The sequence below is a fragment of the Pituophis catenifer genome, unplaced genomic scaffold (assembly GCF_029215685.1).
Source record: "Pituophis catenifer annectens isolate HBS135680 unplaced genomic scaffold, rPitCat1.0.hap2 SCAF_9, whole genome shotgun sequence".
Lineage (NCBI taxonomy): Eukaryota > Metazoa > Chordata > Lepidosauria > Squamata > Colubridae > Pituophis > Pituophis catenifer.
The window spans coordinates 7018786-7090036 of record NW_027256889.1 but is presented as its reverse complement, the minus strand read 5'-3'; the positions used below and the strand labels follow the sequence as shown (position 1 = coordinate 7090036).

General features: G+C 45.8%; 1 long non-coding RNA gene across 2 annotated transcripts; it reads right to left on the bottom strand.

Moving 5' to 3' along the window:
- Positions 1–12481: 12481 nt before the first annotated feature.
- Positions 12482–34544, bottom strand: LOC139321191 (uncharacterized). Of its 2 annotated transcripts, none has more exons than XR_011600759.1 (3): positions 34384–34544; positions 16433–16487; positions 12482–12990 (listed from the first exon to the last, which is right to left on the bottom strand). It is a non-coding gene; the product is annotated as an uncharacterized lncRNA (long non-coding RNA). The 2 variants fall into 2 exon arrangements; XR_011600758.1 differs by lacking the exon at positions 34384–34544 and adding an exon at positions 22638–22754.
- Positions 34545–71251: the final 36707 nt, after the last annotated feature.

Genomic DNA, 71251 nt, shown 5'->3' with positions numbered 1-71251 from the left:
TCCTTCTTTCTTTTTTCTTTCTTTCATTTATTTCTTCCTTCCTTCCTTCCTTCCTTCCTTCCTTCCTTCCTTTCTTCCTTCTTCCTTCTTTCTTTCTTTTCTTTTCTTCTTTCCTTCCTTCCTTTCTTCCTTCCCTCTAGAAAGAGGGCAGAGAAGAGCAACAAAGATGATTAGGGTACTGGAGGCTAAAACATAGGAAGAATGGTTACAGGAACTGGGTATGATAAGAAGCACTAGGGGAGACATGATAGCAGTGTTCCAATATCTCAGGGGTGGCCACAAAGAAGAGGGGGTCAGCCTATTCTTCAAAGCACTTAAGGGCAGGACAAGAAGCAATGGGTGGAAACTCATCAAGGAGAGAAGCAACTTAGAACTCAGGAGAAACTTTCCGATAGTGAGAACAATTAACCAGTGGAACAACTTGCCTCCAACTTCTTAAACACTAGAAGTTTTTAAGCAGATGTTGGATAACCATTTGTCTGAAATGGTGTAGGGTTTCCTGCCTAAGCAGGGGGTTGGACTAGAAGACCTTCAAGGTCCCTTCCAACTCTGTTTATTCTATTCTAACACCCAACGTGACACTAGAGCACTGAACTGGGGAAGGATTAATCTCATACCCACGAAACCTCTATATTCCCCACCCCCCCAAGCACCCTAGGGTGTGAATACACGGCTGGCTGGACCTTAGCTATTAATAGCTGCCATAATCTGTGACCAAGTCACTCCGGGCACAGCCCAAAGGAGGCATTTCAGAGGAAATGATGATCAGCAGCCAAACTCCAGCAGCACCTGCTCCTGGCTGATGCTGCCATGGCTGGAGCAGACGCATGCAGCCTGCAACTCAACAGGAAACTGAGGGAATGGAAACCGTCCCACCGAGGCTAACGAAGCGACACCCAAAGGCAGACGGGACCCACCCAGCTGAGCTCAGCACCACAGCGGAGGCGAGAAAAGGCAAACCCACCCTCTGAACCAAACTCTCTCTCACCCTTTCTGACAAGTGTTTCCCAATCTCGGTGACTTTTAAGAGGCGTGGACTTCAATTCCCAGAATTCCATTTTCTGAAGCAAATTGTTCCACTGGATCATTGTTCTCCCTGTTAGGAAATTTCTCCTTAAGTTCTAGGTTGCTACTCTCCTGGATTAGTTTCCACCCATGGTTTCCTTTCTTGTCTTGCCTTCAGATGCTTCGGAAAATAGGTTGACCCCTTCTTCGTTGGGACAGCCCCTCAAATATTGGAACATTTTTGTCATGTCATCCTAGTTCTTTTTACTAGGCTAGACATGACCAATTCTGGGAGTTGAAGTCCATGCATAATGTTGCTGAAATGACCTTGTAGATGACCCTCACTCTGTCAAGGACCTTGGAGGACTCATATCTAATGATCTAAGTGCCAAAGCCCACTGTAACAACATCGCCAAAAAAGCATTTAGAGTTGTAAACCTAATCTTGCGTAGCTTCTTCTCCGGTAATATCACACTACTAACCAGAGCATACAAAACATTTGCTAGACCAATTCTCGAATACAACTCATCTGTCTGGAACCCGCACTGCATATCGGACATTAATACAATTGAACGTGTCCAAAGATATTTCACGAGAAGAGTCCTCCACTCCTCTGCTCACAACAGAATATCTTATGCCATCAGGCTTGAAATTCTGGGCTTAGAAAACTTAGAACTACGCCACCTTTGGTATGACCTAAGCGTAGCTCATAAAATTATCTGCTACAATGACCTACCTCTCAATGACTACTTCAGCTTCAACCGCAATAATACAAGAAAACACAATAGATACAAACTTAAGGTAAACTGCTCCAAACTCGATTGCAGAAAATACGACTTCAGCAACAGAGTGGTCAGTGCCTGGAATGCACTACCTGACTCTGTGGTTTCTTCCCCAAACACCTCCAAGGTTCCTGCTCAGGCAGGAGACCCTCTACCGTTTCAGACAAATAGCTGTCCCAACCTCTTCTTATCAATCTCCAGTGTTAGAGCACCCACAACTTCTAGAGGCAAGTTTAATCTGGATCGCGGCACCTTGTGCACAGTCACTCACGCCCTTGTCACCTCCCGACTGGACTACTGCAATGCTCTCTACATGGGGCTCCCCTTGAAAAGCAACCGGAAGCTCCAACTGGTCCAGAATTCAGCTGCATGGGTGGTTATGGGCGCAACTCGTTGTGCCCATGTGACACCCCTCCTGTGCGAGCTGCACTGGCTCCCAGTGGTCTTCCGGGTGCGATTCAAGGTGTTGGTTACCACCTTTAAAGCGCTCCATGGCATTGGACCTGGATACCTCCGAGACCGTCTTCTGCCACCAGTAGCCTCCCACCAGCCAGTTCGCTCCCACAGAGAGGGTCTCCTCAGGGTGCCATCGGCCAAATTATGTCAGCTGGCGACACCCAGGGGGAGGGCCTTCTCTGTGGGAGCCCCTGCCCTTTGGAATGAACTGCCCCCAGAAATTTGTAAAATCTCCGATCTCCGTGTATTTCGCTGTGCCCTCAAAACCTTGTTGTTCCGCCAGGCTGGGCTATCAATGTAAAGATTTTAATTGGTTTTTAAATATGGGATTTAAAATTTGGGGTTTTATAATTGGGCCTATCATTTAATAATTTTAATTATTTTTCAATTTTGTTTGTCTTTGTGCTTTTAATCAGGCTGTACACCACCCTGAGTGGTTCGGGAGAAGGGCAGTATAGAAATAAAATTATTAATAATAATAATCATCATCATCATCATCTTAACCTTAAACTGTCTACTCTTGACCTCACCCCATTCCTAAGAGGTCTGTAAGGGGCGTGCATAAGTGCACCAGCGTGCCTACCGTCCTTGTCCTAATATTCCTTTTTACTTACTCTTTTCATGTATCCAAATTATGTTTGTACTTTTACCTGTTATCTTATATATGATTGACTAAATAAATAAATAAGTAAGTAAATTGGTCGTTTCACTGAGGAATTGTTCTCACTAATAGGAAGTTTCTCCTTAGCTCTAAGTTGCTTCTCTCCTTGATTAGTTTCCACCCATTGCTTCTTGTCCTGCCCTCAGGTGCTTTGGAGAATAGCTTGACCCCCTCTTCTTCGTGGCAGCCCCTGAGATATTGGAACACTGGACAGGGGAAGAAGTTGTGCTTCTGATTCACGGAATACTATTGATGTGACTTGAGCTTTGCCCCTGAGCGGGTCTCACAGAGAGCGCATACCTATCTTGCTTTGTTTTTGCGTTGTTTTCATGTTGCTATCAGGAAGCTTGGCAAAGAAAATCACAGGAAAGTCTTATTTGTATTTGATCGCTAGGATTATAAGGACCGTTTCCCGGAAGGTATAACAAGATTGTTTGGGGTGGGGGTGGGGGGTCCAACCATGAAACCAGAGTCAATCGTTCAAAAGGAATGCCGGCTTTCAGCCAACAAAGTCAATGGAGGAAGTTTGATCTTCTTAACCAGTGTTTCTCAACCTTGGTAGCTTGAAGATGGGTGGACTTTAACTCCCAGAATCCCCCAGCCAGCGCTGGGGGATTCTGGGAGTTGAAGTCCACCCATCTTCAAGCTACCAAGGTTGAGAAACACTGTTTTTAAAGACCGTGGATGCTTCATTTATTTATTTATTTATTTATTTATTTATTTATTTATTTATTTATTTATTTATTTATTTATTTATTTATTAAATTTATATACCGCCCTATTCCTGAGGGACTCAGGGCGGTGAACAGCGAACGATAAAAATACATGTAATACAAACGTTTTAAAAAAAAACCAATTAAAATATACTAAACACTCTGGTCCTAGATAATTCAGGACATCCCAGTTTAAAATAAAATCAAAAAGCAATATAAAGGGAAAGTTAGGCTAGGCCGGCCTGTTGAAACAGGAATGTTTTGAGGGCACGGCGGAAAGTGCGCAGATCCGGAATCTTCTGTATCTCTGGGGGAAGCTCGTTCCAGATGGTGGGTGCCCTCACAGAAAAGGCTCTCCCCCTGGGGGCCGCCAGTCGACACTGTTTGGCTGACGGCACCCTGAGAAGCCCCTCTCTATGGGAGCGTACTGGGAGCATACTTAATACACTTGGCAAAATAATACACCTATAGAATTGGCTCGATTAACAATTGCCACTCTTAGCAATGGAAGCTGCGGTCAGAAGTGTGATTTTAAATTGAGAACTGCCTGCGGTGTATAATACTATATATTGTTTTCGTTTGATTGTGACCTGATGATAATGACAGTGAGGATGATGACGTCGTACAGATAGTCCTCGACTTACAACCATTTGTTTACTGACCGAAGTTACGGCACTGACTGGGAAAAGTGACTTAGGATCGTTTTTCAAACTTACGACCTTTGCAGCATTCTCCCCCCCCCCCCCCCGTGGTCAAGTGATCAAAATTCAGAAACTTGGAAATCGGTTCCTTATTTACGACGGCTGCTGTGTCCTGAGGTCACGTGACACACACACACACATACCCCTTTTTGCGACCTCCCGACAAGCAAAGTCAACGGGGGAAGCAAAATTCACTGAACGACAGGGCTATTACACTTAACAACGGATGTGATTCGTTTAACGAGAGTGGCAAGAGAGGTCGTAAAATGGGGCAAAACTGACTTAACCAACGTTTCGTTTAGCAATATAAATTTTGGGCTCTGCTGTGGTCCTAAGTCAAGGACTATGGGGGACAAGAAAACTAAATATAAGATTTGTCTTAGCCTCACTATCTGCTACCTGAAAAGCAGGCAGCCTTAGTATGGAAGGCCTGATCTTTGCTCTCTGGTTGGTTTTTGGTGCCATCTGCTGGTTAAAAATGTACATGCACCTGAGCTTCCTTCCCCCATGTATAGAAACGGCCTTTCACTTCCCTGCTCCTACCGGCTCATCTGAACAGCTTCCTTATCCAAGATTTGAAGTCTGTTTTGAAATCCTGGCTGTATAATGTATTGATAGTTAAAACAGAGATAGAGATGATAGAGATAGAGATAGAGATAGAGATAGAGATAGAGATAGAGATAGAGATAGAGAGAGAGAGAGAGAGAGAGAGAGAGAGAGAGCGGGGGAGAGGGAGAGGAGAGGGAGATGGAGAGAGAGAGAGATTGAGACGGAGACGGAGACGGATAGAGAGAGAGAGAGAGAGAGAGAGAGAGAGCAGGGGAGAGGGAGAGGAGAGGGAGATGGAGAGAGAGAGAGATGGAGACGGAGACGGAGACGGATAGAGAGAGAGAGAGAGAGAGCAGGGGAGAGGGAGAGGAGAGGGAGAGGGAGATGGAGAGAGAGAGAGAGATGGAGACGGAGACGGAGACGGATAGAGATAGAGATAGAGATAGATAGAGATAGAGATAGAGATAGAGATAGAGATAGAGATAGAGATAGAGATAGAGATAGAGATAGAGATAGAGATAGAGATAGAGATAGAGATAGAGATAGAGATAGATAGAGAGAGGGGGGAGGGAGAGGAGAGGGAGAGGGAGATGGAGAGAGAGAGATGAGATGGAGACGGAGACGGAGATGGAGACGGATAGAGATAGAGATGGAAATATAGAGATAGAGACAGAGATAGAGGGAGATGGAGAGAGAGAGAGGGAGGAAGGGAAGAGAGCGATGGAGGGAGGGAGGGAGGGAGGGAGAGAAGGAGGGAGGGAGGGAGGAGGGAGGGAGGGAGAGAGAGAGAACATTGTACAGCTTTTTTCACATTTCCAAGTTATGATCAATCCATTATGAACATTAAACATATACAGTATTTGGTTTGTCCAGATAACAATTAATTCCCTCATCACTTTCAAACTATTTACTGAGTCTGCATTACTATTAATCTTCTCATCGTTCCTATCACCCATCTCCTCCCACTTATGAGTGTATGACTGTAACTTTGTTGCTGGTATCCTTACAATTTATATTGACTGTTTCCTAATATGATTTGATTGCTTATGTGTACCCTGTGACTATCATTAAGTGTTGTACCTTATGATTCTTGACGAATGTATCTTTTCTTTTTATGCACACTGAGAGCCTATGCACCAAAGACAAATTCCTTGTGTGTCCAATCACACTTGGCCAATAAAATTCTATTCTATTATTTTCTATTCAGACTTTTCTTTAAAAATTTACCCACAACTTCTGGTGGCAAGCTGTTCCACTGGTTAATTGTTAGGAAATTTCTCCTTTGTTCTAAATTGCTTCTCTCCTGGATTAATTTCCACCCATGGTTTCATTTCTTGTCTTGCCTTCGGATGCTTCAGAAAATAGGTTGACCCCTTCTTCTTTGGGACAGCCTCTCAAATATTGGGACACTGCTGTCATGTCACCCCCAGTCCTTCTTTTTAATAGACTAGACATCCCCAATTCCTATAAATGTTCTTCATATGTTTTAGCCTCCAGTCCCCTAATCACCTTTGTTGCTCTTCTCTGCATTCTTTCCAGAGTCTTTTTTTATAATACGGTGACCAAAACGGGATACAGTATTCCAAGTGTGGTCTTACTAAGGTTTTATAAAGAGATCCAGTGGATTCTCTTGCAAGGACATAATCCATTGTATCTTAAAGACACCTTGAAGCAAAGTTTCTCAACCTTAGCAATTTTAAGATGTGTGGACTTCAACTCCCAGAATTCTCCAGCTGGCTGGCAGGCTGGGGAATTCTGGGAATTGAAGTCCACACATCTTAAAATAATTCATTTCTGTTTATCCAACATAGTTATACTTTTGGCTGCTGTACTGGGTTTAATTTTGTGGGGTTCCGCCAGCTTTCGACGTCTCCTGGGGGAAAAAAAGAAAAAAAGATATTTGAAAGGCAGCACATGCTTTTTAAAAATTTAAAAATGAATCAAGACTAGTGCTAATTTTATCACTCCTACTCACGTCTGCCTCCCTCTCCCGCTCGCTCTCGCTTTTGTTCTCTGCCATCTTCCAGCGCGGATTGCTAGATGGCAAACTCCACGGGGCACACGCAGAGCTGCCAACTGCCACTCCGTCAAAAGACATCGGGTGGATGGATGCCAAAGAAGATTGAAAAGGGAGGGAGATGTCAGGCAAAATAAATAAATAAATAAATAAAACCTTTAATGGGGAAAGGAGCAAAAGAGAAGCAAGGAAGAAGAATCCACGTATTTTTAAAAATAGATGCACTGTGGGTACCGGCGTTCTCTGGATGATAAAAAAGCAATACTGTGGCCTTGAAATTCCAGCTGTGCTGCCTTTGGATGGTGTGAAATATTAAGGGAGAGGGGAGAGACAGAAAGATGAGAGAGGGAGGGACACCCTAACCCAGTGGTGGGATTCAGCCAGTTCGGATCGGTTTGGGTGAACCGGATGTTAATTTTAATCTGGTTCGCCAAACCGGTAGTTGCAAGGACTGGCTGACTCCGCCCACCCCTCCCCTCCCCTCCCAGGAGTCTCCACGCAGCCCGTTTTGGACGGCAGGTAAGTGCAGCACCCGTGCGGAGGCTCTGAGAGGGCGAAAAACGGGCCTTCCGGAAATTCCGGAAGTCTGGAAACGGGCCTGTTTCTGGCTTCCGGAGGGCCTCTGGAGCCCGGAGGAAGCTGTTTTCGCCCTTCCAGAATCTCAAGGAAAGTCAGTTTTTTAATCCCACCCCTGCCCTAACCCTAACCCTGGAGAGTCTCAGTCCTCCAGGTCATGGTTGTCCCAAAGGTGCTTTTTCAAGAGGCAACTGGACTTCCTGGTTTTTCTTTGAAGACGTTTCGCTTCTCATCCAAGAAGCTTCTTCAGCTTCGGTTCCCTTGGCAAGATGTTTCGGAAGTGATTTTGCCGTTGCTTCATTTCTAGGACACACAGAGGGAGGAACTGGCCCAAGATTTCCCAGCTGGCTTGATGCATAAGGCTGGGCTAGAACTCACAGCCTTCTGGTTTTAAGCCTTATGCCTTTAACCACTAGACCCGTGATAGTGAACCTATGGCACGTGTGCCACAGCTGGAATGGACAGCCCTCTGCGCGCACGCGACCCATTGCCCAGCTCAGCTTCACCACGGATGTGTGCGTGCACCTCCTGCTGGCCAGCTGATTTTCGGGATGCATGGGAGGTGGGGCACATGTGGGAGACATGCGTGCATGTGCCAGGTGGGTCACACGCATATGCGTAGGAGTGGGGACACACGTGCATGTGTAGAGGTGGGGGTCGTGGGAACTGGCCATTTTGGGGCCCAAGAGACTGCAGGGAGGCCTGCTAGGCCAAAAAACGGGGGTCACATGCGCATGCAGAAGGAGGCATTGCATTATGGGTGCTGCCATGCACACGCTTTTGGTACACGATGAGAAAAAAGTTAGCCATCACTGCACTAAACCAAACTGGCTGGCTGTAGAATAACAGCGTTAGAAGGGGACTTTTTGTTCTGCCCCAGCTACGGACCCAAAGAACGCAGCACACACAAACAAACCTTAGATTACTAAATAAACCAATATTTTACAACAACGGCTGTTCCCGTTATACAGCGCTAGGGATTCGAACACTGAACTGCCGACCTTTCCATCGACAAGCTCAGGGTCTTAGCCACTGAGCCACCACATTCCTTGAAAAAAAAATCATGCTAGGGCTTATTTTAAGGTTGGCTCTTATTTTTCGGGGAAACGGGGTACTTGTACATAGTTCAGGGGGTACGTTTCCTGGCAGCCTCTTCACAAAATAGTGCTCTCCCAGATTTGCATTTTGGAAAGGGGTCAATTAAATGGCCTTAAAGCAAATTTGCATCAAATGCGCAACACGTTAATGTGCAACATCGGACAGCAGAGGGAGCAAAACTCCTGTGACATTAAGGCACTACTTTTAACACAAGCTCCTTGGAGTGCCTGTTCTGAACATAAAAGATCCAGATACATATATGTGTACAAATAGTTCTGTTTGCTCCTGTCCTCCGTCTGGATCCACAAGTTCTTCTGACCCTTGCCCAATTCTCATCCTCCTTTCGTAACTAACGGGATTAAAGCTGACCCACCTAAGGAGGTACCAGAAGGCAGGACAAGAAACAATGGATGGAAACTAATCAAGGAGAGAAGCAACCTGGAATTAAGGAGAAACTTCCTATTGTGTTTCCCCAAAAATAAGACCCCAACGATGCCCTTGATGTGATGTCTCGCTGCCTGGAGGCCGTGCGGGTCTGGATGGGGAGGAACAGGCTCAGACTCAACCCCTCCAAGACCGAGTGGCTGTGGCTTCCGGCGCCCCGATATAGTCAGCAGGTGCCATCGCTGACTATTGGGGGTGAATCTTTGCCCCCCACAGAGAGGGCTCGCAATCTGGGTGTCCTCCTGGACGCACGGCTGTCTTTAGAAGAGCACATGACGGCCGTGGCCAGGGGGGCCTTTTATCAGGTTCGCCTGATTCGCCAGTTGCAGCCCTTTCTGGACCGGGACACCTTGCGCACAGTCACTCATGCCCTTGTCACCTCCCGGTTGGACTATTGTAATGCTCTCTACATGGGGCTCCCCTTGAAGAGCACTCGGAGGCTCCAACTGGTCCAGAATGCGGCCGCGCGGGTGGTTATGGGTGCAACCCGTTGTGCCCATGTGACACCCCTCCTGCGCGAGCTGCACTGGCTCCCAGTGGTTTTCCGGGTGCGATTCAAGGTGTTGGTTACCACCTTTAAAGCGCTCCATGGCACAGGACCCGGGTACCTTCGAGACCGTCTTCTGCCACCAATAGCCTCCCACCGACCAGTCCGTTCCCACAGAGAGGGTCTCCTCAGGGTGCCATCGGCCAAATTATGTCGGCTGGCGACGCCCAGGGGGAGGGCCTTCTCTGTGGGAGCCCCAGCCCTGTGGAACGAACTGCCCCCGGAAATTCGTAAGATCTCCGACCTCCGGGTGTTTCGCTGCGCATTGAAGACCCTGTTGTTCCGCCAGGCCGGACTATCAACACAATAGTTTTAAATTGGAGTATTTAAATTTATTGGGGTTTTAAATTTGAGCCACTTTATTTAATTATTTTAAATTTTATATTGTTGTTTTGTCTGTGTTTTTAAATAGGCTGTACACCGCCCTGAGTCCTTCGGGAGAAGGGCGGTATAGAAATAAAATTATTATTATTATTATTATTATTATTATTATTATTATTATTATTATTATTATTATTATTATTATTATTATTATTATTATTATATTTCTTGAACCCCAAAATAAGTGCTTGGCCTTATTTTTGGGGAGGTCTTATTATTTTGGGGTGCATGGAGCAAGACGGGGCTCCTCTTGCCATCTTACCTGATTTCCATCTCAGTCTCCCTAACCCTAACCAGAGGAAATGGCGGGGACCAGCTGTGCATGCATTTAAATATTTTCAGGAAGGGCTTATTTTCGGAAGGGGGCTTATTTTAGCACATGTGCTCAAAAGCCCGATTGGGCTTATTATCCGGGGAGATCTTATTTTCAGGAAAACGCAGTAACGGTGAAGACAATTAACCAGTGGAACAGCTTGCCACCAGAAGTTGTGGGTGCTTCATCCCTGGAGGTTTTTAAGAAGAGACTGGACAGTCACCAGGTACAGGGTCTCCTGCTTGAGCACGGGGTTGGACCAGAAGACCTCTAAGGTCCCTTCCAGCTGTATTCTGATTGAGGCTTTGCAATCTTTTCACCTTCCCTTTGCTGTTGATTCCGGTGGCTTCGGTTGAAGCGTGGAAAACCCGCAAGGGCGTAACCTGTTCCAGGCAGACACAGGGGTCAGCGTCTTTGATCCCCTACGACCCGGTGACCTCTGGCCTCTGCCTTCATGGCTGGCTACTAGTGAAAAACTAGAGAGCAGCTGGGGCATTTCGTCCTGGAAGGTTTGAAAAACCCCTCCTGTTCTTTGCAGCTTTTGGCACTCGGAGACACGCAAGTACACACTCACCTACACACCTGCAGCGTTCATGGGGGAATATGGGGTACAGCCATGAGGCCAACCCCCCCCCCCCACCCCAGTGCTTTTAATGGAACGGACTTGCTACAGGTCTACTTTTTCTAACAGAACAATGAAGATTTCCTGAAATGAACCATGCAATCAGGTGTGATATCTGTAGGGAGCATAGATCAATATTTCTCCACTGTGACTGCTGGAAGATATGTGGACTTCAACTTCATGGCTTAGGACCTGGGTACCTACGAGACCGTCTTTTGCCACCAATAGCCTCCCACCGACCAGTTCGTTCTCACCGGGAGGGACTACACAGGGTACCGTCAGTCAAATTATGCCGACTGGCGACTCCCAGGGGGAGGGCCTTCTCTGTGGGGGCTCCAACCCTTTGGAATGAACTGCCCCCGGAGATACCGAATATCCCTTATCTCCGTGCTTTCCGCCGTGCCCTCAAGACCCTGATGTTCCAACAGGCGGGGCTAAACATACGAACATGTGAATGATTTTTTAAATGTTATCTAATTCTGGGTTTTATTTAATTGACCAAGTAATAATTTTAATTAGCAATTTTATGATGTTTGTGTGTCTATATTTTTCTTGACTGTACACCGCCTTGAGTCCTACGGGAGAAAGGCGGTATAGAAATATAATAAATAAATAAATAAATAAATAAATAAATAAATAAATAAATAAATAAATAAATAAACTCCCAGAATTCCCCAGCCAGCTTTGCAACAATATACAGCTGAAAAAGAAAAGAAAAGCAATAACTGCCCCCCACCCAACTCCAAATAACTTAAAATTATCCTGTGTGCAGTCCGTATATATATATATATATATAATATATATTAAAAACTCGCCGTAAGTTAAAACCTGGGAACAATAAAGAGAAGGGAAAAAAAAGATAGGCTAAAGTCCCTTCTGGGTTATACCATCTGTCTATCCAGAGGGTGGTGCTTATGTACAAAACCTTCAAACGTATAATTCTCCCACTTGCAAGCCTGAAATGGTCCAGTCCTAGGAATTCTGTAGCACGTGACAGTCCCAATAGGCAAAGATTGTCTTGCGACTCTGTTCTCCCTCTGCTGGAGGGAATGTAAACTGCAAGGTCAGCTTCCTATGAGCCCTGGAGTAATGCTAAGGTTATGCCTGAGTTTACAATAGCACCTTCATACGTGTCGGGGGCACCTGTGATGGCCAAGTGCTAAGGCAGGACTTCCCTCAGACCCTCCCTCACTCTCATTATAACTTCCTTCCTTCCTTCCTTCCTTCCTTCCTTCCTTCCTTCCTTCCTTCCTTCCTTCCTTCCTTCCTTCCTTCCCCAGAGTTTCATCTTCAGGATCTGGCCTTCTAAAGAGTAGTCAGGATTGATCTCTTCTAGGATTTATGTTTTCGTGTACAGGCCTTTAATCATCCTAGTTGCTCTTCTTTGCACTTTTTCCAAAATGCAAAGCAGGCCAGTTTCGACTGAATTAACAAACCACGAGGGATCAAATCCTAACTTGGCAAAATGTGTGAACTCAACCACGGGTTCTGTCCTCCAAAATCCCTCCTACCGGTTGGGAAAGTATCTTCTGTACCTACGGTATGTCTATGTTTCTCAACCTTTGCAATTTTAAAACAGATGGACTTCAACTCCCAGAATTCTGGAAATTGAAGTCCATCCCTCTTAAATCTTGCACAGGTTGAGGAATATGTTTATGGATCATAATGAAGTGGTAGGTTTCAAAATTTTTTACTACCGTTTCTCTGGTGTGGCTTGGTGGGCGTAGCATGGCAGGGGAAGGATACTGTAAAATCTCCATTCCCACCCCACTCCAGGGGAAGATTACTGCAAAATCCCCATTTCCTCCCGATCAGCTGAGACTTGGGAGGCAGAGAATAGATGCGGGTGGGGCCAGTCAGAATTTTTACTACCGGTTCTCCGAACTACTCAAAGTTTCCGCTACTGGTTCTCTAGAACTGGTCAGAACCTGCTGAAACCCACCTCTGAATCCGGATGTCAAGTTCTATATTTTTACACGTGCGACGAGATGATTTTTGTCTTACATCCATGCCAGCATTCACGATCTGTAAACTTGCACGCAGATATAGCTGATTTTTCACTCTGATTTTCAAGAACCACAACTTTGCGACGGCGGATGTAACACGAGCTAATTCCCACCCGGACCTGGTAAATTATATGACTCTGGTGAGATCGAAAATCTCAAAAAAGAAGAAAACTCTCCTCATCTGAGCAATCACAAGGTTATATAATCTCCTTGCAAATTCATCACAAACACATACCTAAGCCTAATCACAGCCTAATTCCCAACATGCTCTCTGATTTGCCTAATCCAGTTTTCTCGGGTCTAGGAAATGCTCCTAGGAAGCTCATTGCTCTCTCATCCTGCACCACCACCACATACTCTGTCTTTGCACCCACATGCATTTGTAGTAATTAAAACCTCTGGATCACACAGATACTCTGTGCAGAAGAAACCCATCGCTAATTCAGATTAAGGTGCTCTTGAAAGTACAAAGATAGGCAGCCTCAAATGTGGACTTCTGGATTCTGTCTTCCATGGCTAGAAGAAGAGCATGGTTTGCTCTGGGGATTTGTAGGATAATTCTCCTAGATTTAACTTCATTTCCCCCCCCCACTTAGAAGAAGCCAATGTCAATTTTGTGCAGAAGTGTCAGCTGCAAACGGCAGCATGAGTGTCCTTGGTTGACCTACTATACATCAGCAATTTCTGTTCCGGGTTAGAAGACAAGGAGAAAGGAGATGTTCTCTGCCCTTTTTTTTTTTTTTTTTTTTGCATAAACTGAGATCACATTTGGTAAACTGAGGCAAGGGAAGGAAGCTTGGGAGATCTCTTTGAAATATAACCTCCAATTGCAGGGCATCTTTCTTTGTTAAGTCTCCCCGTCTTCCCGTCCTACAGGAAGTCCTCAGCACGACTATAATTGGGACCAGAATTTCCATTGCTGATTGAGTTGTGCCCCGTTTCTTGCCACGGTTGTTAAGCGAATCACTGCAGTTCTGTGAATTGTGTAGTCATTAAGTGAATCTGGCTCCTCCCCTTCCCCCCATTGATTTCGCTTGTCGGAAGGCTGCAAATGGGGATGGCATGGCCTTCGGCTGCTGTGACTATCATAAATTGTCAGGGTATGTAGATTTAACAACTGTAAACTGATGGAAGGTTGTAAGCGGAAGCAACTGAAAGCTGATGCAATGGGAATGAGGCAGCAGGGTTATTGCCACTTTAAGAAGCTTGGTGAGAAGCTGCCTATATAAGGGAAGCCTCGGAATATTACTTAACTTGGGATAATTGGTATCAATGGATAGAAATTAAAAATAAGGAATGTATAGAACAAAATAAGATATAAAATGTGATTAAATAGGTCGATTAAGTAGGAATATGTGGGAATAGATGAAGAAAGTTAAGAATTAAGTACTGTCAGAAAGAAGTTGAATTGCATCATTATTACGGATGTATTTTTGTTATAGAGGTATGTTAACTTGTATTTTTGGATTTTAAGTGTTAATAAAGGTTTTTCAAAAATAAAGAAATAAAAGCACAAAAAATATATATAAAAGATGAAGCAAGCCGCATCCAATTGCAGAGTGTGAGGAAGTCATCGCCTAATCTTTCCCACCCGAGCCCTCCCCCCTCTTTCTCCCCTAACACTTCTCCGTCCCTGGGGAAGAGATAACAATATCTCCCGGTTCTTCTTCTCCGATATGCCACCTTGGAATCATTTTTAACACCCGTCAGTAACCGGCTCCCTTGCAGGGAGAAATCGACAGCTTTTTCTCCTCCACTTGAAAGAAAGATGTGCTCATTTATTCCTGACTGCTCCCCCACTACCGCCTCTCCCCCCTCCCTCCGGGCCTGCTTTGCGCAGGGAGATAGGGGAGTGGAAATGAAGCATTGCTACTTTACTTAGGGGAGAGGGGAGGGGGAAATACGATGCTTCAGGAAATGACTTTTCCAAAGCAGGATTTTGGTGCAAAGTATCTCAAGAAACACAGAACGGTGGAGTTAGGACAGACAGACAGGCAGGCAGACAGACAGACAGACAGGCACACACACAGGGTTTTCTAGTCCAGGGGTCTCCAATCTTGGCAACTTTAAGCCTGGCGGACTTCAACTCCCAGAATTCCCCAGCCAGCTGGAGCTGAAGTCCACCAGGCTTAAAGTTGCCAAGGTTGGAGACCCTCCCTGACCTAGTCCAGTGTTTCTCAAATTTGGCCCCTTTTCAGATGGTTGGACTTCAATTCCCAGAATTCCCCTGCCAGCCAAGCTTGAGAAACCGGTGACTTAATCTAGGGGGTATACAAAAAACTTGGCAACTTTTAAGACTTGTGGACTTCCAACTCCCAGAATTCCTCCAACAAGCATCCTGGGAGTTGAAGTCCACAAGTCTTAAAAGTTACCAAGTTTGGTGAGACCTGGACTAGATGATCACTGGTTTCCTCATGCTTGGTCAGCAGGGGAATTCTGGGAGTTGAAGTCCACAAGTCTTAAAGTTGCCGAGTTTGGAGATCCATGGACTAGTCCAATCCTCTGAGGAAAACTAATTAAACCATCCCCAAGAGGGGTCCGACCAGCCTCTCCTTGAACACTTTCAGAGATGAAGAAAATCTCATAATATCCACAGGATAGCTCAATTCAGCTCCTGTCCCTGTTTATAGCTCATCTATCTTCCTATGGCACCTCCAGGGTTTACAATCTGACCCCTTCCCACCTCTCAAACCTTAAGAGACCACCATTCAAATTTTCCTCCGTAAGCCCTTCGAGTAGCTTCCTTGCAGGGCCCTGTAGTATTTCAAAAAATAGTACGGGGAATCCACATACAACTGGTTGCTTAACAGCTGTTTGAAGTTACGAGACGGACTCCCAAGAAGCTCCTTCACAACCAAGATTTGAGGGTCGGATGATGTCCACCCGCTCCTTCCATGGTCATGCGAATGCATTTTGGGTGCTCAAAACGGCCACTTATGGCCATTTGCCACGTCCCATGAACGTGTGACAATTGATGACGTGTTTGCTGGGTTCGTTTAATGACCACAGGGTTTACTTAACGACTGCCACAATAAAAGTGGCAAAGTCATGCGGTGGCCCACCGTCACATCTGAAATTGTGGGCTCGCATAGCTGTAAATCAAAGACCGCTTGCATTTAACTTGTCTACTATTATCATATAGGTGGCTCAGTGGCTAAGATGCTGAGCTTGTCGATCGAAAGGTCGGCAGTTCAGCGGTTCAAATCCCTAGTGCCGCGTAATGGGGTGAGCTCCCGTTCCTTGTCCCAGCTTCTGCCAACCTAGCAGTTCGAAAGCACGTAAAAAATTCAAGTAGAGAAATAGGGACCACCTTTGGTGGGAAGGTAACAGCGTTCTGTGCGCCTTTGGTGTTGACTCATGCCGGCCACATGACCACGGAGACGTCTTCGGACAGCGCTGGCTCTTTGGCTTTGAAACGGAGATGAGCACCGCCCCCTAGAGTCAGGAACAGCTAGCACAGGTGTGCGAGGGGAATCTTTACCTTTACTATTATCATATATGCTCACAAACTTTGGAAGAAGCCCTGATTAAGCCAAGATAGTCAACCAACAACATACCCACCTTTTTTTCTTTCTTCCTTTCTTCTTTTTTTTTTAAGTAGGTGACATGACTAGAACTTAGACAAGAAAAAAAGGAAAAGTTTCTTAATAAAGGGTGATATGATCAAAAGCTAGAATAAGTGATAGAAACAAGAAAAGGGGGAATTTTCGTGTATACTTTTTACATCATAAAATGAAAGTAATAACAGGAGAAAATGTGGAACCATTGAATAATGGTAGACTATAAATTAATATAAGAGTGGGGTGGGAATGGAGATTTTACAGTATCCTTCCCCTGGAGTGGGGTGGGAATGGAGATTTTGAAATATCCTTCCCTCTGGAGTGAGTAGGGAATGGGGATTTTACAGTATCCTTCCCCTGCCACGCCCACCAAGCCATACCCACAGAACCAGTAGTAAAAAAATTTTAAACCCACCACCGCTAGGCTGCTTAGAGCCCCAACAGGAAGCAATTTTTTTTTTTTTAATTTGATTTATATGCCGCCCTTCTCCGGAGACTCAGGGCGGCTTACAATGCGCTAAGCAATAGCCTTCATTCTTTTGTATATTTATACAAAGTCAGCTTATTGCCCCCACAACTGGGTCCTCAATTTACCTACCTTAGAAAGGATGGAAGGCTGAGTCAACCTTGAGCCTGGCGAGATTCGATCTTACTTTAATTGCAGACAGCTGGTGTTAAATTGCAGTGCCTTGTCTGCAGAGCTATCCAGGCTCCAACCTTGATAAATAATATTGTGGAGATGTTGAAATTAAACTCAAACATTTACACTTCTTATCATGAAAACAACTCAGGGTTCTGTACTCTGCTCAGAATCTCTTCTTTTTTTTTTTTAATTTGATTTATATGCCGCCCTTCTCTGGAGACTCAGGGCGGCTTACAATGTGCTCAGCAATAGCCTTCATTCTTTTGTATATTTATACAAAGTCAGCTTATTGCCCCCACAACTGGGTCCTCAATTTACCTACCTTAGAAAGGATGGAAGGCTGAGTCAACCTTGAGCCTGGTGAGATTCGAACCCTGCAGTAATTGCAGGCAGCTGGTCTTAATAACCAGCTTAATAACAGGGTGCCTTAGACCACTGTACTACCAAGGCTCTCTTGTTGGAGCTAAGCAGCCACCATGAGAAAGAGTTGGCAAAACAGCTGGCTCAGTTCAAATTGAATCTGACCAAGAAGGAGGCTCAGCAGAAGCACCTCACTGAGGACTAGGAGCATAGGCTTTCCAAGCAGAGGGAAGACCAGGTACCGGCGCCTGGAGGCTCAGCAGGCCGAGATGGTCAGCCAGTTCCAGGCCATGATGCAGTCCCACTGGAACGAGGCCCTCTGGCTCTTCGCCACCAGTGGCGCTTCCCTCCAGCCTTCGCCCAAAGTCCCACACCAGGAGGCTGAAACAGACCCCAAGTCAGAATTTCTGCCCCCCTCCGACCCGCACAAAAAGACCCCGAAGGGGGAGACTCTCTGCAGCAACACAAATGTTCATTGCACGTATCCGGCCCAGGGGCCGTAGTTTGAGGACCCCCTGATTTAGTGCAATAAAAAAAATGCAAATAATTTTTCTGCGGACCACCAAAATTTTCTCACGGACCACCAGTGGTCCACGGACCACCAGTTGGTGACCGCTGGACTAGATGACCTCCAAGGTCCTTTCCAACTCGGTTACTGTTACTGAGTCCCAATATCTTCACTGTTAAAGAGATAACTGGTGATTCCCGCCCCCCCCCAACCCCCAACCCCAGCGATCAAGGATATTTGCATTCTTGGCCAGTTCTTTGAAGACCCAAACCGACCAATCGGCTCGGTGTTTTTTTCAAATGTGGGCAGGACCCAGGCTGTCTGGTTCGGTGTCCTTGGCTCACCCCTCCCTTGAGCTAGGCTGAGCAGTAGCAGGGGGAGGCTCTCAGGGCCCAGAAATTCCCGAGAAGCTTCCAGATGCAACTAGGCAGAAATGCAGAGGGAGGAGGAGGAGGAGGAGGAGGAGGAGGAGGAGGAGGAGGAGGTGGTGATGGCTGGGAGGTTGTTCTGGCAATATAGGGATGCCCGGAAAAATCTATTCATCCTTCCTCCCTCCAGCACACCTTTAACTTAAGAAATGGGGGGTGGGGGTTGTCCCTGTTTTCAGAAAATCAATTGCATCCTTTAGTGTTTCTAGGGACGTTCTCTTCCCTTGCAAATTGCAAAAGGGATTTTTATTTTATTTTTTATTTTTTATTTTGCTTTCCAGAGCAGAGGAAGCTGGCTGGGGTGGGGGTGGTCTTAAGATGATATCAGGCATGGGGAGAGCCTCATTATTTTGAGCCTGGCCAGGTCAGCTTGATGGGATGGATTATCCTTGTTTGGGAACGGATCGCAACGCTTGTCGGGCTCTTCAGTCTGTGCACATCACTGCAAAGGGTGGATGTGGCTGGCTGGCTGAGCTTGCTCAGTCATCGGCTGCTTAAAACAGACGAACCGTCCTCAGGTTGCGTGCAGACTGCTGATTTATTTATTTATTTTATTTTATTTATTTTATTAGATTTCTATACCGCCCCTTGAGTCTTCAAGGGGTATTTTGTTGTGTATAGGCTAAGGGTGGGTTCTAATTTTTTTTACTACCGGTTCTGTGGGCGTGGCTTATTTTGTGGGTGTGGCTTGGAGGTCATGTGACTAGGTGGGCGCGGCTAGCTGGTCAGAGTCATTTCTGGAAGGTCCTCGCGCTTACGACCAGTCCTCGCACTTACGACCCGACTCATTTGTTTGCTTTTAACACTGATCAGCCTTTGAATCCCCGCGGCAAGAGTTTAAACAGTTTTTTTTCCCTCTAGTCATCAGCTGGGACTCAGGACGCAGCAATAGATTGGGGGTGGGGCCAAATAAAAGGTAAGAATAATGTGTGTGGGTGGGGGGGGAGAACCGGTTCGGTGACGTCATATCGTCACCGCTACCGGCTCAGCCGAACCGGACCAAACCGGGAGGAACCCACCACTGGTATAGGCAGCCACACCGTTGCAACAGAAATAGGGAAGTCTGCAGTTGTGGGTTCCCTCTGATGCAAGACAATAAATAAGTGTGTGGAGCTTTTGATTTTTTTTTTCCCTTGGCCTAATAACGGAATAACAGAGTTGGACGGGATTTATTTATTTATTTATTTATTTATTTATTTATTTATTTATTTATTTATTTATTTATTTATTTATTTATTTATTTATTTATTTATTTATTTATTTATTGGTTCGATTTATATGCCGCCCTTTCTCCGGAGACTCAGGGCGGCTTACAATGCTTTTAAGCAATAGCCTTCATACTTTTGTATATACCTGCTTAGTAGGGCTTTCGCCCCCCCCCCCCAAGCAGTGTTCTATTTTATACAAAGTCAGCTTATTGCCCCCACAATCCGGGTCCTCATTTTACCTACCTCGGAAGGATGGAAGGCTGAGTCAACCTTGAGCCTGGTGAGATTTGAACTTGCAGTAACTGCAGGCAGCTGCTGCTACTTAATAGCACTTTAGTCTGCTGCGCCACCGAGGCTCTTGGGATCTTGGAGGTCTTCTAGTCCAACCCCCTGCTCAGGCAGGAAAACGTGAGCATTCAGACAAATGGTTGACCAATCCCTTCTTTAAAAACCTTCAGTGTTTGAAGCACCCACAACTTCTGAAGGCAAGCGTGCATCTGTGCATCTCGGATTGGTCCAGGGAGAACATATTCAAGAACATAGAATTGGAAGGGACTTTGAAGGCCCTGTAGTCTGACCCCGCTGCTCGAGCAGGCGACCCTATGCCATTTCAGAAAAATGGTTGTCCAGTCTCTCTGTTTTTGAAAGCCTCCAGTGAAGGAGCACCCACAACTTCTGAAGGCAAGCTTTTCCATGGGTTGATTGCTCTCACCATTAGGAAATTCCTCCTTAGTTCTAAGTTGCTTCTCTCCTTGATTAGTTTCCACCCATTGCTTCTTGTTCTGCCCGCTGGTATTTTGGAGAGTAGAATAGAAAAACAGAGTTGGAAGGGACCTTGGAGGTCTTCTAGTCCAGCCCCCTGCTTAGGCAGGAAACCCTACACCACTTCAGACAAATGGCTATCCAACATCTTCTTAAAAACTTCCAGTGTTGGAGAATTAACAACCTCTAGAGGCAGGTTGTTCCACTGGTGAATTGTTCTAACTGTCAGAAAATTTCTCCTTAGTTCTAAGTTGCTTCTCTCCTTGATTAGTTCCCACCCATTGCTTCTTGTCCTGCCTTTGGGTGTTTTGGAGAATAGGTGGACCCTCTCTTTTTTTTTTAATAATTTTATTTCTTCTTTGGGGCAGCCCCTCAAATATTGAGAAACAGCTGTCATATCACCCCTAGTCCTTCTTTTCTCTAGACTAGACATCCCCCATTCCTGCAACCGTTCTTCTTATGTTTTAGCCTCCAGTCCTCTCATCGTCTTTGATGCTCTTCTCTGCACTCTTTCCAGAGTCTGAACATCAGAAACATAACAGGTGGCAACTTCCTTTCTTTTCATCACGCTGTCTTATTCACACATGCAAGGTGTGATTAACATATCTATTTTGTGTGTGTGTGTGTGTGGCTGAGGGGATGGCATATAAAAACGCAGGCCCTTGAAGACTTCTCTTTTAGCTTTCTGGCTAGTGTTGGAAGAAACGTCCATCTGGGTTCAGTTCCAAGCGGGAAGAAAGACACTGGAAACATGGCGGATGATTGGAAGCATGGTTTTTAATGGTAGACAGGATTACGTGGTTTGAGGTCCTGGGATTTCAACCGTCATAACCATGAGTCAGTTGCCAAGCTTCTGAATTTTGATCACGTGATGCTGCGAAGGTCGTAAGTGTGAAAAACGGTCAGAAGTCTTTTTTTTTTCCAGTGCCGTTGTTAACTTCGGTCACTAAATGAACTGTTGTAAGTCAAGGACCACCTGTATTCCATGCAGATGGTTCTCGATTTAACCAGCATTCCTTTCTCGACCGTTCAAGGTTACAACAGCAATCGGTCCTTTCATTTCTAATTAAATGAAATTAAATTTCTAACGGTTACAGCAGCTCCCTGGTCACACGATCAAAATTCACTTGGCGAAAGAAGAGTCTAGAGTAGACAGACACTTATCTAAAATGGTATAGGTCCGTGATGGCAAACCTATGGCATGCGTGCCACAGGTGGCACACGGAGCCATATCAGTGAGCACGTGAGTGTTGCACTAGCTCAGCGATGGCTAACCTTTTTGCCGTCGCGTGCCAAAAGCAGGGGGAATGTAGGGGGGGTCGCGCGCGCGTGCCCACACCCATAATTCTATGTGCCCCACCCTCCCGTGCATGCGTGCACAACATCCCCCCGGCTCTTCCCGCTTTTGGCATGCGATGGCACAATGGGCCCGTTTTTTTTGCCCTCCCCAGGCTCCAGAGCCTTTCTAGGAGCCTGTGGAGGGTGAAAATGGCCTTCCCCACCCCTCGGAGGCCCTCCGGAGGCTGGAAACGCCCCATTTGCTGACTTCTGGTGGGACCGGAAGGCCTGCTTTTTGCTCTCCCCAGGCTCCAGAGCCTTTCTAGGAGCCTGGGGTGGGCGAAAACGGCCTTCCCCACCCCCCGAGGCCCTCTGGAGGCTGGAAACAGCCTGTTGGGTTGGTGGGCCCAGAAGGCCCGAAAATGGAGCTGAGCTCGTGTGCCCACCAATATGGCTCCACGTGCCACCTGTGGCACGCATGCCATAGGTTCGCCATCACGGCCCTAGCTCACCTCCGGCGTGCCAGCCAGCTGATTTTTGGGCCTTCTGGGCCTACCGGAAGTTGGGAAACAGGCTATTTCCGGCCTCCAGAGGGTCTCTGGGGGGTGGGGAAGGCTGTTTTTGCCCTCCCCAGGCTCCTAGAAAGGCTCTGGAGCCTGGAGAGGCAAAAAAAAAACAGGCCCACCGGGCCATCGTGTGTCAAAAGCGGAGGGAGTGCAGGGGGGTTGCACACGCATGCGCGGGAGAGCAGGGCACATTGAATTATGGGGATGGGCACGCACGTGCGTGACCCCCCCCACTCCCCCCACTTTTGGCACGCGATGGCAAAAAGGTTAGCCAACACTGGTATAGGTTCTCCTGCATGAGCAGGGAGCTGGACTAGAAGACCTCCAAGGTCCCTTCCAGCTTATTCTATTCTATTCCTTTTTCCTGCTTGGGCAAGGTGGGGTTGGACTAGATGACCTACCAGGTCCCTTCCGATTTCTGTTGATTTGTTCTTCTAAACGGCATGTATTTACAATGATTGCAGGCAGCATCCCGGGGTCACGTGATGGCCATTTGCGACCTTCCCAGCCGGCTTCTTGCAAGCAAAGTCCATGGGGAGGTGGGGGGAGCCGGATTCGCTTAACAACCATGTGATTCACTTAGCAGCTGCCGCGATTCGCTTAACAACCATGACAAAGAGAGAAATCAGGTGCGGCTCACTTCTTTATCTTTATCTTTATCTTTATCTTTATCATCTTTATCTTTATCTTTATCTTTATCTTTATCTTTATCTTTATCTTTATCTTTATCTTTATCTTTATCTTTATCTTTATCTTTATCTTTATCTTTATCTTTATTTGATTTATATACCACCTTACTCCCGAAGGACTCAGGGCAGTGAACAGCCAAACGATAAAATACATAAATACAAAATTTAAAAAAACAGCATAAAACCGAATTAAACAATTTGGCCCAGACGGATTTAAAACACCCCAATCATTTAAAAAACAGATTAAAATTTTCATATTAAAAAAGAAAAAGGGAAAAGATTAGGCCAGGCCCACCTGGTGGAATAAAAAGGTCTTAAGAGCGCGGCGGAAGGTGCGCAGGTCTGGGATCCTCCGTTATCTCTGGGGGGGGGAGCTCATTCCAGGTAGTAGTTTCCTTCACAAAACCCCTTGTTTAACAGTGGAAATTCCCATCCCGGGAATTGTGGGTTATATGTTGACTTGCGGTCCCACCTTTTAACCCGCCGCGCCGGGGAAGAAGAGTAAAGTTCAACCTCGTATGTCTTACTTCGAGGCAATTGATCGTCGGTTTCTCAGCAGAAGGGAGAAGAAAAAGAAGAAAAGGGGTGGGGGGAGGAAAAAAACCTGCTTCGGGCAGCTTGGAATAATTAAAACATTAAATCACCCAGTGGGGTGATGCTCACAGTTATCCTCAGCTTTGGGAACCGCTGCAAACAATCCGGGTTTAAGGGAGGAGGGGTGGGGAAAAGATTGGTTACACGGAGCAGCGAGAAAGAAGCATCGTTCACCTTCGCTAGGGCCTCCTGCAGACGCTTCCGTTGCATTAATCATTGCTCCAGACGCGAGAGCCACCTTTGCGCAAACCGGCTTGTCACTCCGGCGGCCCACAAAACAGGGGCAAGGCTCACCCGGAGAGCTGTTTTGCCCTGCTAAACACCTAATTCCCACCACACTGTCAAGCTACCTAGTTAGGCTTGTATTATTATCATCATTCTCATCTTTCCTATTGCCTGTTTATCTCATCTTCTTGTGACTCTAACTTTGGTCGCTTGTATCTTATGGTTTATTATATTAATTGTTTTGTTTGGTATCCTAGTATTGATTTAGGTTGATTGCACATTTTGTATCCTACGGCTATCACTAAGTGTTGTATCTCTCTCTCTCTCTCTCTCTCTCTCTCTCTCTCTCTCTCTCTCTCTCTCTCTCTCTCCCTCCCTCCTAGCTATCTAGCTATCATCTTGTTCTATCCTATCCTATCCTATCCTATCCTATCCTATCCTATCCTATCCTATCCTATCCTATCCTATCCTATCCTATCTTATTTACAGTATCTATCTATCCATAAATCCACCCATCCATCCATCCATATCTATTGATGTCTGTCTGTCTGTCTGTCTGTCTGTCTGTCTGTCTGTCTGTCTAGCTAGCTAACTAGCTAGCTAGCTATCATCCTATTCTATTCTATTCTATTCTATTCTATTCTATTCTATTCTATTCTATTCTATTCTATCCTATCCTATCCTATCCTATCCCATAAATCCATCCATCCATCCGTCCATATCTATTGATCTATCTATCTATCTACAGTATGTATCTGTCTGTCTGTCTGTCTTTCTGTCTATCTAGCTATCTAGCTATCATCTTGTTCTATCCTATCCTATCCTATCCTATCCTATCCTATCCTATCCTATTCTATCCCATAAATCAATCCATCCATCCGTCCATATCTATTGATCTATCTATCTATAGTATGTATCTATGTATCTGTCTGTCTGCCTTTCTGTCTGTCTGTCTGTCTGTCTGTCTGTCTGTCTGTCTGTCTGTCTGTCTATCTATCTATCTATCTATCTATCTATCTATCTATCTATCTATCTATCTATCATCATCTTGTTCTATCCTATCCTATCTTATCCTATCTTATCTATCTATCCATAAATTCATCCATCCATCCGTCCATCCCTCCCTCCCTCTCCCTCCCCCCCCTCTCTCTCATCTATCTATGTACGGGTAGTCCTCCACTTACAACCACAAATGAGCCCAATATTTATAGGGTGTAGGGTTTCCTGCCTGGGCAGGGGGTTGGACTAGAAGACCTCCATGGTCCCTTCCAACTCTGTTATTCTATTCTATTCTATTCTATTCTATTCTATTCTATTCTATTCTATTCTATTCTATTCTATTCTATTCCTATTTCTATGGTGGCAAAATGGTTAGAATGCAGTACTGCAGACTAATTCTGCTGACTGACGACTGCCAGCAGTTCAATCCTGACCGGCTCAACGTTGACTCAGCCTTCCATCCTTCCAAAGTCAGTAAAATGAGGACCCAGATTGTTGGGGGCCATAGGCTGACTCTGTAAACAGCTTAGAGAGGGCTGTAAAAGCACTGTGAAGCGGTATATAAGTCTAAGTGCTATTGCTATTGTTAAACGAGACAGTCGTGAAGTGAATTTTAACCCAATTTTACGACCTTTCTTGCCACGGTTGCTAAATGAATCACTGCCGTTGTTAAGTTAATATCGTGGTTGTTAAGTGAAGCTGGCTTCCCCATTGACTGTGCTTGTCAGAAGGTCGCAAGAGAAGATCACACGACCCCGGAGCTGCCGCAACGGTCAAAGTTATGAACCAGTAGCCATTTTGATCGCACGATCCTGGGGAAGCTGCAAAAAAGGTTGTAACTGTGAAAAATGATCCCAAGTCACTTTTTTTCAGTGCCATTGTAACTTTGGTCATTAAGTGAGCTGTCGTAAGTCAAGGGCTACCTGTAAACCATTGCTAAGCATTTGCATTTTGCATCCGCCCAGCTATAGTCCGAAGGGAGCTGAAGGGCACTTCTGTGACTGGTGCAATATATATATATATTGACTGCAGTTGAGATCTAGCTGGCTTCCCCAGGAATAAAATAAGCGGCTCAGGCCGCATTTAATCCAGCACCTTCTAGAGGGGAGAAGGGCTGCCTTCTGCTCCAGATGCTGGAGAGGGAGGGAGGGAGGGAGGGAGAATATATCTCGCTTTCCACCTCTCTGCACTTGGCCATCCAAGCTCCTCCCCTCCTTTGCTGTTGCTTCCAGCTGCAGCAGCCAAGCCAAGGCGGGTGGCGATGGTGGGGCCGGGGAGGAGAAGATGGAATTTTTTCCCCTGGCTGCCAGCCAAAACTTGAGCCCAGCCACAGTGTGCAAGCCTGGGAAGGAGAGAGAGAGAGAGAGAGAGAGAGAGAGAGAGAGAGAGAGAGAGAGAGAGAGAGAGAGAGAGAGAGAGAGAGAGAGAGAGAGAGTGCAGTTATGGAAGGCGACTTGCCTTTCTCTCTGTGCAGCCAGGAGCATTAACACCATGCAGTCCCTCTTCCTGGGTGTCTCTTTCTCTCTCCCTCTGATGCACACACACATACAGAGAGAGAGAGGGAGGGGAGAGAGAGCGAGAGGGAGAAGGAGAGAGAAAGAGAGAGGGGGGGAGAGAGGAGAGAGAGAGAAAGAGAGGGAGAGAGAAAGAAGAGAGGGAGAGAGAAAGAGAGGGAGAGGGAAAGAGAGGGAGAGGGAAAGAGTAGAGGGAGAGAGAAAGAGTAGAGGGAGAGGGAGAGGGAGGGAGAAAGAGAGAGAGAGAGAAAGAGAGAGAGGGAGAGAGAGAAAGTGAGAGGGGGAGAGAGAGAAAGGGAGAGAGGAGAGAGAAAGAGGAGAGAGAGGAGAGAGAGAGAGAAAGAGAGGAGAGGGAGAGAGAAAGAGGGGGAGAGGGAGAGAGAGAGTAGAGGGAGAGGGAGAGAGGAAGAGGAGAGGGAGAGGGAGAGAGAAAGAGGGGGAGAGAGAGAGAAAGAGAGAGGGAGAGAGAGAAAGAGAGAGGGAAAGAGAAAGAGAGAAACTGAGAAGAAGGAGAGGGAGAGAGAGAAAGAGGGAGAGGGAGAAGGAGAGAGAAAGAGGGGGAAAGAGAGAAAGAGAGGGAGAGAGGAGAGAGAGAACAGAGAAAGGAAGAGGGAGAGAAAGAGAAGAGAGAGGGGAGAAGGGGGGAGAGAGAGAGCACACTACAGCCACAGACAAGGCAAAAGGGGAGATGGGACCCTCCCTCAATCACAAACATGGCCAAGCAAGATTACCCTTTAGGGTAGCACAGTATCCTAAAGGAAGAGCAGAGCACTGAATTCTGTCACCTTTGGCAAGCTACTTCTCTCTCTCTCTCTCTCTCTCTCTCTCTCTCTCTCTCTCTCTCTCTCTCTCTGTGTGTGTGTGTGTGTGTGTGTGTGTGTGTGCGTGTATGTGTGTAGGCAGCGAGGCAGGCTTGCAATCTAGCTCTCAAGGTTGTGGCCTTCTTTAGGCAACCTCTTCGGCCTTCCTGATTTTTTTTTTTTTTTGAAATGAAATCTCCAAGCAGGGTTTGACGCATCAAGGTTATTCACCCACCAATGGTAGATGAGTGAAGCAAAAGGGCATATATGCATCCTTGCCGAAGAGATGATGCCGGTGTAGAAATACCAAAGGGGTGGAGCACCCCCCCACACACACCTCCAAATGGGGGGCCACGCACGCACCTCCAAATGGCAACATCATCAGGGCTTGTAAAGAAGTGGGGTTTACTGTTAGTTTATATTCTAGTGTCTTTTCCTGTCGGTGTGGGTTGGGTTGGTTTTAGATGTTCTTTGATGGGGCTGTTCATTGTTGGCTTGTTAGCAGTTTCTTAATTGGGGTATTATTTACTTGATTGTCCGTCTGAAGTTAACCTTGGAGTTAATCTATGCTGATCTGAGTGCTGATTGCTGGTGGAGAGGTGCTGGTCTCTTTTGCATAGTCTGTAGATGTTGTTTATGTCTCTGTGTCTGTTGATGGCTGATTTGTCAAGAGTGCCACACTTCTATAGTAACAAACTATAGAAGGAAACATTGATTGTTTAGGAAACGACTTTAAGAGAGGAGGAAAATACTTTTTGTCAAGATTATGGATATTAGATGTCATTTAAGAGAAGTAAAATATAGATTTGAGGTAATGGGTTTTAGGATTGAGGAATATATATGAAACATTGATTGTTAAAATGATAAAGATTTAGAACAGTGTTTATTGTTTAGAATTTTGGGTGTAATAGTAGAATGATAAATGTTTAGAATAAGATTTTTTTTTCTTTTTTCTTTAAGATGTAAATGGATAAAATTTGGAACAAAATTGATTGAGGGAATGTGAATAATTGTACTCATTTTATGCCGGACCAAACCCTTGCTCTAAAAAGATGTGTTTTATTTTTTAAAAAAATAAAAAATCTTTTGGAAAAAAAAAAAGAGTGCCACACTTCTAGAAATCCCCTGCCGTTTTTTGGACTTGGTTTAGGATTGTCTCATTTTCCCCCAATTGAAACGAGGGTTAAATCTGTCTAATATTTTGTGAAATTAAAGAATTTTCATCGTGTCTTCTGACTGCCAATTGGTGCTTGTGGATGCGTTCTGCCGGTCTCCTGCCTGTTTGTCCTACATCGTGGTTGTTGCAGTCCTGAACACTGTATGTTGTAGATGACTCTTGTTTTTTTCCTCTGGGATTACTGGGTCTTTTGGTTTGCTTAAGATGTTTTGGAGGGTTTTAGTTGGCTTGTGTGCTACACTGATCCCATGTGGTTGCAGTCATCTATTTGTGGTTTCTGAAATATTCTTGATCTGGGTTGGTATTCACTTAACCTTCGCTACTGGTTCGCAAATGTGAGCGCGCGCAGAGTGTTTCGTGCATGCCCAGAGAGTAAAAAAATGACGTCAGGGCAGGTGGGTGGAGCCTCCCGGTTCGCCCGATCCGGATAGAACCAGCTGAATTGCACCACTGTTCTTGATGTATGGCAGTGTAATTCTTTTTAGGGCTTGTGCTGTATTGGATTGAGCGGTCACTGATTGAGTTGAGTGATAAAAGTTGCATGGATGTCCCTTTTTGTTGGAATGTGTTGCATAGAAGCTTCGTTTCCTTCTTCTGCTGTTCTGGATGTCCATGGACATCCTCAGTCATCCAGGTCATGGTTGTCCCAAAAGTGCTTTTTCCAAGAGGCAACCGGACTTTCTGGTGAAAGAAAGTCCAGTTGCCTCTTGGAAAAGCACCTTTGGGTCTGCCGCAGGAGTGAAATCCAGCAGGCTCTGACAGGTTCTGGAGAACCGGTAACAGAAATTTTGAGCAGTTCGGAGAACCGGCAAATACCACCTCTGGCTGGCCCCAAAGTGGGGAAGGAGTGGAGATTCTGCAGTATCCTTCCTCCCCCAGGAGTGGGGTGGGAATCAGTGGTGGGTTGCTCCCGGTTCTCACCGGTTCTATAGAACCGGTAGTAAAACTGGTGGGAGGCTCCGCCCACCGACCCCGACGTCATCGAAACATTTCTGCATATGCGCAGAGCGCACGCACGTGGCCCCACTGCAAATCAGTAGTAAAAGTAAGTAGAACCTACCCCTGGTGGGAATGGGGATTTTGCAATATCCTTCCTTCCAGGAGTAGGGTGAGAATGGAGATTTTGCAGTATCCTTCCCCTGCCACGCCCACCAAGCCACGCCCACCAAGCCACGCACACAAAACCGGTAGTAAAAAAAAATTGGATTTCAACACTGGTCTGCCGTTCTCTGTAGCTGCAGGTGTGTTTGGGCTCATTTAAATAAAGTCCTTACACCATGGGTGGGCAACTGTGGCCCTTTTACAACCTGTGGACTTCAACTCCCAGAATTCCTGAAGTCTTAGGAATTCTGGATGTTGAAGTCCACAGGTTGTAAAAGGGCCACAGTTGCCCACCCCTGCCTTACACAGCTTCTCTTGTTGGAAGTTGGGCTGTCGCTTTGGTAGTAGAGCACCTGGTTAGTATGGATGGTTTTTTGTTTTCCTGTAGATGTGCCTTTATTTATTTATTTATTGGTTCGATTTATATGCCGCCCTTCTCCGGAGACTCGGGGCGGCTTACAATGCGTTAAACAATAGCCTTCATACTTTTGTATATACCTGCTTAGTAGGGCTTTCGGGGGGCCCCCCTAAGCGGTGCTCTTTTTTATACAAAGTCAGCTTATTGCCCCCACAATCCGGGTCCTCATTTTACCTACCTCGGAAGGATGGAAGGCTGAGTCAACCTTGAGCCTGGTGAGATTTGAACTTGCAGTAATTGCAGGCAACTGGTGTTACTTTAACAGCACTTTAGTCTGCTGCGCCACCAAAGCTCTTTCTAGTTTGCCATTGTGGCCTCTGATGGTCAGGATGTCCAGCAAGGGTAGCGAGTTGTTGTTTTCTTCTTCTCTAGTAAACTGGATTCTTCCCCCCCCACCACCACCCTTTATTCTTCTCCAGACCAAAACAACTATCAGTAGACTTGCTGGCTTCTCCATCTCTTTCTTCGCTGCTTCTCTGGGTTGGCCCCCAAGCCCATCCTTTGGTCTGGCTGCTCCTGTCGGAAAGCAAAGAGGAACGTAATTGCGCTGAGACCTCCCTCTGAAATCCCAAGATGGTCTTCAGGTCGTATGCGCTGACGTTTCTGCAGCTCGGCTGCTTCTGAGTTTTATTACAAACAGACTTGCAGAATACAGTCAGTTGTAAAAGCTTTCAGCGGCGGTTTTCAGCCCGACACCCCCCCCCCCTGCCCCGGAGGAACAGAAACGGCTTTTCAGTCTGGCAGGAGGCCGATGGTCTTAAAGGTGGCTTTGCAGGTAGTGGACCATGGGACTTGCGTATGGAAAGCTGCCTAGGAATTGTAGCTTTCTGGAAATAAAGTTATAAGACAGCTGTTCCAGCTGCTGGGCGGCTGCTCCATCATTGGAGACAGCAATTTGTAGGCTGTGATGGTGAACCTATGGCACGTGTGCCACAGTTGGCACACGGAGTCATATCTTCCAGACCGCCTGCTGCCACCGACGATCTCCCATCGACCTGTGCGCTCCCACAGAGAGGGCCTCCTCGGGGTGCCATCAGCCAAACAGTGCAGGCTGGTGACCCCCAGGGGGAGGGCCTTCTCTGTGGGGGCACCTACCCTCTGGAATCAATTGCCTCCAGAGATAAGGAGAATCCAAGACCTCGGTGCCTTCCGCCGTGCCCTTAAAACCTTCCTTTTCCAGCAAGCCGGGCTGGCCTAATTTTTTAAGTGTTTTTAAGTGTTTTGTTTATTGTTTTTAATTAATGGGGCCAAATTTATATATGTATATTTTAACTGTATTTTAATATTTGTACTTGATGTTTTTACTTGGCTGTTCACCGCCCTGAGTCCTCAGGGAGAAGGGCGGTATACAAATTCAAAATAAAATAAAAATAAATAAATAAATCTGTGGGCACATGAGTCATTGCTCTAGCTCAGCTCCAGCGTGCATGTGTGGGCCGGCCAGCTGATTTTCAGATGGCCCTGCCCACACCACCCCTCCTCTCCCAGGAGTCTCCATGTGGCCCGTTCTGGATGCCAGGTACGTAGAGGGCTTGTGTGGAGGCTCTGAGAGGGCAGTTTCAGCCTCCAGAGGGCCTCTGGGGGGGGGTGGAGGAGGCCGTTTTCCCCCTCCCCAGGCTCCAAGAAAGCCTCTGGAGCCTGGGGAGGGCGAAAAACAGGCCTACCGCACCCACCGGTAACCTTTTTGCCATTGAGTGCCAAAAATGAGGGGAGCACGGCGGGGGAGGGTCTCACACGTGCATGCGCGGGGGGCGGGGCACAGGGGGTCATTGAATTATGGCTGTGGGCACGTCCGCATACAACCCTCCCTGCACTCCCCCCTGCTTTTGGCACGCAATGGCAAAAAGGTTAGCCCTCACTCGTATAGGGTCTGGTGGTTTTTAAGAAGATGTTGGATAACCATTTGTCTGAAATGGTGTAGGGTTTCCTGCCTAAGCAGGGGGTTGGACTAGAAGACCTCCGAGGTCCCTTCAACCCCATTATTGTACGTTTTGTGTTGTGGTTGCGTTTCATCCAGAAGTGGAAGACACATTCCTTGAAAAGGGTCAATCCGGGGTAGCCTTCGACACACAACTCTTGCAAGCCGACGATATTACCTGTAATCCGTGGTGGGATTCAAATAATTTAACAAACAGTCCTGTGCCCTAATGACTGGCTGGGTGGGGGTGGCCATGGTGGGCGTGGCCAGGGGTGTGTGACAGGCAGCACTCGGCCTCCTGCACCCCACTGGGAGCCAAAATGGGGCATGTGGGGACTCCTGGAAGGGGCGGGGAGAGGAGGGGAAGGGCCAGCCAGCAATTTAACAACTGGTTCAGCTGAACTGATCCGAACCGGATGAATCCCATCACTGCCTGTAATTATCTGTTCCCACCAATGTGAAGTCACAGCTGCCTCTTCTTTAGTTTTGATATTAGCATTGGGTGCTCCATTGGTTTTTCATATCAATTCTCCACATTGGGAAAAGCATTACCAACGTAAAAGAAAGAAAAGAAAGAGCCTTGGTAGTACAGTGGTTTAATGCACCCTGTTATTAACACAGCTGCCTGCAATTTCTGCAGGTTCGAATCTTACCAGGCTCAAGGTTGACTCAGCCTTCCATCCTTTCTAAGGTAGGTTAAATGAGGACCCAGTTTGTGGGGGCAATAAGCTGACTTTGTATAAATATACAAAAGGATGAAGGCTATTGCTTAACGCATTGTAAGCCGCCCTGAGTCTCCGGAGAAGGGCGGCATATAAATCAAATTAAAAAAAAAAAAAAGGTCTTATCACAGGATCAGAGATAAAATAGTTATCTCTGATAATGAGAGAGAGAGAGAGAACGCTGGAGCACGATTCTTATCCATTCTGCCCCCAGTTCTGCCTTGCTTTGGAGGGCATGGCAGGCAGGGGTTAACGTTTCTAGGTGCGCTGAACCTATCAAAAGCTTAGCCACCTATTTCCTTTTGTTTGCTGTCCAAAATCAGTGGGAAGTTGCACCACTGCCAAATCTCATAGCGTGAACTTGGGGAGGTCACAAAAAGGGCCTTTGTCTTGCAAGCTGCCCAAGGCAGAGCTTGCTACGCTGCAGAATAAGAACTTGGTCAAAATTACACTTCGCTTCCCCTCCTTCCTTCTCTCTCTCTCTCTCGCTCCCTCTCTCTCTCTCTCTCTCTCTCTCTCTTTTTACAGTCTCTGTTTGTCTGGCTTTAACAGCCGCCTAATGTGCAGCAATTGAGCAGGAAAACTTTCTTTTGTTGCTGGCTGGGTTTGTTTTCTTTCTGCCCAGCAAGGAAGTTGGTATTCTTCCTAACGGTAGGTTGAGGGGTAGGCAGAGCAAAATCACAATCTATCCATCCAAAGCAAGCAAGCTTATTAGGAACAAGCTATTCCCACCTACCCCCACCCCCGTATACTTACAGAATAACCCAGTTGGAAGGGACCTTGGAGGTCTTCTAGTCCGACCCCTTACTCAAGCAGGAAACCCTATACCAGGGGGTCCCCAAACTTGGCAGCTTTAAGACTTGTGGACTTCAACTCCCAGAATTCTCCAGCCAGCTAGGCTTCTGGGAGTTGAAGTCTACAAGTCTTAAAGCTGCCAAGTTTGAAGACCTCTGCCCTATACCATTTCAGACAATTTGCTGTCCGATCTCTTCTTGAAAACCTCCAGTGCTAGAGAACCCACAGCTTCTGGAGGGTTGATTCTGGAGGGAGAAACCACTGATTAATTAATTAATTAATTTATTTATTTATTAGATTTCTATACCGCCCTACTCCCGAAGGACTCAGGGCGGTGCACAGCCAAACAATAAAAACACATACAATACAAAATTTAAAAAAATAGAATAAAATCAAATTAAATAATTTTGGCCCCGACAAATTTAAAACCCCAAACTTTTAAAACCAATTTAAAATTGAATATATAAATACTAAAAGATATTTAAAATTTTAAAAATCTTTTATAAAAGAGGGGAAAAATTAGGCCAGGCCGGCCTGGTGAAATAGTAAGGTCTTTAAGGCGCGGCGGAAGGTGCGCAGATCCGGGATCCTCCGTATCTCTGGGGGGAGCTCGTTCCAGATAGTAGGTGCCCCCACAGAGAAGGCTCTCCCCCTGGGGGCCGCCAGTCGGCATTGTTTGGCTGACGGCACCCGGAGGAGCCCCTCTCTATGAGAGCGTACCGGCCGGTGGGAGGCTATTGGTGGTAGTAGGCGGTCCCGCAAGTACCCCGGGTCCTAAGCCATGGAGCGCTTTAAATTGTTCTAATTGTCAGGAAATTTCTCCTTGATTGATTCTCTCCTTGATTAGTTTCCATCCATTGCTTTTCGTCCTGCCTTCTGGTGCTTTGGAGACCCCCCTCTGCTTTGGGGCAGCCTCTCAAATATTGGAACCCTGCTATCAGGGAAACCCCCTCCCCTTTTTTTTTTTAGCTCTTTTTGGCTTTTTAGCTTTTTAAGTGTAAATTGGGTTTTAATTGGATTGTTTTAAATTGTGGGCCAAAGCTGTATAATTCTTTTAATTGATTTTAAATTTTGTATTGATATGTTTTTTATCTTTGGCTGTGCACCGCCCTGAGTCCAATAGGAGAAGGGCGGTATATAAATTGAAATAATAATAATAATAATAATAATAATAATAATAATAATAATAATAATAATAATAATAATAATGTCTCCCCTAGTCATTCTCTTCATCAAACTAGACATACCCAGTTCCTGCAGCCGTTCTTCACGTATTTTAGCCTCCAGTCCCCTAATCGTCTTTGTTGCTCTTCTCTTCACTCTTTCTAGAATCTCCACATCTTTTTTTACATCATGGCGACCAAAACTGGATGCAGTAGTCCAAGTGAGGCCTTACCAAGGCATTATAAAGTGGTATTAACACTTCACGTGATCTTGATTCTATCCCTCTGTTAATGCAGCCTAGGCGTACGTACGTACAACTTTGCCGTTCTAGGAAATCCATGGGTATATAGATCAGCTGTGCTTCCTCTCAATGAGTTTGCAAAATTTGAAATTTCCTGCTCGGTACAGGAGGTCCCATGCCTTTCACTGCCTGCTACCGAGCTGTTTCTCTCGCTTTAAACATCAAAAGTCTTTGCCGCCCCCATAAACCCTATTAAACCTTGCTTGGAGAAGCCAATTGCTCTCCGTAAAGGCATTAAACTTGATCAGCACAGGGAGTAATCTGCCCTACAGTGAACCTGGGGCTCTGTTGGGGGATTGAGAGGTTCAAGCAGTACTCAGGGGAAGTGATTGGGCCTCCTGGAGGCCAGCAGGAGAGAATGCAAAAATAATAATAAATAAATAAACAAACAAACAAATAAATAAATAATGTTTTAAAATATCTCAGACTGGCCTTACTTTGACGGAGTTTGCCTTGCGGTGTTTCTTCCACTTCTGTCCCCTGTTAATTACGCCCGTCCCGTTTCAAGCCAATGATAATAATCCCTTTTATTCAGCATTATTTTCCATGGGTCCTTTCCAATTGGATGGCTATAAATAAACCAGAGCAAACAACAGCATGTTAGCTTAGCAAGAAGTCCAGAAGACTACAAAAACAAAGGAAAGGCGGCAATTGGGTCTGGGATTTTTAAAATGGTGTCTCTCGCGCTTCAGATCAAAGGTGGATTTGAAGAATATCCCTTGGTAAAAGTGGCCCAGCCTCAAGGTTCGCCCTTCTCCTTCCACTTCCCTCTCCTTCCCTCTTCTCTTCCCTTCCCTTCCTTTCCTTTCTTCTCTCCCCTTCCCTCCCCTTTCCTCTTCCCTTCCCTTCCTTTCCTTTCTTCTCTCCCCTCCCCTCCCCTTTCCTCTTCCCTTCCCTTCCTTTCAGTAACAGTAACAGAGTTGGAAGGGACTTTGGAGGTCATTTAGTCCAACCCCCTGCTCACGCAGGAGACCTCTACTAGAGATTTGAACTGCCGAACTGCTGACTTTTCTGATCGACAAGCTTGGTATCTTAGCTGAGCCACCTAGTGAGACCTTTCCTTCCTTCCCTTCCCCTCCCCTTCTCTTCCCTTCACATCCCTTCCCTTTCCTCCCCTTCCCTCTTCCCTTCCTTCCGCTCCCCTCCCCTCCCCACCCCCTCCCCTTCCTTTCCTTTCCTTCCTTCCCTCCCCTTCCCTTCCCTTCACATCCCTTTCCTCCCCTCCCCTCCCCCTCTCCCCTTCCCTTCCTTTCCCACCATTAGGAGGAGAATTAGATAAAGAAAGTCACCGGCTTTGCCAAAAAGGAATTTATTATTATTATTATTATTATTATTTTCAAAAGAACCTTAGTTTGCTGGTAGTCCTACCAATTCAACGCATTGACCATAAATTGGATATATCTCAACTGATATTGAGAAATCCCGTTCAGACAAAAAATCAAGTTTCTTTAAGCAGTTTCACTGGTGGGAGAGATTGTGGGGCAAGTGGAGGAAGGACACGACCTAAATGCTCAAGAGATAGAAAACAAGTAAGGGCAGATTATTTCATAAATGACAATTTAGCAAGAAAATCCGGGGAGAACCATTTCAAATCACCCAAAGAGATTCTGCTTCAATAAACTCCTTCTAACTCAAGGTTTCTCAACCTTGGCAATTTTAAGACACGTGGACTTCAACTCCCAGAATTCCCGCAGCCAGTTTGGGGAATTCTGAGAGTTGAAGTCCACACATTTTAAAGTTGCCGAGATTGGGAAACTCTGCTCTAACTGAACTGTTGAGGGGACGTGGTGGCTCAGTGGCTAAGACGCTGAGCTTGTCGATCGAAAGGTCAGCAGTTCAGCGGCTTGAATCCCTAGTGCCGCGTAATGGGGTGAGCTCCCATTCCTTGTCCCAGCTTCTGCCAACCTAGCGGTTCGAAAGCAGGTAAAAAATGCAAGTAGAAAAATAGGGACCACCTTTGGTAGGAAGGGAACAGCATTCCGTGCACCTTTTGCATTTAGTCATGTCGGCCACATGACCACGGAGAGATGTCTTCAGACAGCGCTGGCTCTTTGGCTTTGAAACGGAGATGAGCATCGCCCCCTAGAGTCGGGAACGACTAGCACATATTTGCGAGGGAAACCTTTCCCTTTCCCTTATAAAACTCTTATTTTGTTAGTTGAAGGCGTCCACGGATGCTACCAGCCCATAGAAATCACTTGCTGTGGGATTCCAGCATTTTGGGTAAGAGGAAGCTGTTCTTAATTCCACTTGTGTGGCTTGTGACCAGTTTTATGCCCTGGCTGTGCTTTCTCCTATTTGAGCCCACCATGAAGTTTCTATTCAGTTGCATTTTCAAGGGCATTTTTAAAAAAATTTTTTATAAAAACCAAAGAACACCCCACCCCCCACCCCCATCATTAATTCATCAATTAAATTTGACATCAAGCATTAGTAGGAAAAAGGATGAACAAGAATAATATGGCAACCAGCTGCACCATCGCTGGTTCACGCTAGTTTTATTTTCGTTCCAATTGTTCCCTGCTGTTTTAAGCTTTTCTCCTCTTTTTGAGCTCTTCTCTTTTTTTCCCCCCCTTCCTTTTAATTTACAACAGTCCATTCAGTGACCCATTCGAAGTTACAACGGCACTGAAAAATCTGACTTATGTCCGTTTTTCACACTAACAACTGTTGCGGTATCCCCATGGCAGTGGTGAAATCCAAATTTTTTTACTACCGGATCTGTAGGCGTGGCTTGGTGGGCGTGGTTTGGCTTGGTGGGCGTGGCTTGGTGGGCACGCCAAGGGAAGGAGACTGTAAAATCTGCATTCCCTCCCCACTCCTGAAAGAAGGATATTGCAAAATCTCCATTTCCACCCTACTCCTGGAGGAAGGATATTGCAAAATCTCCATTCCCACCCCATTTTGGGGCCAGCCAGAGGTGGTATTTGCCAGTTATCCGAACTGCTCAAAATTTCCGCTACCGGTTCTCCAGAACTTGTCAGAACCTGCTGGATTTCACCCCTGCCCCATGGACATGTGGTCAACATCCAGATGCTGGGCAACTGACTCATCTTTATGACGGTTGCAGTATCCCGGGGTCATGTGATCCCTTTTTTGCGACCTTCTGACAAGCAAAATCAATGGGGGAAGCAAAAATTCACTTAACAACCACCATTACTGCTATCAACTGCTGTGATTCACTTAACAACTGAGGGAAGAAAATGGGGCAATGCCCACTTAACAAATGTCTCACTTAACAACAGAAATGTCGGGCTCAATTGTGGTCGTACGTTGAGGACTACCTGTCGTTTATATATTCACACTCACACACACACACACAGATACACACTCAAATTATCAGAATGGCAAATCCATGTGCCATCTCTCATTATATAATTTGGGAATGATCAAGGGTGGGATTCAGCTGGTTCAGATCAGTTCGGGCGAACCAGATGCTAATTTTACATCTGGTTTGCCGAACCAGTAGTTGCAAGGACTGGCTGGCCCCGCCCACCCCATCCCGCCCCTCCCAGGAGTCTCCACGCGGCCCATTTTGGATGCCAGGTAAGTGCAGGACCCACACGGAGGCTCTGGGATGACGAAAAACAGGCCTCCTGGAAGTTCTGGAACTTCTGCAACGGCCCTGTTTCTGGCCTCCGGAGGGCCTCCAGAGCCTGAGGCAGTCCGTTTTCGCCCTCCCGGAGGCTCAAGGAAAGCCTCCGGAGCCTGGGGAGAGCAAAAACGCACCCCCCACCCCCGGGCATGGTGCAGGAGGCTGAGTAGGCCACGCCCACCATGGCCACACCCACCCAGCAACTGGGCAAAGAACCGGTGTGTACACTTAATATCTCGGGTTTCTTCCCGTGTAATTGTAAACATATCCTTAAAAGGGTAGTAGCGACGTTTCGTCGAAATCACATTCGTCATCTTCTGGCTGAAGTTCTCGTTTTCAGAAAGCATAATTCAACCAAAGGCAATGGGGAAGCCAGATTCACTTAACAACTACAGCAAGAAAGATCGTAAAATCGGGCAAAACTCACTGAACAAGTGACTTGCTTAACAACAGAAACGTTGGGCTCAATGGTGGTCGTAAGTCGAGGATGAACCGTACTTCCCCCTTCTGCTCACCCATGGTTTGCAAAGCATAATAATCCCATGGTGTTAAGTTACCATTGAGGAACTGGTTCATATTGATGACGGTTTTGCACATGTCCTGGGGTCATGTGATCCCCTTTTGAGACCTTCTGACAAGCAAAGTCAATGGGGAAGCCAGATTCACTTAACAAGTGTGTTATGAACCAAACAACTGAATTGAATCGCTTAGCAGCAGTGGCAAGAAAAATCGTAAAAAGGGGCAAAACCAGGGGTGAAATGCTACCGGTTTGGACCGGTTCGAACGAACCGGTAGCGGCGGCGGCATGTGGTTCGGAGAACTGGTAGCGGCGGCAGCACGAGGCTCCGCCCACCCACCGAGACATTGTTACTTCCTGGTTTTAACTAGGAAGTAACCTGTTTTTTACCCTCTGCGCATGCGGAGAGGGTCCAAGCGCGTGTGCACAGAGCGCACATTTCCGAACCGTCGGAAGTAGATTTCACTCCTGGGCAAAACTCACTTAACAATTGTCTCACTAAGCTATATAAATTGTGGGCTCGATTGTGGTCATAAGAGGAAGATTAACTGTACATCCAAATGCTAGTCCTCAGAGTATTGTAAAAACCAGTGTTTTTTGACCTGGGGAACTTTTAAGACTTGTGGATTTCAGCTCCCAGAATTCTTATAGCTTTCTAGAAATTTCAGAATTCTCCAGCTCCCTGCTCCCAAGTACGCTTGGCCTTAAAAAGGAGGCCCTATGATGAGGTCGGACATAAATGTGGGTTTCCCCCTCCACCACCACCCAACATTACAGGGGGGCTACAGTGCTTGCCTTTAAATCTTTTTGAAGCTTAGGATCCAGGTTTTGAAGGCCCATAATCCTCAGCCTATTTATTCAGCTTCAGGGGAACTTCCTCAAAGTGCCATCTGATAGGAACTGGATTAGTGGTGGGTTTCAAATTTTTTTACTACTGGTTCTGTGGGTGTGGCTTGATGGGCGTGGCATGGCTTGGTGGGTGTGGCTTGGTGGGCATGGCAGGGGAAGGATACTGTAAAATCTCCATTCCTACCCCTCTCCAGGGGAAGGTTACTGCAATATCCCCATTTTCTCCTGATCAGCTGGGACTTGGGAGGCAGAGAATAGATGGGGGCGGGGCCAGTCAGAATTTTTACTACCAGTTCTCCGAACTACTCAAAATTTCCGCTACCGGTTCTCCAGAACTGGTCAGAACCTGCTGAAACCCACCTCTGAGCTGGATGTGACCAAGAAATAGTTTTTTGTGTATTAGCCCCCATTTATGAAATTATCCCCCTCCCCCCCCCCCCCGTTTTAGGAAACAGTGAGTTCTAGTCCTGTCTTAGGTATTAAAGTGGGCTGGGTGACTTTGGGCCAATCATCAGGTGACGGGAGTTCTAGTCCCACTTTAGGCATGAAAACCAGTTGGGTGACCTTGGGCCAATCACGAGATTGTGAGTTCTAGTCCCGCCTTATGCATGAAAGTCGGCTGGGTGACTTTGGGCCAATCATGAGATTGTGAGTTCTAGTCCCACCTTAGACATGAAAGTTGGCTAGGCGACCATGGGCCAATCACGAGATTGTGAGTTCTAGTCCCGCCTTAGGCATGAAAACCAGTTGGGCGACCCTGGGCCAATCACGAGATTGTGAGTTCTAGTCCCGCCTTAGACATGAAAGTTGGCTGGGTGACTTTGGGCTAATCACCAGGTGACTGGGAGTTCTAGTCCCGCCTTAGGCATGAAAACCAGTTGGGCGACCTTGAGCCAATCACAAGATTGTGAGTTCTAGTCCTGCCTTATGCATGAAAGTTGGTTGGGTGACCTTGGGCCAATCATCAGGAGACGGTGAGTTCTAGTTCCTTCTTAGGCATAAAAGCCTGCTGGAGGGACTTCGGGCCTGTTCCTCTTTCTCAGCCCAGTCCACCTCACAGGGTTGTTGTTGTGGGGAAAATAGGAATAGTAAGTACGCTTGTTGCCTTGAGCTGGCCAAAGCATTTTATATAAAGGTGGGACAAAAATATAATAATGCAGTAATAATAACAACAAAACGTTGTGAGTTTTTTTGGCTTTTAAACACGATTCTTTCTTTGTTCTTTAACATCCCATAGTGAGACAGATTACATCCTTTGTTTTTGAAACCTTATCGGCTTTGTGGAAGGGTAATAGTTTCCCAGAGAAAAATAAAAATGATGTCATCTAATCTCTCCTCTACCCCCCCCCCCACCTCCCGCCTCCCGGCAACTTTTTGAGAAATGAAACCATTTGAATTAAGCGATCATATCCACGGACTTTATAACAAGTTCAGTGTTCCTCATTTAAATTGCTCTTTTGTGTTACTTGCCGTTTGATATATTTATTTAATTTATAGGGCCACCCACCTCAACGAGGGACCCCCGAGCAGCGAAATATCTTCAAAACCAAAATAAGAAAGAAAAAAATCGCATCACAATCGCAAAAAGCCAAAAAAAAAAAAAAAAAAGCTTATTGTTTCAATTTTCTTTTTAATCAGCCACCCACAATCTTGCAATTGAGGTGAGTAAGGGACCAAGCAAATTACATCAAACAAACAAACAAACTTCCATTGGACAAGTTTGCTTCCTGCCCGTTTTAAAGTTTGGTAAGAAACAGACATAACTCTCGCTGCAGTTTCAGGCATCTGCTTCTAATGTGAATTTGCTCCTATTCTCTAGAGACAAAAGAATAATGGGATTTAGAAATGTAGATTGAATTACTACAGGACAGAAATGTGTAATTGAGCTACAAGGCTCTTTTCGCTCCCATTTTTTAGAGGCTGATCCCAGGTGTTTACAGTGGGAGGTGTCAAAAAAGTCAAAATGGTGGCCACCAATTGGAGCCCCTCCCTTTTTTTAAAGGGACACACGCGCTGGCTATTCGTAAATACTTTTCAACTAAGTTGACACATATAGAAAAGAGCAGGACTTCAAAATGATGTGGTTGAAGCCATTTTGATTTCCACACCCCCCCCCCCTTTTTATACCCCTTTGAATGGTTCTGTTTCCGAATGTTCTTTTCTTAAAACCTGTGTTTTATTTAAATGTTTCTTCAGGTTTGTTGAGGCGTGTATGTAGGTAGTGCGTAGTTTGTACATAAAAGATGTGTATGTTTAAGTGATTGTCTTAGGCCAGTGTTTCTCAAGGGAAGTTTGAAGATGTGTGGACTTCAACTCCCAGAATTCCCAATGCTGGCAGCGGGGAATTCTGGGAGTTGAAGTCCACCCATCTTCAAGTGGGCAGACTGGTTTATAGACATATTTTCCTGCATTTTTAAATCATTTTCTGGGCCTCCTTGCTGCGTCAAGTCAAAAAGCTTTTACAATGCAAACACTGTGTTTATTTATTTATTTTTAATAGATAATGATGCTTCTCATTATAATCTGGGATCCTGTTGTCTAAACTACAATCTGTCCCATGGAAGATTTAAAAATAATAATTAGAAAAAAATGTCTAAGCCTGTTCTAACTTAAAAAGGATCCTCTAGTCCGGCCGGGATCCAGTTAGATCTTATGTCAGAATTTGCAAATCCAAAAGAGGAGGTTAGCAATCGGGTGGAAAGCCATTCGTTTGGGATTGGATCGAGCGGGCTAGACTCCAGATCTTCTTCCCCCTGCAGGTTGTTCGAGGGGGAAAAAAAACGGAGCTGGAGAGCAACTGATCCGACACGGAGACCGAACATTTTTAGGATTTCCTTTGGAAAGACAAGACAGGCAGACAATTTCCCCATCCGCTTTAGCCCGGTGGTGCCTTTTTCTTCCCGGTTGCATTCATCGCCCACCTGCATGGAAACCTCAGGGAAGGAGGGGTGATGGTGGATCGTGTCCCGTCCCCCCCACCCCTTACCTATGTGTTGGAGCACTCAACGGAGGAAGGAACGACGGCGGTGCAAGAGAGGCAGCCTTTGGAGCAAAGGGCGCTCCGCACATGCCCAGAGGAACTCTCGCCAAGCCTGCGCTTTCCCCATAAAGCAGTGGTTCTCAACCTGTGGGTCGGGACCCCTTGGGGGGGGTCAAACAACCCTTTCACCGGGGTCGCCTAAGACCATAGGAAAACACATATTTTCAATGGTTTTAGGAATAATTTTATGGTTGGGGGGGTCACCACAACATGAGGAACTCGGGTCGCAGCATTAGGAAGGTTGAGACCCACTGCCATAAAGGCTTCCAATTCGGGGGGTGGGTGGGGGAAAAAAACAGCATCGATCGCAGAGCCCCGTTTAAATTATAAATTATAAACTCCCACCATCATCACCACCCTCGCTTGGAAATGCTCTACCGCTCCTCAACCCCGGGAAGGAAGGGAGGGAGGGAGGGAGGAGAAGAAGAAAAAAAAAAAAGCACCCGGGGACTGGATCCAGCCGGCTGACCCTCTTCCAACCCCCCCTCCCACCCCCCCAATCCCGGGCAGGCAGGCAGGCAGGCAGGCAGGCAGGCAAGCAAGCTCAACCTTCCTCCTTCCCGGCTGGCTGCGGGGGGCAGCAGCAGCCGCCCCCCCATCCCACCCACCCTCGCTATGGCTTTGAAGTGTGCATTGCGGACGGACTTTTTTGGAGGGGGTGGGGGGGAGAAAGTGGATCCCGCAACGGATCCCGCAGTCACCGAGCGCCGGTGCTGGCTTTCTGGCGATCCCCGCAGCGGCGAAACCCGCCAGCCGGAGGCGAGGCAGGGAAGGAAGGAGGGAAGCAGGGAGGGAAGGAGGGAGAGAGGCTGCCTGGCTCGGCTCGGCTCAGCTCGGCTCGCCTTTCCTTTCTTCGCGCTGCCCAACGCTCGCACCCCCCCCCTTTTTTTTTCCTGGAGGGGGGGGGTTGTTGAATCTCATATCCCGCCCGCCGCCTCTTTCCAACCCCCCCCTCCTGCAACCCACCACTTTCTCCAACCAATGACATCACCAGCACCCCCAAAGAGGCCGTCCCAGCATGCAGCGCTGGCGGGCCCCGGAGACTGGCTCTGGTTGCCGGTGGAGACGCAGAAGAGGAGGCGGCGGCGGAGGAGGAGGAGGAGGAAGAAGAAGAGGGAGGAAGAAGAGGAGGAGGAGGAGGAGGCTCGGTCGGGCACCCTTGCAGGTGAGTGCTCGGCGAGGGTCGCCATCCAGATGCTGGGGGGTGGGTGGGTGGGGGGGCGGAGGAGCCCTGCGCCGCCACTTCTTTTGCTTGCACCCCCCCATCCCACCCCAACCCGGGCGTGGAGTGGGGGGAATGGGGGGGGGGGCTGGAGGTGGTGGGGGGTCGCCCTCCGCAGGAGCCCCCCCTTTGCCTCGCTCGCTTTCCCCGGCTGGTTAACCTCCTTGGTTAGATAGACCAGAGGCTCCCGATCCACCGGTAGACCCCCTGCCCCGCCGCGCGACCCTCCCCTCCTTCGGTCCCTTCCCACGACCCCCCCCCTCTCTCTCCACCCGCACCCCAGGGGCCTAGGGAATCCCACCGCCCCAAATTCGCCCTTCTTGTCATTCCTTCCCACCCCCATCAACCCCCCCTCCCTCTCCCGAGCCCCCCCCCCAATTGGGGAATTCCTCCCTTCCCGCTTCTCATTACCCCCTCCCCCTTTTTCACCTTTCCGATTTCTTCAAGGGGGGGAAGAGAGAGAAAGAGGGGGGGGAGAGAATCGGAGATCGCCTTCTTTGCCTGCTTCTCTTGCCCCCCCCCCCCGCCACAACCGCAACCCCAACTTTCCCCCCCACCCCCACCTACCCACCCACAGACCCCTGGCCCTTCTGTTCCAGACGTGGCTGCTTTCTCCTGGGCTTTCTCTCCATGCGGTCCCCCCCCAACCCCCACCTCTTGCACCCCCCTCCGCCCCCCAGTCCACCCTGCCCTTCATTCCTTGGATCTCGGGGTGTGGGGTGGGGTGTGGGGGGTTAATAAATAGATGCAAAGAGAGAAGAGACCGAAGAGGCAACTTTTCCCCTCCCTTGCAGGTGCAGCAACAGCTTCTGGCTGGACAGATTCCCCCCCCCCCTCCAATCTCCTCCTTCCCCTTCCCCGTTTCCCCTACGGGGGCCCCTTTCCACTCAGCTCTCTTGCACTGTGTATTTTCCTGTGCAAAAAAAAAAAAAAGGAAAGAAAGAAAAAAAAAGGCTGGAATGATGGGGGGGGAGGAGAAGAGAGGGAGAGAGAGAGAGAAGGAGAGAGAGAACGAAAGAGAAGCAGAGCGGAGGTCAAGTTTGAAGAGAGGATTGGAAGCCGACCCCCCCCTCTCTCTCTCTCCTCGGGAGGGTCTTTCCTACGTTTCCAGAATTACAAGGCAGCCCCCTGTTTTCCCCGCTCCTGGGCCCCTGCACCTTAAAGACACACATTCTTTGTTCTTTTGCATCTCTCTCCCCCACCCCCCCACCCCAACCTCCTCATCTTCCCGCCACAATGCACACTTTGTGGGAGCTCTACATGGTGTGTGTGTGGGGGGGGGGGAGAGGATGGACCACTGCAGTCCCTCCTCCCAGCGGATCAGGTAGGTGAGCAGGGTGGGGTGGCTGGCAGGCAGGCAGTGCAGATAATGGGAAGGTCTGCCAAGGAAGGAAGTTGAGGCTGTATAAAGGCGAAGAGGGCAGTCAGGTTCATATTATTATTATTATTATTATTTTAAAGAATCATTTATTTAATTCTCCTCTCCGGCCTCCCCCCCATCTCTCTCTCTCTTGGAGCAGAAACAGTCTGGAGTAAATGGGGGGGGGGGTAGAGAGAGGAAGGGGGGTTCTGCTTGGATTTTCCTTTAAGGAAGTTCCCCAAAAACTGTGCCCACGATTGCAGTCTAAGGCTCATGCAGTCTAAGGCTCAGCACGTCTGAACCCTTTTCCCCCCAACCCCCTGATGCCCTCCTGCCTGTTTTCAGTCATAAACCGGGGTGCTCTGTATGAACCAAAATTTGAGATTTGCAAAGAAAACGGTCCTTCCCCCCCATCCCGCCTGCCCTTCCCCACCACCCGAGGGAGTAGTAAATCAGAAATAGGTGCATGGATGGAAGGATCCTTCCTGGACTGCGGTGGGGAAGAAAGAGATGGGGGTGGGGAAATGGGGAAGCAAATAAGGTTCCCCTTCCTTTATATAGGAGAGTTAGGTTGGGGGGTGGTGGTGGGTGGATTATCAAGGGGGGGTGGAGAGGAAAGAGGGTCTCGGAATCGGGGCCTTAAAAAGATTTTAATATGATGGTTGCAAAGGAATTCGAGCAATTACAGGTTATTATCTGATTATGCCTTTGACCTCCTGAGTGACAGACCATTGGGATGCTGGCTTTTTTTTAAAAAAAAGGGGGGGCAAGGGGGATTAATGCAGGCAGGGGTGATTCTTTCTCTCTCCCTCTCTCTCTCTCTCTCAAACCTCCCCCCCCCACTCTTATTTTTGCTTGTCTTCTCTCCCTGTCCCTGAATTGTGCTTGCCATTCCATTGCCCGTGTAATTTATTCATCCCAGGATGCACCTCTCTGCAGTTGCAGGCAGGAATGGGGGAGGGCGGGCAGAGGAGCTCTGTTCTCTCCCCCCCCACCTCCTCCCCATCTCCAATGACTGTACATTTTGCTGCTACTTGTTGCCCCTAACCTGCCCTTCTTTAGAATAGGAAAAGGGGGCCGGGAGGGGAGAGGAGGGGGTGCCTGGGGAGGCTGGGGATATCGACCTTCCTTGTGTGGAGGAGCGGGAGTAAGGGCTGAGATTTAGGAGGAGTTGAGTGCGACAGGAGAGGAGGAGGAAGAAGAGGAGGAGGAGGAGCCCAGAAAAAAAAAAAAAAGAGAGAGAGAGAGAGAGAGAGAGAGAGAGAGAGAGAGAGAGAGAGAGAAACAGCAGCGATTGCTCGGGGTTCAAATTGGCGGGGTGGGGGGGGCAGGGTTGTACATTTTTATGTGTGTGTGTGTGTGTGTGTGTGTGTGTTGACTGGAACCTGGCAGACTGAATGATCTCAGAAGGCAAGAGAGGGCAGGCAAGCGCAGCGTGGGGCCGGAGAGCGTGACTTTAGGATAAAGCTATAGGACCGCTGAAATGGGGTGGGCCAGGGTTCAGATGTGGCGGGGAAGATGAGTTGCACAAAATCTCCGCTTCCAAAAATGCAGCCAATCCCCAAACTTAAGCTCAGGTAAAGGCTTCACGAGTCTTAATTATGTCGGCTTTTATTTTTTCCCCCCCTTCCTCTTCTTTTCCCAAGAGCAACTAAGAAGGAGAGAGAGAGAGAGAGAGAGAGAGAGAGAGATGCAGCACTCAGAGGGTTAATGTCTGGCGGGGCTCCTTGGTGGGGCTAGGGCAGGTCTGGAATTAAAGGGTCAAGGGGGAGAGACCCAGCTGCAGCCTGTCTGTGAAGCCAGACAGGGTCAGAGGTCACGGGCGAGGTCAGGGGTCTCTCTCCGCGTAGCCTCCATTCATTGGCAGAGTTTTCGCCTCGGCATAAATCAGTTTGTCTAGGAGGAGAGCAAGGTCTAGGGGCTATAAACGGGGAGGGGAGCCCTGCACCATGCTGGTAGCGGCTGGAGACGCCGTCGCTTTCTCATGCCCCTTTATGTAACGAAACCTTGCTCTTCTCCTGCCCAGAAGCTTGGCTGTTCCCCAACGGCCTCTCCTTTTTTTCCCCCCTTTTTCCTTCCTTCCCTTCCCATAGAGAGGCAAACGTGTTACATGGGCACACGCATGCACGCACAATACGGCAGACATGGCATGGCATGCACCCTCTGGAAAGGGAACCCGTGTTCATAAACATATCTGCAGTCCAAGGCTACAGAGGCATATGTTCTTCATCAGAGGTGCCAGCTCCTCCGCGCATGTGTGAGTTTGTGCACAGACAGCCTCTGCTCAAATGTTCCAGGGTGGGGCATCATCTAGCAGAGCAAGGGACATCGTCTTCGGGCTCCCCACCCTCGGGAATCTGTCTTGCACAGTCACTTTGGAGGAGAACATCTCCCGCGTCATGAGGACCTTACCCCAGTTAGGAACAAATGATGATCTAGGTCTCTTAACCTCATTCCTTCAGACCCGGTTGGGGCTCCTAACGGCAGCATTTCCTATCTCTGTATGCGCCACGCAGGTGTTCCTTGGCATTCTCTTAGAGTTCTCTCGGGGCTCCTCTCTCTGACCCATCGCTAGTGTGAATTTCGCCCTCTTTGTGTTGGCTTCCATCATTGGGTAACAGAAATGCAGACTGTCCCCTTAAACCTTGGCTTAACATCTTCCCATCAGCTCCTTTTAGGTCAGAAAAGCCTTGAAAGCTCAGACTAAGTGGCCTTCATCCCCCCTCCCCTTTCTCTTTTTTTGGAGATAGCAGACATCTGGTGAGGAATGGGGAGGTGGAGGAGACGTACAGAACAGCCGTAAGCTTTAAAATATTTTTTTTATGCAGTTAGAAAAGGCAGCTTTATAAAAAAAAAAATAATAATACTTCTAGGTCCACATCCTTGCCCCACCCAGAAGGAGTTCAGAGCAGTGACGGACAACCAAAATGATTGTTCTCCCTATCCGAGGTGATGACGGTTCCCTGTATCCAGCCCTTTTTAGAGGAATAAGGTATATTTGTCTGCTGAAAGTTAAAAAAATATGATCTCTGGCATCTTTCGTCTTTAATGCAGATGGTGAATGGGGATTAGTTTGGATTAAAATACAATAACTGCCCCCGTCCCCCGCCTTAAAGGTAGCATGTTCTCCTGTCGGGTTTAACAGTTGATGTATTGATGCGTGTGTGTGAGTCTACATATATGCATTACTTATTGAAATCTAAGCACTCATTTATCTCTGCTTATATATATATATATATATATATATATATATATATATATATATATATATATATATATATATATATATATATATAATTTGATTGGTATGTTTGTATAAGCTTCCTTGTTACTTAATGCTTTGAGGCCAGATCTTGGGCACGGGAAATTATAACTGAGTTAAGAGAGAAGATGTGCTTTGTACGCAGAGGGTATGCGTTTATGTCAGGCTTTGGAGAAGATACGTTTTGGGACCCTCCAACAACAGAGGTGGTTTGCTGGAGGTTTTGTAAAGCATGCACGTAGAGTCGATTTTTTTTCCCCCTGACCTAGAGAAATACAAGCTTGCAGTCTTAGATTGTCTCAGCGGTGCCTCCACCCCTGCTTTCGTGCTCATCATAGAGCCAGAACTGGACCTCCTGATCAGCTCTACAACGGGGTTGTATATGCATGTGTGAAACGAGTTAAGGAGAATATTGCAACCAAGTAGGAACCTGGGGGTGGCAGGTAGGAGGAGAAGATTGGAAGGAAGAGAAATATTGCACCAGTCTCATCACCTTGCCTGTTCTCCTCCTCCTCCTCCTCCTCCTCCTCCTCCTCCTCCTCCTCCTCCTCCTCCTCCTCTTCATCATCCCTTTGCTCTCTCTCAGTCTCCCTACCTTTTCTTTTAAGTTTCCCAGATCCCTGGCCCATATCTGTGCTTACGGAAGATGGGACAAAAGCTCTCACTCAGTGGAAGGTGCCAAGGGGTTGTTTCATATTTCTCTTTGTTGCCAGCGCAGCCACCATCGATGCCTTCTGGATCTGTGAAGCTACAGTGCCAGTTATTTCTAGCCCCCCCCCCCCGGTCATGTGGGTGACGGTTGCAAAAATGGGAGTTTTCTAATCTATTCTAGCTCGTATTAGGAAGATTACTTGGAGACCTGGCAAAAAGAGGGGAGATTTCAGAGAATTAAGGAACAGGGTTGCCTTATCTCACGGCCATGAGCTGAAGCTGGAGCCCCACAGCCGAAGAAATATATTTTGTCTGTATCTCTCTGTTGAAATCTGTCCCATGTCCGAACTTAATGGCTGGTGGGCAATGGCACGCTGCCTCCGTTTCCCCATCTGGGCTGAAACGCGGACATTGCTGTAATGCATGTCCATCAATTGCTTCAGTTCAGCCATCTCCTCGTCTCCACCTTTGTCTCCCCATTCACACCCATCGCAACCGAGAGACTGCCTTCTGTGTCTCCCTATTCACCCACCTCCCTTATAGGGAACTGATCCCTTTCGGCGTCTTCTAACTAGGAGTCATCGTCCCCCCATCTCCCACTCAGCCATCCTTATTCATTCTTTAGCCTCCGCCGTGCGATGCCTTCAACCTTCTACTGTCGTCGTTTTTTTTTTTTATCCATCCTTGAGCCTACGATCTCACCTTGCTTCCTCATTCGCCTGTAGTACTCATCCATTTCACCACTGCACCATTTTCCGCCAGGTTTTATATACTCCGTTTCTGCCAGCTCATGCCAGACGTTAGCCAGATGAGGTCTGCAGCATGAACCCCCCCCCCTCTCCATCTTGCCCTGTCTTGTCTCTTCTTTCTGCTTGTTCCCATCTTCCTTGCTTGCACACCCTTCGGGATGCCTCTTCACGTCCCTGGTGTTAGCACAACCGTGAATAGAGAGTGTATCTGCTTCTAGTTTTTAAACCCTCCCTGGCCTGGTTTCATACTGATAGAAAGACAGAAGTGGGAAGAGAGAATATGCATAACTGCTGTAGAACTGTTATGGGTTTCCCTTCTTTCTTCCCCCCCCCAAAAGTTGGTGATTTGTAGGTTGCAGTTCCATCTTAGGGGAGAAAAACAATTTCCTCCTCTTACAATAAATATCAGTATAAGTACTGGAAGAAATGGCCCTAAAAGAGAAGGCCAAAAGTTCGATCTCTTCTTATTAATAAACATTGTTTTAATATTAGTCCTCATGTTTGCAAAGGCTGCCGGAGCTTCTCTTCCTTTTTATATTCCTACCTACCGTCTGGGAGTTGCAGGGAAGAAACAATTTAATTGTTGGGCCCTGTCTGCTTATATTATAAAACCTCTCTACGAGGAGAAGGCTAACTTAAGGATGCCAGATTGTTCCTTTTCTCTCTGGTGGTCCCCAGTTTAGTCCCAAGCACCAGCTTTTTTTTCCCTCAAAGCTTTCTTGCAAAATAAAAAAGGACCTTAATTGGAAAGGTGGCTGTGGCTGTTCCTGAGCTTGGTAGGGATGCCAAAGTGTTTCTCATTGGAAATTGGAGTTTTTATGGTTGTCTGAAAAAAACTGAAGAGGAGGTAATCTGGGGCAAGGGAAAATACTGTAATTAGCAAAGCATAGTCTGGGGTATATATTAATATGATTAGGGGCGTCTAATAAGACTTCCAGTTTTTCTTCTCTGTTTGGGCCAATACCACTGTTAATAGCAAAAGCACTAAGACTTATATACCGCTTTTACAGTGCTTTACAGCCCTCTCTAAGCGGTTTACAGAGTCAGCTTATTGCCCCCAACAATCTGGGCCCTCATTTTACCAACCTTGGAAGGATCGAAGGCTGAGTCAACCTTGAGCCTGGTGAGATTCGAACTGCCAAATTGCAGGTAGCCGGCAGTCAATTATGCTAAGCATGGAATCAGATGGCAGGGACGTTCTCTTGAAACAGGACTTACTGGGGTGCTTTCTTCTGCAGATGCCATCATTCCCCTCCTTTGTTCTCCAGATGTGTTGGGCTCCTACACAGCATTCCCAACTTTCAGCCGTCTTGGCAAGGAATGTGGGCTCCAATAACGCTTAAGGAAAGCAATGCTAAGAAAGGATGGCATATAACGGTTTTGGTCATGGGGAAGCAGAGGAAACAGACTGCTTGGTTCTATAGACATCAGATGTCTTGTTACAAGCATGGAGTTCCAGCATTGGTGTGATCACTGCATCGCCAGTGCTCATGTTGGTGTCATTACCTGTTGATGTGGATGAGTTTCCTACACTGGCTAAACATACACACCAGGAAGGCTCCAGGCTCTGTTTCAAGCCATCCCATCCAGTTATTATTAAAGGAGCTGGTTAATACCTGTGGAGAAAGGATTCCCTTGCTTGAGCTTAGCTCAGATACAATGCCCGGTTTCATACCTCATGCTATGCCAGAAGGGGTTGTTTGCTTTTCAATCTGTCTGCTTCACATACGTAGCTATTGTGGTTTATAATCCACAGTTTATGACTTAGCAAGTTGTGTGCATTTGGCTAATTGTGATTTATTCTGCAAACAATGGTTTGGCAAGCTGCGGTGCGGGGCCATCCATAAACCTCTCTTGCCTTAAAAACAACAACAATATGGCTTTTCTGATGAAGAGACTTTTTGCTCAGTTCTCCAAAAAATTTGAACCAAGGTTCCCATCATAATTTTGTTTCCTCCACTGGCAGCTAGCTAACTAATGTTGTCTTCAAAACTGAGTGGTGAGATGGCATTGTTTTCTGGACAGAAAGAGGAAAAAAGAGCCTTATTGTCTGAATAATTTGCAGAAGAGTTGGACATTGGTACTGGCGCCTTATTTCCCATAAGCCAGGTCAGCCTAGTTAAATAGTAGTTAAATAGTCGGCCTGGTTTTTTAAAAAAGCCACAGGATTTTGAATGTAGAAATTGCCATTAACATTAAAATATTGGTAGAGCAGAGGCATCCAGCCTTGGCAACTTTAAGGCCTGTGGACTTCAACTCCCAGAATTCTTCTTGGCTGGCTGGGGAATTCTGGGAGTTGAAGTCCACAAATCTTAAAAGTTGCCAAGGTTGGAGAACCCTGCTCTATAGCATTCTAGTCAAAATCCAGATGCTTGTGAAGCCGAGAACAAAATCATAGCTGGATATGGGTTTTCTTAGTATACTTCCTTTGAGATAGCATCCTCCTGCCCAGAGTAGGGAGATTGTGTGGGAAGATTTTAAAAGTCAGAATCCACATTTATAAGAAAAATATTCTGGTCTCAGCCTCTCTCGTAAGACCTGAGAAAGCAACAGGGTTTATATGCACCAAGCCATATTGTACCGTACCAATATAGAATATATGTAGTTCAGAGTTCAATTGTGGAGTCCTTGATGCTCTCTGAGTTGGTTATTTGCTTGCAGACACATCATTAACCTGATAGGTAACATGACGGTGATGTTATTTGGTCAGGTAATGAGACATCTGAAAACAAGAACAACCAAGGTCAGAGAGTACCAAAGATTCCACAAGCCATACCATGTTTGGTTTGGCTTTCATTGAGCATAGTAATGGTTGCAAAACCAGGATTTAGGGTTTAGCATGTTGTGCGAACTCAGGTGAATTGTGGCATATTCTGCAAACCATGACTATACCAAACATGGCTTAGCATAGTATGTGGATTGGGAAAATGCTATGAGACTGCTCTATGGGTGATGTAAGCACAATAGTGTGAACTTCCCATGCTGATGCGCAATGTATTGCACAGCGAATGTCAAGAAGCAAAGTGATAGGGTGGGCCTTTTTTTTTTTTTTTTTGGCCTCTGGTGACATTTGATTAATTTCTTATGCAATTTTATTTACACCCTGAAACTCAGTGGATTCTGGGCGGCCTTACCGAATTTTAAAAGAGTGGAAATCAGAACAACAGTCAATTCGGTAACCAAACCTATAGTCTCCTGTCCAGTTTGAGTATAAGGAAATGGCTAACGTGGGTTGAATCAATAAGCCAAGGTGCGGATTAGGTGGAATTAACCAGGTGGATTTTAATGTGCGGAAGATCTATATTTGAATAGGGAGGAAAGTGCAGAATTTCTGTCTTGCATTTGCAATAAATAGGGAAGTGTTTGGTATTCCTTGCCACATTGCTATCCCCTGTCCTGCTCTAGGCTCAGTTATCTTTGTTCCCCCTCATTTGAGTGACCAAATTTTTGGCTCTTTTACTGGCCATGTCTTTCATGTACCATTGAACATGGGAATGTAGTATGTACCATTTGCCCTAGAGCAGTGGTTCTCAACCTGTGGGTCGGGTCCCCTTTGGGGGGGTCAAACAACCCTTTCACAGGGGTCGCCTAAGACCATTGGAAAACACATATTTTCAATGGTTTTAGGAATAATTTTATGGTTGGGGGGTCACCAAAAGATGAGGAACTCTATTAAAGGGTCGCAGCATTAGGAAGGTTGAGACCCACTGCCCTAGAGAGTGTGGGAGTGCAAGGAGCCAGGATCACCTCTGTGTGGGCCCATGCTTTTGCAGCCTGGGGCTGCGTATGGGAGCATTACAGCGCACCAGTCACTTCCCACTTCCCACCCCATCCCCCTGCATTTTGCACATGGATTTTTATTTATTTATTTACCTGTAATTCATTGTCATTCAGCTGTGGCTGTGCGTCCGTTAACCGGCCGATATATGCATTTTACCCTTTGTCTGCATCAGTGGGTAGCATGCATATATAACCCTGCAAATCACTGCATGAGCTTGCCACCTGGCTCTCAGAAGCCTTTCCCTGGCTGCATGCGGGTGTTTCCCAGCCAGCTATCATGCATGCAACACATATATCCTGTTTTCCCCCAAAATAAGACATCCCTTGATAATAAGCCCAATCGGGCCAAGCAATAAGGCCAAGCACTTATTTCAGAGTTCAAAAAAATATAAGACAGGGTCTTGTTTTCAGGGAAACACGGTAAGATAAATGATAGAAGATAGATATTAGACAAGAAAGGAAAAGTTACAGAAAGAAAGAAAGAAGGATAGATATAGATGATAGAAGATAGATAGATAATAGACAAGGAAGGAAGGAAGGAAGGAAGGAAGGAAGGAAGGAAGGAAGGAAGGAAGGAAGGAAGGAAGGAAGAAAGAAAGAAAGAAAGAAAGAAAGAAAGAAAGAGAAAGAAAGAGAAAGAAAGATATAGAAAGAAAGAAAGAAAAAGAAGGAAAGAAGGAAAGATAGAGATAGATACCCTGTTTCCCCCAAAATAAGACATCCCCTGATAATAAGCCCAATCGGGCTTTTGAGTGCATAGCAATAAGGCCAAGCGCTTATTTCAGGGTTCAAAAAAAATATAAGACAGGGTCTTATTTTTGGGGAAACACGGTAAGATAAATGATTGAAGATACATAATAGACAAGAAAGGAAAAGTTACAGAAAGAAAGAAAGAAGGATAGATACAGATGATAGAAAGAAAGAAAGATAGAGATAGATACCTTGTTTCCCCCAAAATAAGACATCCCCTGATAATAAGCCCAATCGGGCTTTTGAGCGCATGGCAGTAAGACCAAACGCTTATTTCAGGGTTCAAAAAAATATAAGACAGGGTCTTATTTTTGGGGAAACACGGTATATTAATATATGTGTGTGTGTGTGTACACACACACAGAGACGGTTGGGGTGTGGGGGGCTATGGCTTTACTGTTGTAGTATCAGGTGCTAGACTGATTCTCAAGGGACTTTGCCCCAACTCCGCCTGGAGTGTCTGCGTCTCAGCCTTCCCCCCTCCCTCCCCAAGATCCCCCTTCAGGGGTCAGGGAGTGCCAGTGAGACAGTCTGCCGCCATGGCAACAAGGCCTAACACAGGCTTCAGCTCCCCCTTAACCCTTCCAGGCCCAGCCCTCACTCTGCCGTCCCCCCCCCTTCCCCTTTTAGTTCTCATTCATCCACTTTGCTAAAATCTGCTATTGCAATTTATTTAGTGGATCCCACGAATGCAGGATCTCTTTCTTCCGTTCCTGTGACATCAGTATCGCCTAACTAACTCTCCATATTGACTCACTAAAGATCTGGATCTTAGTCAGAAATTTGATAAATAAATAAATAAATAAATAAATAGTCCCTACATCTCAGCTTCCAGTTCTCTTGAGCCCTTAACATACACAACCCGTGAAGATACACACACACACACACACACACACACACACACACACACACACACAATCCCTTTCTGATCCTTTTGTGTCTTAAAGCAGGCAAGAAAAGTTCAGATTTTTCCACCAACTCTTTTTTTTTTTTAAGGTTAAAAGACCCAAATCAACTACTGCCTTAGAACAAGGACTCTCCAGGGCCTGATGAATTCATTAAAAAAACTAGAAATATACTTTTCCACCGCTTCCTATTTTCTTACTGACTAGACTTGCTGCAGATAACAATGGAATTCGGACTTTTTTTTTTTTTTAAAAGGCGAAGGGGTGGGTGGGAGTGGAGGTGTCAGATTATGTTTCTGGCTTTACTTCTGACCAGTTTACTTTTCTGTCATCATGGCCTTCAAAATTGGCTAAATAAGATTGCTTGGGGGACCAGCTAGCTAGGCATAAATAACGGAAGCAATCGTTCAAGAGCTAAACCTTGTTTGTTTTTAAATGCAAGAGAAACCAGCAAATCTAGCAAAGTTTCTTTTTGCCTGTCGGTCCGGCAATGGGCCTCATCAGAAGCCATTTCTAGTCCCTGCTTCTTTCTTCTCCCAAATATAAAGCACATGTTTTTTTTTTTGTTTTTTTTTTAAAGTGTACCTATTTTTACTCTAACAAATGTTGGGATGTCATGTAGAAACCATGGACTGACAATAAACAGCAGCTGCTTTGATTTAAAAGGGTTGTCAGAAGAAGGGAGAGAAAAGGTATGGCAGGAAAAAGAAGGATGAGATGTGAATTTTAAAATAGCTACCCCTTAAAAGTTGGGCTATGGGACTTTTTAACCGGAAGGAGAACCAGTCCTAACTTAGTTCAACTCTCGCAAATATCAAGGAATGTGAAAGGTATAAATCCAAGCAGTCCTTGATTTACAACAATTCATTTAGTGGCCGTTCAAAGTTACAACAGCACTGGAAAAAGTTGACTTATGACTTTTTCACACTTAACGACTGTTGTAACATCATCCCCATGGTCACCTGATCAAAATTCAGATGCTTGGCAACTAAACTCATATTTACGACAGTTGCAGTGTCGTATGTGTGGTTATGGGATCCGCTTTTGCGGCCTTCTGACAAGCAAAGTCACTGGGGAAGCTAGATTCGCTTAACAACCGTGTCGCTAATTTAACAACTGCAGTGCTTCACTTACATGTGGCAAGAAAATGGGGCAAAGTTCACTTAACAACTGTCTTGCTTAGCGATGGAAATTTTGGGCTCAATTGTGGTTGTAAGTTGAGAACTACTTGTATAGAGGCTAAATGTGTCTTTCTACAGTATTTTCCAGGTAGATAGAAAAGTGAAAGGGATCTTCACAGGTGTGATTTTAGCAGCGGGAGGGGCGGGAGAAAGCTGTGATGTACTTTTGTTCTCCCAACAAAGACACAGGTGGAAAGACGCAGTTCTCCTGAAGTAATCCTACAAGAAGGCTTAATGCTCTAGCTTTATTTTTATTTATTTATTTATTTATTATTTTGTTTAGTTCTATTATTCTTCCCCAGGGTTGGGAAGAAAAGTTTCTGCTGCTGTTCCATTAGGAAGGAATTTCCTTCCTAATTTGTAACACAACAGACTGAAACCAGCAGCTTAGCAGGAGAAAGTTGTGTGCTTCTGAGGCACCTTACAAATCAGCTCAATTAGTTGGTATTAACAAAAGCCCCATTTGCTCTAGTGATTAAGACACCAGGCTAGAAAGCAGGAAGTCCCGTGAGTTCAAGTCCTGTCTCAGCCATGAAAGCCAACTGTGTGACTTTGGGCCAGTCACTCAGTCTCAGCTCAACCTACCTCACAGGGCTGTTGTTGTGGAGAGAATAGGAGGAGGAAGGTGTATTGGTTATGTTCATTGCCTTGAGTTATTTGTAAAAAATAATAAAGGCGAGGTACAAATTAAATAAATAAATCCAGAGGGAAAAATGCCTGGTCACTCATTGCTAGCAGTTGTTATATGTTCTTCCTTTATTATTTCAGAGAAATTGCTAGTTGTATGGGAACTGCTACAAGAGGCAAAGGTGGCCCCATGTATCTGTCTGCATATCTATCTATCTATCTATCTATCTATCTATCTATCTATCATCTATCTATCTATCATTGTAAACTGCCTTTAGTCTTCGGAGAAAGGCGGCATACAAGTTAAACAAACAAACAAACAAATAAATAATAAATATCTATGTATCTATCTATCTATCTATCTATCTATCTATCTATCTATCTATCCTGTTTCCCTGAAAATAAGACATCCCCTGATAATAAGCCCAATCAGGCTTTTGAGCGCATGCACTAAAATAAGCTTCCCCCTGAAAATAAGCCCTCCCCGAAAATATTTAAATGCAGAGCTGGAAATCAGGTAAGAGCCCTATCTTGCTACATGCACTCCAAAATAATAAGACCTTTCCGAAAATAAGACCAAGCGCTTATTCCGGGGTTAAAAAAAATATAAGACAGGGTCTTATTTTTGGGGAAACACGGTATCTATCTATCTATCTATCTATCTATCTATCTATCTATCTATCTATCATCTTTATTACTATTTCCCTCATAGCCCTAGAGTTCAGATTATTAATTTACAGGCTTTTCTAGGATTCATATAAGAATTGCAAGAAAAAAAGAACTATAGCAATTACTGTTAATAGTAGTTGATGCTGCTACTGCTAGTATTAAGTCAAAGCTACAAGCCAGCTTCACATCTGAGAGTAGAACTTAAGCAATAACTGGCTGTTGGTGTCACCTCATAAGCCACCTTGCTTTCCAGGCATTTCCTAAAAAAAGGGGGGGGGGGAGAAGGGAAAGTCGAGAAAGAGCTCGCCTGTACAGGTATTCCTTGACTTAAGACCACAATTGAGCCCAAAATTTCCGTTATTGCTAAGCGAAACATTAGTTAAGTGAGTTTTGCACCATTTTACCACCTTTCTTGCCACAGTTGTTGAATTAGTAACACGGTTGTTAAGTGAATCCGGCTTCTCGAATTGACTATGCATATCAGAAGGTTACAAAAGGTGGATTACATGATCCCGGGACATTGCGACCATCCTAAATATGAGTCTGTTGCCAAATTTACCTTTTAGAATTTGATCATGTGACCACGGGGAATGCTGCAGCGGCCTTAAGTGTGAAAAATGCTCATGAGTCACTTTTTTGAGTGCCGTTGTAACGGTCACTAAACGAACTGTTGTAAGTCGAGGACTGCCCGTATTTGAAAGAGACGCATTGCCAGAGAGCAGGCCCCACCACTAAGAAGGCCCCGTGGCTTTCCTAGTTCCAACGTAGGAAAAAGCAAGGCCTCTCTGCGTAAGCTGAAACTTGCAAGGGGCGAGGCATTTCTTTAACTAATGGGTCGGGGCCAAGGATGGGGGGGGTCTGCTTTTTCTACTAGAAGCCAAGCTCCATTGAACATGTCCTGTACTAGTGGTGGGCCAGTCTGGAGAGTGGGCCTTCTTTTGTCTTCCTTTTTGTTCTGTCTCATTCCTCCTCCCTCCCCCCTTCTTTTCACTCGTTCTTTCCTCCTCGTTTTTTTTTTTCCCCCCTCTCTACTTCAGAAGAGGCAGTCACCTTTAGCAGAAGTCTGAGCTGTTCATTTGCAAAAGTCCCTCTCCGCTGCCCCACAGGTTTCCCCCCCTTTCGGTCCTTTTCCTTTGCCCCCTGCTGCTTCTCCCCCCCCCCCTTCCTGCCGGATGTGTGAATTGATCACTTGCAGAAGACTTTCTCTCCCTTGCCCCCCCCCCATCCCCAGGCTTCTTCACTGTGGCTGGTGCAGCCCTTGGAGAGGGAGGGGGGAGGCTTTTGAGTTACCATCACCACCACCTGCCTGTGACCTGTGCTCCCCCAGCCTTTCAGAAACCTCCTGTTCTCTCAAGCTAGTTCTCCCTTTTTCTCTCTTCTTGTTCTTCCCATCAAGGCTTGTCTGGGGAACAGCCTGACGCTGATGGAAAAAAATAGCAGTAACAAACTAAATTTTGCACCAAGCCTCCCTTTTGAGTTCACGTTCCTGATCCTTCAGTGTGAATGCCAGAAAAAGTAACCAGGTTAATCTGTTGCGGGGGGGGGGGGGGGGGAAACAGGAATTTGCAGCATCTTAAGACACAGTATGTCATAAGGTTTAGTAGGGCCTGGAGCAAAATTATGAGGCAGAGAGCTTGTCCTGTAATGTTTTTAGGGTGCTAGAAGAGTCCATTACAGGTGGCAACGGTCCTATTTATTTATTTATTTATTTTATTTTTATTTTTCAATTTATATACCGCCCTTCTCCCTAAGGACTCAGGGCGGTGCACAGCCAGAATTAAGAACATGAACTACAAATATTAAGAACAATTAAAATATATATAAATTTGGCCCAAAAATTTAAAAATCACAAACCATTTAAACATTTAAAAAATTTAAAAATTTCTTCTTAAGCCAGCCCGGCTTGCTGGAAAAAGTGGGTTTTAAGGGCACGGCAGAAGGCACTGAGGTCTTGGGTTCTCCTTATCTCTGGGGGCAGCTGATTCCAGAGGGTAGGTGCCCCCACAGAGAAGGCCCTCCCCCTGGGGGTCACCAGCCTACATTGTTTGGCTGATGGCACCCCAAGGAGGCCTTCTCTGTGGGAGCGCACGGGTCGATGGGAGGTCATCGGTAGCAGCAGGCGGTCTCAAAGATAGCTAGGCCCTATGCCATGGAGCGCTTTAAAGGTGATAACCAATACCTTGAAGCGCACCCGGAAGACCACCGGGAGCCAGTGCAGCTCACGCAGGAGCGGTGTTACATATATAGGAGCCATTTGCCAAGCACCTGAATTTGGATCCTGTGACCATGGGGATGCTGCGGAGGTCGTAACAGTGAAAAACGGTCATCAGCCACATTTTTTTCAGTGCTGTCGTAACTTTGAATGGTCAGTAAATGAACTGTTGTAAATCGAGGACTGCCTGTAATACAATCTGAAAATGAAGCAACATATTTTTTTAAAAAAAAAATCCATGAAGGAGAGCTTAAACTCCCTTCCCTGTGTCTGACATATGCTGCTCGGATTATTATTATTGTTATTATTGTTATTATTATTATCTTTATTCATTAAATATGAAACTCAGTCAACTGAACATTCAAAAATGCATCACAAATACCATTGACTGGTGCTAATGGTTGATACGGGTTGCTGCCAGCATCCTAGGTATCAACCATCATCATCATCATTATTATTATTCAATTTGTATTCATAATATAATTTGTATTGTTTATTCAATTTGTATGATGAATAAGTTACAGGTCAGCAATGGAAAATAAAAAATCTTTTTTGTCCCTTCTATGATGAAGGAGGACCTCCCACTCTTTAACACCCAACTTAAAAAGCAATTACTCCACGGATGGGTTTCACATATTGTTGCCACCGGTTTGCTCGCGCCTCCGCACCTGTGCCCGGCCTTCTGTGCATACCCCTGGCCTTCTGCGCATGCGCCCGGCCTTGAAAACGTGGCTAAATAGGACAGCATTATGTCCTGGCAGGTGGCGCTACCAGTTCGTCAGAACTGGCTGAATACCACCTCTGAATTACTCCCTATTATGTAGATCTACTGCTCTGCACTTTGCTTCATTTCCTTGGCTGGATCTGGTAGTGCCCCATTTGATAAAAGAGAGTGTCCCTTGTGGACCTATGTCCTTGCATTTCTACCCTTCTCACTGTGATAGGCTCCCTCCAATTCCCTGCTGGCTTCCATCAGTGGTTTTAATGAGGTTGTCTGGATTTTAAGTAAGAATAGTCCTATCCTTCCCCTCATATCTAAAAACTGAAGATAAATTCTGCAGATTCTCTGCACTTTGGGGGGAAAAAAATGTGCAGAGAAGAGCAACTAGGATGATTTAGACCAGGGGTCAGCAACCTGTGGCTCTGGAGCTGCATGTGGCTCTTTCATCCCTCTGCTGCGGCTCCCTGTCACTCAAAATATGTGTCACAACTGCCAGTGTGTGACACCCATCGGCATGCAATTTATTGAGCTTTTCAACCCCCGGTAGGCCAACCATGGATAAATCCAAGAAAAGAAATGTTTCAGAAGAAAACAGAATGTTTAATTCAACTACATATGCTAGTTTTGTGGCCGCTCAAGAAAAAGTTAGGCACGGGACGGGTTTTGTGGCTCCCGGTGTTTTCTGTGGGAAACGGGTCCAAATGGCTCTTTGAGTGTTTAAGGTTGCAGACCCCTGATTTAGACTGAAACATACAAAGAACAGTTGCAGGAACTGGGTATGGCTAATCTAGAGAAAAGAAGGACTAGGGGTGACAGGATAATTTGTTTGTTGTTTTAATTTACGGCCAAAATATTTAATTATTTTAATACTGTTTTTAAATTTTGTATGCTCTGTTTTTACCTTGGCTGTGCACCGCCCTGAGTCCTATTTGGAGAAGGGCGGTATAGAAATTTAATTAATAAATGAATAAATAAATAACAGTATTCCAGTATTTGAGGGGCTGCCACAAAGAAGACGAGGTGAGCTGATTTTCCAAGGCAGCAGAAGACAAGACAAGAAACATTGGATGGACACTATAATCAAGGAGAGAAGCAACTTGGAATTAAGAAGAAACTTCCTAACAGTGAGGACAATTAACCCATGGAATAGCTTGCCTCCAGAAGTTGTGGGTGCTTCATTTCTGGAGGCTTTTAAGAAGAAACTGGACAGCCAATTGTCTCAAATTGGATAAGGTCTCCTGCTTGAGTGGTGGGGTTGGACTAGAACTGTGAGGGCGAACCTATGGCACGTGTGCCACAGATGGCACGCGGAGCTATATATGTGGGCATGTGAGCATTGCCCTAGCTCAGCTCCAGCGCCCATGCATGTGCTGGCCAGCTGATTTTCGGCCTTCCGGGCCCACCAGAAGTCGGGAAATGGGCTGTTTCCGGCCTCCGGAGAGCCTCTGGGGGGTGGGGAAGGCCGTTTTCGCCCTCCCCAGGCTCCAGAGGCTTTCTAGGGAGGGAGAAAAATGGGCCTTCCAGTCCCACCGGAAGTCGGGAAGCAGGCCATTTTCAGCCTTTGAGGGGGTGGGGAAAGCCATTTTCGCCCACCTCAGGTCCTAGAAAGTCTCTGGAGCCTGGGGAGGGCAAAAAAAACGGGCCCACCGTGCCATCGCGTGCCAAAAGCAGGGAAGCATGGGGGGGTCGCATGCGTATGCGCAGGGGGGGGCAGGGCACATCAAATTATGAGTGCGGACACGCGTGCGACCCCCCCCCCCATGCTCCCCCGTCTTTGGCACGCGACGGCAATAAGGTTAGCCATCATTGGACTAGAAGATCTCCAATGTCTCTTCCAGCTCTATTCTCATTGATTGATGTTTACCAGCTTCATAAGGACAGGTGACCAGAAGGGAGCTTTGCTTTGAAACTGAGCTAGAAGGACCACCTGTAATGTGAAGCAGAGTGCCCGTATATGAGTGCAAGCCAACAGGCCTTCCTATTTGTGGGGCAGAAAGTTGCCCAACCCTAGGATATGATCCCTGTCTTGGTGTTTTAAAAATCCAGATAATTTGGAGATGGAAATTGGTTTTATTCCAATCCAGATAGTCCCTGGGATAAAAGCAACAAGCCAAGCGGGTGAGTTTGTGTGTTTGATAGAGGCAAATGCTGAGAAAGGTCAAGGATGTGGAGTGTCTGGACTCACAAAGCGAGGAGGCGAAGATCTCACGTTGCCATCTTTGCGATTTTTTAGTTGCTTTGAAGCTCTCTGGGCTGTTACATTAATTTTCAACCACATTTTTTGAAACAGCATAATAACTTACAGATGCGTAGTGTTCTATTTGACTTTGCTTTCAGGACTTCTGGACACTTTGGAAGTGATTTGAGAGAAGAGCTTTAAGCCTTCTACCAGCCCAGTTCTTCCTGCTTTCTTTAAAATAGCCCTGTCTTTTTACACTACAGATCTAAAAGCAAAGCAATTCTTTCTGGATTGATTTATATATTACTCTTAAAGCAAGACACAATGTTATTTCAGGTTCCAGCAAGGGAGTGGTCCAAGCTGAATGAGGGAGCATTTTCCTTGATTGCAGAACGTAGAGCTAAAATCAAGGCTAAAATCAAGATGAAGATGCCTCAGTACTGGGAAAAGTGTTCATCTTCTTAGAGAACAGATTTTCCCTAAGAACTGAAAGTATTAGATTAGATCCGTGTTTCTCAACCTTGGTCATGGCTGGCCTGGGGAATTCTGGGAATTGAAGTCCACACATCTCAAATCTGCCAAGGTCGAGAAAGCTCTGGAATAGATGGACAAACAGACCAGGTTCAGACATTGGACATGGTCTTAAGGTGATTTTATTTGGGCTTCTTCAGGCTGAAAAGTTTGATGGGAAGGAAGCCACTGCATTTTTAAACCATAGTTTGGATTTTGCCTACAATGGAAATTTAGGAATAGAATAGAATAGAATAGAATAGAATAGAATAGAATAGAATAGAATAGAATAGAATAGAATAGAATAGAATAGAATAGAACAGTTGGAAGGGACCTTGGAGGTCTTCTAGTCCAACCCCCTGCTTAGGCAGGAAACCCTACACCACTTCAGACAAATGGTTGTTCAACATCTTCTTAAAAACTTCCAGTGTTGGAGCATTCACAACTTCTGCAGGCAAGTCGTTCCACTGATTAATTGTTCTAACTGTCAGGAAACTTCTCCTTAGGAACATGAGGGAGAAATAGGAACATTTTTTTGGCTCCTAAATGTATACCTTATGCACTGAAGGTACATTGATATGGTGATCTTAAATATTCAGAGACAGAAATTCTATGTTTCATTTTATGATAAAAACAGGGTATTCGCCCTTGAGGTTGTAAAGAGAGGGGCTCAAAAGCATCTTCATCACAAGTCTGTTTAATGGGCAGTAAAAAGTCAGTTTTGCTCCTGGGTCTTTAAAAAAGTGAAGCCATTTTTTTTAATTGAGTCCAAATCCTAATAATTTTGTGGCAGCAGTATGGAATAAATAACTCCTCTGAAAGAGTGTGTTCCCTTTCCCTAACTGTTCAATCTGATCCCTAGTAATCTAACATTTCAACACAATGTATGCGAAATGTTCTGAACTTTCACAAAACCTACTTAAATTGTATCAAAAAAAAGTAAAACAAAACAGGGCAAAGAATCAAGCACATGTAACTTCTTTTCTCCCTTTGTGCAAACAGCATTTGGGAAAAATAAAGGGACTTGCTTTTAAGTTTGGGGGGGGAGTTCAGAGTGGGCTGATTTTGAAATGGTTGAAATAATGGAGAGGTCAGTACTGTAAGCAAGACATTTTTTTTCCTCTCCCTCTACAGGTAGTCCTCGGCTGACAGCTACAATTGGGACTGGAAGTTCTGTCACTAAGCGATGTGGTCATTAAGTGAGTTGTACCCAATTTTACAACTTTTTTTTTTTTTTTTGCTGTGGTTATTAAGTCAGTTCGGCTTCCTTCATTGATTCCGCTTGTCGGAAATCATCTGGCAATACTGCAGCTGTCCTAAAAACATGCCAATTGCCAAGTGTCTGAATTTTTATTATATGACCATGGAGGGGACAGGGACGCTGAGACGAGTAAGTGCAAGGACTGGATGTAAGTCCTTTTTTTTCCCCCCAGAACCATCGCAACTTTGAATGATTGTTAAATGAATGATCGTAAGGCGTGGGCTACTTGTTGTATTGTGATATTGTGGCTCCAAGCTCTCAGAATGGGTAGCCCATCATGCTAATTTAGTGGGAATGCGTTTCCTGCAGGTGCACTCAAAAATGTGGGTCTCTCTGCATGGGTACACACCTACACAAACCAGCAGATACATGAGGCTGAAATGATGCTGTGAAGTATCAGGTCCTTGGGGCGGGGGGGGGGGGCGGAAATATATATATATACCGCATAGAAGATGCACTTTTTTGTCTCCCAAAAGGGGGCGAAAATCTCTGTGTGTCTTATAGACCGAATATTGCTGAAGCCCCGCCCACTCGCCAGCCATTTTCCAGGCCTTTTTCTGGCCCATTTTGAGGCTTTTTTCGGCCTGTTTTCGAGGCTTTTTTTTTTGGCCTGTTTTGGGGACTTTTTCAGCCTGTTTTCGGGACTTTTTGGCCTGTTTTTGAGGCTTTTTTTTGCCCGTTTTGGGGACTTTTTCAGCCAGTTTTGGGGGCTTTTTTGGCTTGTTTTTGAGGCTTTTTTGGGCCCATTCTTTCGGCTTTTTTCAGCCCGTTTTTTTGGAAAGAATGGGCCCAAAAAAGCCTCAAAAACAGGCCAAAAAAAGACTAGGAAAAGGCCCCAAAAAAGGAAGGCCAAAAACTTTTTTTTGTTGTTTTCCTCTTCTAAATTTAGGTGCGTCTTATAGTCCGAAAAATACGGTATATATTTATGGTAGGCAGGAAAGCAGAAAGGGCTAGCAAAATTGTCCGCTTCATCCTGCTGTACTTGTTGCAATTCCCAAACGTAATTAGATGCTTGCACCAAAGAAGAGCTATGTGTCCTGAGGATGGACAGAAAGTTGGCATTTGTGCAACCCATAGGACAGGGGTCAGCAACCTGCGACTCTGGAGCCACATGTGACCCTTTCACCCCTCTGCTGCGGCTCCCTGTCACTCAAAATATGCGTCACAACAACCAATGTGCGACACCCACTGGCACGCAATTTGTTGAGCTTTTCAACCCCTGGTAGGCCAACCATGGATAAATCCAAGAAAAGAAAAGTTTCAGAAGAAACCTGAACGTTTAATTCAACTAGTTTTGTGGCCGCTCAAGAAATAGGCAATGGAAGGGCTTTGTGGCTCCCGGTGTTTTCTTTTCTGTGGGAAACGGGTCCAAATGGCTCTCTTGAATGTTTAAAATTGCAGATCCCTGGTTTAACCCTACGTGATTCTATAAACACTGTGACCCCAATGCAGGTAATTCTCGATTTACAACAGTTTATTTAGTGACCTGTCAAAGTTACAACGGCACTGAAAAAGTAACTTAGGATCGTTTTTCACACTTACGACCGTAGCATCATCCCCAAGGTCACATGATCAAAATTCATGTTTATGATTGTTGCATTGTCCATGGGATCATGTGATCAGCTTTTTGCAATCACATGATGACAAAGTCTATGAGGAAGCCAGATTCACTTAACAACCTTGCTACTAACGGAACAATTGGACCAATTTGCTTAACAACTGTGGCAAGGAAAGTCATAAAACAGAACTCACTTGACAGATGTTTCGCTTACCAACATCAATTTTGGGCTCAATTGTGATCGTAAGTTGAGGACTACCTGTATTTCAGTCACTCAAACTGCTACTGGCTTAGCTTCTCAGATCCCTCAAGAGCACAGGGGTTTCTACTTTTCTTATTTCCAGTTGGAAAAATAGCGACTCCAGCTATGTTCTACGCCACTTAAGAAATAAAATTAAGACAGCAGGCACTGTACAAGGATTATGGTGGTGGGTTTTCGGGTACAAATTAGCCACTTCTAATCAAAAGATACAGCTTTCACGAGATTCCAGATATTAAGCAAAGTGTGGAACAGACCATCTGCTCTATGGTTTTTTTTCTACTTCAGAACTTGTTTGAAGCATGTAGCAGGATAACATGGAAATTTTCAAGCATAGGCACATCATAAAGATTGCAAAAGGAAAGAACTGATCTAGAGACCTGATGGGGAGAAATGATCTTGTACTAAAGATTCTTCCTTTTACTGCTTTTCATAAGTAAATGAACCCAGTGAAGATTTCACTCTAACTTGAATGGTGACCCGTTCCACAAACCCAACTTTGTGAATTTTCCCTTTTTTTGTTGTTGTTGTTGTTATTCTTTTGCCTACCTGGCCCAGTGAAATCATGGAGAAAAAGCAGAAAAGCCCACACATTACTCATAAACATTGATAACATCATAAAAGTAATCCCAGGTTAATGTTAAGCCAGGGGTGGGCAACTATAGCCCTTTTACACTCTGTGGACTTCAACTCCCAGAATTCTTGAGCTCAGGAATTCTGGGAGTTGAAGTCTATGGGTCATAAAGGGGTCGTAGTTGTCCAACTCTCTGTTGAGCAGTTATGGTTCATGAGCTTCATAGGCAACCAGGAGGGAGGTAGAAATGTAAGGATAGCTCAACATACAAGTCCTGCTTGCAAACAGTGCCTTGTTGTATCACCAGTTTGCATTATAAAGATATAAGAGTGTTTTTGTGTTTCGATATCTAAGAGGGCTGCCCCAAAGAAGAGGGGGTCAAGCTATTCTCCAAAACACCTGAAGGCAGGACAGGAAGCAACGGATGGAAACTAATCAAGGAGAGAAGCAACCTAGAACTAAGGAGAAATTTCCAGACAGTGAGAACAATTAACCAGTGGAATGACTTGCCTCCAGAAAACGTGGGTGCTCCAACACTGGAAGTTTTTAAGAAGAGGTTACACATTCATTTGTCTGAACTGCTATAGGGTTTCTGGCTTGAGCGGTTGGTTGGACTAGAAGACCTCCAAGGTCCCTTCCAACTCTGTTGTTATTAAGAAGCTGCATGTGGTAGGCCACATATTTCCTCTTCAAGTTTCTTTATTCCTTCGTTTTTTAATTGTGCGTGAGATCATGGCCTCAAACTTCACTGTGCTCCATGAATTTTTTTTTTTTTAAAAAAAAGAATGGGAACATTTTTTAAAAAATAATAATTGCACTTTAACGCGTTCAAGATAAAACTGTCTTTCAAATGTTGCAGGATTGTGGATGTTTCAGATTTTGGGGTTGGGGGCTTTTTAGGAGGGTTCCTGGCATTCTTCTCATCCTATGGCAGGGGTCGGCAACCTTAAACACTCAAAGAGCCACAAAGGTCCTAACCGGAAGCCCCCCCATTCAATTCTGGAGCCGACCGGAAGTCCAGTTCCTCAACCATAGAGTCTCCTCCTAGCACAATGTCCTTTTTCTTCTACCTGTCCTAACCGAAAGCCCTATCAATTGTGGAGCCAACCGGCAACAGGGAGCCGCAGCAGAGGGATGGAAGAGCCACATGCGGCTCCAGAGCCACAGGTTGCTGACCCGTGGGTTAAACAGAGCCAAGATGCATAGCTCTTATGTGCTTTGACGAAATTCACCTTTTAGTGCATCAGATGCTTCAAGCAAACAGCGAACGCATGGTTAACAGCATATCTCAATTCCTTTGTGAACTTGCCTTCTTTTCTGCAGGATTGGCTCAACAAGGACTCGATCAGAGGTGGGTTTCACATAATTTTACCACCAGTTCGCTGCTCACCGAAAATGTGAGCGTGCACGCTCGCATCCCTTGTGTATGCGCCTTCCGCATATGCGCCCAGCTTTCCGCGCATGCACTTTGCTCATGTGCGCGGCTTGCACGCATGCACGCGGCTTAGAAAACGTGGCTAAATAGGGCGGCATAGCGCCAGGACGGATGGGCACCCGCAGGTCGCCACTACCGGTTTGCCCAAACCGGCTGAATACCACCACTGGACTCGATGTAGGTGAGGCATGTGATCCCCAAGTCAAGTATGATTTCTAGGATAAACTCATAGAACAGGGCTATTTCTGTTGCCAAACCTCTTTGAAAGTCTACTGAAAGCTATGGACCCCTTCTCAGGAAAGCATGTTTCAATGCATAATTATTATTATTATTATTTAAAAAAAACATAGATTATATTACAAAGGAAACCAATTATGCTCAAATACAGCCATCAAAATATTAATGGATTATGTGGATATTTGGTACAAAAGAACCTTTGAAATGCAAATTGTTGACTGTATCCATTACACACTTTTCAGCAGGGGAAAAAGGAACTTTATTGTAACTAAATGTGTTCTGGTTTGGGTTGTTTGTTTGTTTTTAAGTCTTAATAATTTTAGGTGGTGAGATTTATTGAAATTAACAAAGATTTTTGGAGTCTAGAGACCACAAATTGCTTACTTGCTTACATGCGTTATTGAATGAAAAGCTAAATTTTAGTTAAACGTTAATAAAAATAAAGTTGTAATCTTTTTCTAATCCAGGTTCAAAACCTCAAGAGATCTGTTCAAAGACCCTCAATGGGTTTTTGGAATCCAGAATAAGAATCTCTACTACAGGTAATCCTCGATTTACGACCACAATTGAGCCCAAAATTTCTGTTGTTAAGCCAGGCTGTTAATTACATTTTGTCCCGTTTTGCCTTTCTTGCCATAGTCGTTAAGTGAATCACTGCAGTTCTTAAGTTAGTAACACGGTTGTTAAGTGAATCTGACTTCCCCACTGGCTTTGCTTGTCTGAAGGTTGCAAAAGGGGATCACATGATCCCGGGATACTGTAACCGTCATAAATAAGTTCCAGTTGCCCGAATTTTGATCACGTGACAAGCAAAATCAATGGGGAATCCATATTCACTCAACAACCGTGTTACTAACTTAGCAGCTGCTGTGATTCATCTGACAACAGTGGAAGAAAAGGTCGTAAAATGGGGCAAAGTTTACTTAACAACTGTCTTGCTTAGCAACAGAAGGGTTGGGCTCAATTGTGGTCGTAGGTCTACTTACTACCTGTATGTGACTACAGGGCTGGGGTGCTTGAATGTGGATTATACATTGGTATTTGAATATGGATCATAAGTCCCTTTTTCAGGCTCCATCCTAACTTTGAACAGTCGCTAATACCGGTCATAAGTCAAGGGATACCTGTAGTAACTCTGTTTCCCTTGCAGCAGAGTTTTCAAAAAAACAGAGAGGCTACCTCCAAAAAATTAGGCTGCCTAATAAGACCCTTAATTCTGGTTTTTTAGTCTTCCTAAATAGAAGTGTTATCTTTGTTGTTGTTGAGGCAAGGAAACTCCATGATGCTAAGTAAACAGCTGTTATTTGTGAACAAAAGGAAAAAACCCGTATTATAAATGCTGGTGGAGATTAGGATTAGTGAATTCCCCCACTACGCATATGTCTTCTTAAAATCCATTCACAGTTGGAAATTTTGCATATTTTATAGTAGTGTTTCTCAACCCCAATCAATCTATTAGGAATGCTAGGCACCTACTGGTCTTAACTTCTAACAGGATCTCTTGCAGGGGATATGACCAAGGTGTATCGTAAAAACACCTTCAGGCACAGTGTTTCTCAATTTTAAGACTTGTGGATTTCAACTCCCAGAATTCCCTAGCTAGAATGCTAGCTGGGGAATCCTGAGAGTTGAACTCTCGCCCATCTTAAAGCTGCCAGAGTTTAGAAACGCAGTTTTATAAGACGAGGCTTAAAAATATCTACATCTGACATTCCTAGAGCTTGTGTGTTTCAAGATGTTAGTTTGCAGTAGATAAGGAAAATTATGTCCTCCGGGGAAGTCTGCAGGTATGTTTAGAAAAGCCAATATAGTCACACAATGGTGTGAACTATAACTCCACCTGTTTCTTTTTAGGTGTGATGGACGGAAAGAAAATCAGGTGGAGTGTTGATCACATCATTGTGGTCGCCATTTTGGCCATACTCTCCAGACATCCCTGGTGTTCCCTTGTGGCAAAACCAAAGCCTCCACAATGTGGATTCAGAATAAATGTAAATGATTATCGACTAATGTACAGTACACGTCCTGTAACCTCATTCTCACCTGCTGATGTCCCTGTTCCTTGTTCGCGCACATTAATAATAGTCAGTTCACAACCCCAGCATAGCTGCTTCAGCAACGTGTTAATTTTAAATAAATGGGGCAGTAATTTTTTATTAGGCCTTCCAAACTGTCACAAAAGAGCGAGAAAAATTTCAAGTTCTCCAGAACTCCTCATCAGGAGGTGACTGTGACTAAATGAGACATTTTGGCTGCATTCTCAAATTGGTTTTTTTCTTTTTCTTTGTCTTCTATCCGCTTAGCATCTAGCCTGCTAGGAATCTCGGGGGGGAATAGCATTTATTCCCACTTTACTCAAAAGTCAGGAGTGATTTTGTTCATGGTACTCTCCTAGCGCTCTTTAAAATATCAAACTAGCCACCATCTAACACCCCCCCCCCAAAAAAAGTTCAAACATCCACATGGTTAGATATTAGGGAACTGCTATTTTTCTCAATAAAACTTCATTTTATTTTATTTTTTTATTAGATTTATATGCCGCCCTTC